This window comes from Hyperoodon ampullatus (genome assembly GCF_949752795.1).
Source record: "Hyperoodon ampullatus genome assembly, chromosome: 6".
Lineage (NCBI taxonomy): Eukaryota > Metazoa > Chordata > Mammalia > Artiodactyla > Ziphiidae > Hyperoodon > Hyperoodon ampullatus.
This window is the reverse complement of record NC_136919.1, coordinates 20742797-20813762: the sequence shown is the minus strand read 5'-3', so window position 1 is coordinate 20813762 and position 70966 is coordinate 20742797. Positions and strand designations below refer to the sequence as shown.

Below are 70966 nucleotides of genomic sequence, written 5' to 3'. Positions count from 1 at the left end.
ACGTCTTAAATCTTGTCCTCAAAGTCCACTTCGTCAATTTGGGATGATTCGCTGTCCATTCATGCACTCCACAGACGCAGGGCACATCAAATGGACCGTGGAGCTTTAATCCGCTGCCTCCGAGGCTGCACAGAGAGATTTCCCTGTCTCTGCTCTCACAACTCCCGGGTCTCAGCCTTGGACCTGGCCCCGCCTCTGCGCGTAGGTCGCCGGAGGGCGTCCGTTCTTCGCTCAGACAGGACGGGTTTAAAGGGGCCGCTGATTCGGGGGCTCTGGCTCACTCAGGCAGAGGGGAGGGAGGGGCGCGCAGTGTGGGGCGGGCCTGCGGCGGCAGAGGCCGGCGTGACGTTGCAGCAGCCCGTGGCGCTCCGTGCGCTCTCCCGGGAAAGCCGTCCCCGGGTCCCGGGACCCCGGCAGTGGCGGGGTGCACAAGCCCCCCGGAAGGCGGGGCGGACAGTGACCCGCGCTCGCACACAGGGCCCGCGGCGGCGGCGGCGGCCGCCCCAGCGTCCCACGCCCATCTCCGAGGTCCGCGCCTTACCCGCGGCTCGCGCCTGTCTCCGGCGCTTCCCCAAGCAGCCCTCTTAATGCCCTCTCCTCGCGCACCAGGAAACAAAAGGGAAAAAAGTCTCTTGCCTCTTCGGTAGCTCCAGACCCTTTCCCCGGACTCCCTCCGGGCTAGCCGTGGTGCACTAACCCCTTCAGGCTCTCTTCCTGCCGCCAGCCCCAGTCCTCTCCCTGCGCTCCGACTGAAAGCCGATACCCGAGCCTCCGCTCCCAGCCCCACCCGCCCCAGCGGCCGAGCAGACAAGCCTCTCGGGCTGGTGTGTGCCTGAGGGCACCGATCCTCTGTGCCAGAATCTCTCCGCTTTGCCCTCCGCACCCCTGTTGCTGTGCTCTCCTCCACTACTCCGAAGCTTTCCCCCTCCGCCACCTGCAGTCTCCGCCCGCGAAGGGGCTTGTAGTGTGTAGAAACCTTCCCTCCTTCACGGCTCCCTCCCACTGGTGCAGGTCCCGTCCCTATCCTATTGTCTCTGTTTATTCTTTTTTTCTTTTGACCTACCCAGGTATGTGGGGAGTTTCTTGCCTTTTGGGGGGTCTGAGGTCTTCTGTCAGCGTTCAGTAGGTGTTCTGTTGGAGTTGTTCCACGTGTAGATGAATTTCTGATGTATCTGTGGGGAGGAAGGTGATCTCCGCGTCTTACTCTTCCGCCATCTTCCTCCGGGTTCTAACCTTAAGTTTTTAAAGAATCTAAGAAAACCAAAAAATCCCTTCTGGAGAAAGGTATACTTTGAATAAAACTTTTGCATTGTAATGAATAGATTATTAAATAGTATTTATAAAGAATTATGTCTCTATAATTATTCATGTTTTATAAAAATGAATATTCAACATTTCAAATCAAATTTAAGCTAATAAGAAGAGGAAATTGAAATTTGATTAAAAAGTAAGTTTCAATGAACTGTGTTTGGTCATCAGGCAAGTTGATGTTCATCCATTCAGCAGATATTGATGGAGTGTCTAATATGTGCTGCTGTTCTAGGCACTAGAGCACTAGGCTCTAGGAGTGAACAAATAAATCTCTTCTTTATGGATCTTATGTTCCAGTGGAAGGAGACCACCATAAATACATAAATATAGCATGTTAGTTAGTGGAAGGACCATGAAGGAGCAGCGTAATGATGCAAGGTTTAGGGCAAGTATATAGGGTGGTCAGGGAACATTTGAGCAGAGATTTGAAAGAAGTATGGGAGCAAACCGTATGAATACACTGAAAAAGAGGCTTGGTGTATGCAGGTGGGTGGGCTTATACTTTATGTGTTCCAGAGACTAGGAGGTTAGTTGGTTTGTAGTGAAATGATCAAAGGGGAAATTGTTAGAAGATAAGGTTAGAAAGCTAGGTTAGCGAAAAATCACTTAGGGTCTTTTAGGCGATGGTCAAGAGAGAACTTTAGAGGATTAAGAATTTGTTTTGGGGGCTTCCCTGGTGGCGTAGTGGTTGAGAGTCCGCCTGCCGATGCAGGGGACACGGGTTCATGCCCCGGTCAGGGAAGATTCCACATGCCGCGGAGCGGCTGAGCCCGTGAGCCATGGCCGCTGAGCCTGCGCGTCCGGAGCCTGTGCTCCGCAACGGGAGAGGCCACAACAGTGAGAGGCCCGCATACCGCCAAAAAAAAAAAAGAATTTGTTTTTGGACATACTAAATTTGTGATGGCATGTGTGGACATGTGAAGTGGACAACTGGATATACTAGTCTGAATTTCAGCAGCAAGAGATTATCATGGCTGTAGATGAAAATCGGTAAATCATCATGGTATTTAAAGTCTTTAGACTTAAAGATGAAATCACTTTATAAGTAGGTGTAGGCAGAGAATACATGACGTTGAAGGACTGAGCCAGGAGACACTCCATCCTCTAGAGGATTCGGCAAAGGATATAAGAAGTGAGCAGGGAGATAAGAGGAATTGTCTCATGAGCCAAGTGGTAGGTGTTAGAAGGAAGAGGGAGTTATTATTAATCCTACTGGTAGATTAAGATGAGAACTGATCATTTAATATAGGACTTGGCAACATATAATAGATATCACTAATAACCTTAAGAAGAATAGTTTCTATGTAGTGGAGAGGACAAAAATAGGTAAGTGGGAGATAAAGAAATGAAACATTAAGTAGAGCCATATGTTTCGAGTAGTTTTGCTCTAAAGAGTAACAGAGCAATGGGGCAATGATTAGAATTGGATATGGGAAGAAAGAAAGAATTTTTCCCTTTAAGATGGGAGGTATTAGATCTTTGCATGCTAATGAAAGCATCTGGTAGAGAGCAAAAAGAGACACAGTAGAAGAGAAATCCCTGATTCGGCCAGAAGGGAGGTATCCAGTGCAGAGTAGAGGGTTCGGCCTTAGAACAGAGGACAAACATTTCTTCTGCCAAAGGAAGAAGGAAGGCAGAACATGTGGTTTCAGATAGATCCAGGTAGGATGGTAGACTTGGTGTTTGGAGTTCACGGATATTCTATTTTGATCCCTCCTGTATTCTCAGTGAATTAGGAAGCAGCTGAGAATTTAGAGGAAGACATGTTATAGACGTAAAGAAAGGGGAGTTATGAAATTGTTCTCTAGGACAGAAGAAAAGAGAATTGATTAAGCAATCAGTTTTCTAGTAAGTACTAAGAGTTCACATGGGGTAAAATGATTATGAATTTAAATGAGGCAAATTAGAAAGGTTGCTCGTTTTTTTCTCCAGCCATGTTTAGTTGTTTGGCCCAGATGCTGAATTGGCATAAGTTCTATTTCACTAGGGCTGGCATTTTGCACTGCCAATATGACTGAGAGTGAGGGCCAAGGGACTTCACAGTGTCTCTGCAAAAGAGTGATTCTAACGACAGACCATGGGCTCTAATCAGGGTAAGCAGAGAACTGAGGAATTACGCCTTGAGCGCTACACTTGATTTTAACTGCATGTTGGAACACAAAACTGAAAATCTTGACTGATAATGGTATGGTAAGGGCAAACACAGCTAGAACCTCCACATTTCACTCTGTTACACAGGAATTCTCCATGTTTCTTTCAGCTGAATTCCTGTCTCTAATTTCTTGATCCTTAATTCAGTGACATTATCTGAGGTGAGGTATGCATTTTTGATAAAGTCTTTCAGAAATGCATTTTACAAGACTACTTTTAATTTTAAAGTTGTTAGACTAGAAATAAGTTTAACAGAGCTTGCAATGTTTTCAAGTGCTTTTCTTTTCTCTAAGGAGACATTTGTTTGACTATTACAGTGAGCTCCATCCTTCAGGTGTTCTTCCTTTGGCATTGAAAATAGGAGTAAAATGTAAAAATTAAACAAACATATTATCTTCAAACAGATATGGATCACTGTTTTCTTTCTAATATGGGCCAAATCTTGCTATTGACACCATGTCCATTTTTTCCCAGTGTAACTAGTTTATTACTAGGTTTCCCTTCATTGTGTGTATGAGACATGTTTGCCCCCTCATGGATGAATCTGGAACTGTCACCATGAATTTTTTCTTGTTTTTATTAGGGAAAAATAGACTGAAAGTATAGATATTGTGGTCAATGGGAATTGTTTTTGAAGGAAATGTTGAGGCTGACCAAAAGAGGTTGAAATCACTAGATGTTTAACCTTCCTCAATTAGTTTCAGAACTTGGGATTATGTTAAGAACCACACTTTAAGTGAGTCTGGAAGAAGATGATAGACAAAAAGTTTAAATTTTGACATCCTTTTAAACTATGAGAACACAGAATTGTGAAGAAAGCTAGTCTCACTCTTATTTAAATATTAAAATGCTTAATGTTTGTAACTTAACTCAGAAGAATGAGATGGCTTTTCTTAAATTAGTTTAAGATTATATAAATATAAATGAAGGAAAACCTGCCATTGATTAATCTTCACTTGCTACATATAGAATTATACAAGTTATGAGAAAGTCCATTCTTAGGACTGTGTGAACAACAATGAATCTGACTTTCCCTTAAGTGTTTTCCCTAACATTCTAGAAAAATTAACTTCAATGTGCTGAATTAGACATTTATGACTTATTTGCTTGTCACTGTTTTCGTTTCTAGGAATAAGACCCAGTTTCTTTCCTCAAAAGAGTTGCAAGTTGATATAGAGACAAAAATTGCAATAAAGCGTAATAAATTCCACTGCAGAAGTTTGTACTTGATATAAATTTACATAAGTGCAAGCAATGTATTTTAAGTTCATTCTAGAGGAGTAGTTCAGAATAGCTTCATAGAGGAGAAGACCTGAGCTATCTTGGGAGATGTTTAAACAGATGAGGAGTGGAGCCGGAGTTGGGAAGGCAAAGGCAGTGTAGCCTTAGAATGCAAATGTTCACAGACATGATTTGTGGCTTATTCACCATTCTTACCGACCTAATAAGGACACCTGCTGGTAGCTTCATCATCATCATCATCATCATCATCACCATCAACATCATCATCACCATCATGTTAATAAAGAATGGATATTTTTGCCAGGTAGTCAAACAAGCTCTTTACATGTAGCACCTAGATGTTTTCTACGATCCGCCTTATGAGTTCAATCATTGTAATTATTCTCATTTTTCACATACAAAAATGAAGACTTAGAGAGATTAAGTAATTTGTTCAAATCTTGGTGTGTGCCCTTTCAACTCCATGCTCTGTACCTCTGTGCTTAACAGGCTAGGATGATTTGCCCATATTAAGGGCTCAAATATTGGTTGATAAGTATAATAATCTCATAAAAGGTAAAGTGAAGTAATCTGCTTTGATGTTTATGATGCAGTTTGGTGAATGCACTTAAGTGCCAATAGATGAATAATAAAAGTTAGAAACACACAAAAAATAGAGAAGAAAAATTCATATATGTATGTCTGTTGGGAACAAAAAATGCTGTTGAATGTCTAACTTCTTAGTAAATATCAGGATATCACATACACATCATTAGGCAGCATCAATGGAGTATCCTCTGTACCCTGCAAGAGGGCACTGTTATAGATGCACAGAAAGAAAATTCATATTTCCTGCACATTATAAATAAGGACATACTATGATCACTCTTTAAGAATGAAGTAATTTGAATTTTTAAATTCTCCTTATCAATTGCTGTATATGAATCATGTTAGGTGAAGAATTATTGGTTGATTGGACATTTTATGTTTTAATTCTTTACAGAAAACAGTAAACAAATTCTTTTAGGCTTAAAATATCACATTCAGCAAATGAGTTATTATACTGAAGAAAGTGATGAATTCAGTAAAGTGTCTGGAATCTAAAATATTGTTATATAAGAAGTAATTGAAGGAACTGGGAATAGATGACATGAAGCAAGACCAGGAGAGAAGTAGGTGGTCGCTCTAAACTATTTTAGGAGTTGTCCTATGAAAACGGGTTTAGACTGTCCCACACTGAAGATTTTAGACCAAGTAGACAGGTTTAGGTTGATAAAAGGATGAATATTTTGACAAGTAGAACCTTTCAACTATAAAATGGACCGACTACATTATAAACTCAAGAACTCCCTGTTACTGAAGTGCTTTAACAGAGGTTGAAGTTAAGCAGTTGGAAAAGTAAGAGCCTTTACAGTGAGAAAATTCTATGATTCTATGGTTTTCAACTCATAAATTTGTGTAGTTCATCCATTTTACTCATTGTATACACTTAAGTATATTGTTCCTTGAAATGGCCATTCAAAGTTGTTTCCTGTGCCACACACTATGAATGTTGGGGTTGGTCCTGTGTAAATCTTACCCCCATTGAATTAGTATTAACCCTAAACAAGCAGCTTTCTTCCCTAAGGAAACAAAAAAAGAGGTTCAGAAATGTCCAAACTAAGTTTTTATAAAACTGTGTTATCAAATCTAATTTATCAAAAAACTTCAAACAGGGGCTTCCCTGGTGGCGCAGTGGTTGAGAGTCCACCTGCCGATGCAGGGGACACGGGTTCGTGCCCCGGTCCGGGAAGATCCCACATGCCGCGGAGCAGCTGGGCCCGTGAGCCATGGCCGCTGAGCCTGCGCGTCCGGAGCCTGTGCTCCACAATGGGAGAGGCCACAACAGTGAGAGGCCCGCGTAGCACAAAAAAAAAAAAAAAAAAAAAAAAGGAAGATGCAGACCTGTATGCTTCAGGATTTTCTCACCAAAACCCCACACAATTTCTTTACTATTCCAGCCAAGTATGGCCTAGCCCTACCCTCATCCCTGTTTTTCTTGGTTTAGTAATAAAGAAAGAGATGGAAATAAAGAAGAGATATCAGGTAGAAAGTTATAAAATAGTGGGGAAAATAATATCAGTGAAGTCAAGTACCACCACCATTTACTAGTAGTGAACTTTCAGCACCAACATTAATATTTTTTCCTGTTACATCTGTAAATGATAATAACTAATATGTACATAACAATTTTCAATTTAATCAAGTCTCATTTTTATAACTAACTACTTCACAAAAAGTAACATGCTAAGGCAACATCAATAGATGAAAAAAGGTAGTCCCTGGCCCCAAGGAATGTTGCCCAGGAGAAGACAGAGATATGTAAACAATACAATCAGAATACAGTGTAGCGAGTGCAGCAATCAGGCATGCAGAAGTGCAAGGGTAGCAAAAAGGAGCGTGTGATCACAACACTAAAAAGAAGACTGCACAAAAGACATAATATGTAAACTGAGGTTTGAAAAATGAAGTGGGTTGCCCAGGGAGAAAGGAATTCTTGGAGGAGGGAAAAGCATAAGTGAAGACAGTGAATTGTTCATATAATCCAGTAGTGAAGTAGGCAATGGCAGGAGAAATGATTGGACACAGGCGTCATGAATACTTGCATGTCTGCATTTTAGCAAGTCCATTCTAGAAACTTTGAGGATCAACTCGGGGGTGGAGGGCCGTGGGGGGGACAGAACTAGTCATTCCTGCAAGAAACACTGGAACCAGTTTCTACCAACCCACCAATAGAACGACTTCAAAGGCAACATGGTATCACAGAAAGGGCTTGTTTTTTTGTTTGTTTGTTTTTAGTTCATTAGGCCTCACTTAAAATTCTGATTCCACAATGCACTTGCTTTGGGATCTTGAACAACACTCATAACCTCTGCAAGTCTCAGTGTAGTAAGTTTATGTGATTACCTTCATCTGTAATATCCCTGCGATGCAATTTTAATGGAAACTCAAGTTCAGGTCAAAGACAAGTTTCTCTGTGACTTCTCCTCTGAATTGATTCAAAAGCCATCTCTCCCGTCCTCATTTGGCTTCTCTTATGGAATCTCATAAAAACTTCTATGACCTCTTTCGTTTTTTTTCTGTTGTTGTTGTCTGTTTGTTTGTTTTTTTATTTAAGTACAGTTGATTTACAATGTTGTGTTACTTTCAGGTGTACAGCACAGTGATTCCTTTTTCACATTCTTTTCCCTTATAAGTTATTACAAAATATTGAGTAGAGTTCCCTGTGCCATAGAGGAGATCCTTGTTGTATCTATTCTATGCCTTATTTGAATGACCGTAGCACTTGTTGTCTGTATCATTTTTATGTCTCTGGTCGCTTTGTGACTGAAAATGAAAAATTTCTATTTGTTCATGTCCTGGCCCTTTCTTAAAAATGTGTTCATTTATGTATTTCATGTTTATTGACTACATCTTAGACACCGTGTTAACTGCTGGTTCTAGATGTTAGTAAAATATAGAACTTCCTGCTCAAAAAGTCACAGTATTTGTGGGAAAACAAAAAAATGAACAACCTATGTCTCAAAGAGCTTTGTCATTCCCAAAGAGAACACACCTAGTAGGTACAATAAATACATGTATCATACATAAATGTATAAATAGTTAATGGGATTAAAAACTAGAGATGACTGCTTTTCGATTCTGAGGAAATGATGATTATATTTCACCAGGAGCTCAATACCACTCTGAGAATGAGGGCTTAACCCCCGTCCTGACTCACTGCATCGCTTTTCTGTATAAAAATACACAAGCCTGTATATACGCTCTAGAAAAAGGCTTATCTGGCATGAATTTCAGATAGCAAGAAGAAAACTTCAAGAGGTTCAGACAAGCATCCAGAAGCTCAGATGATTGGCACTAATACAACTTGCTTGACAGGAAAATAGAGCTGTAAATCTCACAAAATTAGATGATCTTTGAAGAATTTCAAAACCTCCTGCTATTAATTGGAAATCCTAGAAGAACCGCTTCTTTTAAAGCATACTGATAATATGCTTTACAGCTTAATATTCAGAAGGCTATGTTTTGGCTAAGTGAGCTTCAGGAAAGAAAGAAACTTGTGGTTCAGTTCCATATACTCTGGAACCTCTGGTCAAGACACCTACTTCTGTGCTCAGCCATCTTATCATCTGTAAAATGGAGGCAACTCTAAGAAAACTTAGTTACAGAGATGTTGCACAGTTTCATGTGTCGTTGTCTTCATTTGTTTCAGAAAACCAATAACATCTAAGCTACTACTGCAAAGAGTGCAATGTTACCTGGGGTCATCTAGTGCAGCTCTGTCAAAGTAAAGAAAAGGAAAAGGGCCTAGAATAACTATAATTTTCCCAAGAGGGCACTATTATTTTATGGTAAATCTGAGTCAAGAACCCTGATCTCTTTGATGCCATTCCATTGTTCTTTCGTTGGGTTCTGAACAACCCAGAGAAAGAAAGGGAAATAAAACTCCTATGTGCTGTGTCACTGGTACAGGACGTGGCAAGATTGGAATTGGAGAACTACATATTAACAGGTATTTGGGAAATCCTTCAAACTAATTAAGATATATACCAGGTACATAAAAAACAGCATGTTTTCTCAAGATGATTCTATGGAATGAACAGAACTGGTAACTGAAGGTGTCTGTGTGCTGCAGTTCCAAACAGGATGGGTGAATGCTTGTTTTATGGCACCTTGAAGACTCCACCCCAACATACACATTAAAATAAAATTAACATTTCAACTGGGTCATATTTAATTCTGCATGCTCTTGTAAGTCAGCAAAATATTCCATATATCATTTAAGTTGTCACTCACTTTTTTTTTTTTTTTTTTTTTTTGCGGTACGCAGGCCTCTCACTGTTGTGGCCTCTCCCGTTGCGGAGCACAGGCTCCGTACGCGCAGGCTCAGCGGCCATGGCTCATGGGCCTAGCCACTCCGCGGCATGTGGGATCTTCCCGGACCGGGGCATGAACCCGTGTCGCCTGCATCGGCAGGTGGACTCTCAACCACTGCGCCACCAGGGAAGCCCCATATCTGATTTTTGTATTAGGACTCTTCTAATTTTTTATATACATTGGGAAGTAACTCATGTCTTTCTAAGGTGTATATCTTTGATTATGTTTTCTATTTTCATAAAGCTTCTTGTATTCTCTACTCAAAACAGGTGTAAATAATGGCTGCATATAACTAATCAATAATCAGCCATTTTGTCCAGGTTTTCAGATGTGTTGGTATAAATCTACCACAGTATTCTTCTGTAATTAAAAAAAAAACAATTCTCTCTGTTTTATAGCTAGTCCCATCTCTATCATATTTGGCAAATATTGCTTATTTTATTGGTCTTTGTAGAGAACAAGCTTTTGGTTTTATTTGTCAAGTTTACTGCTTTTCTTCTCTATTTTTGACTTTTCTCTTGATTAATTTTGTCCTTCTACTCTTTGGGATTTACCTTGTTCTTTTTCTATGTCTACTGTCCATTTCCTGTAGCTTCAAGGGCCATTTTCAACAACTCAATGAGCTCTGCCAGCTGTGTCATGGCCACTTCATCATATGCCATTAAAACTTAATCTCGGGACTTCCCTGGTGGCACAGTGGATAAGACTCCATGCTCCCAATGCAGGGGGCCCGGGTTCAATCCCTGGTTAGGGAACCGGATCCCACATGCATGCCACAACTAAAGAGCTGGTGAGCTGCAACTAAGGAGCCCACATGCTGCATCTAAGACCCAGTGCAACTAAATAAATAAATATTAAAAAAAAAAACTTAATCTCATACACTAGGTGAAGACTCAGCAGTATTATTTTGCTTTCAAAATTGTTCTATGCCCTTGGATCCTTCTTCTTCTCCTAAATTAGCACTATCATCAGGGAAAATTCTAGTGAGCCTAGAATTCTAGGCTTGCCTTTCCTGCAGTTTCATAATAAAAGAAAACACATTTCCACCCTTTTGATGTTGATCAAAAATTTATCAACACTTCTTTGCACTGTATTCAAATCCCAAAATATAAGCAAGCCTTCATGCACACAGGCTCACTGAAATGTCATAATTTTAAACTATGTATGACCTGGAACAATGACCTTTCCAGATACTCCACACTCTTCCTAGGTGTTCAGACTTTTTCATTCCTACAACATCTTTTACATATGGTCGATTTGTGTCATAAGTTCTTCCTCACTCCCACTTCTGAGTATATATCCAAAGGAAACATCATCATGATTTGAAGAGATATCTGTACTCCCATGTTCATTGTAGCATTATGCACAAGAGCCAAGGTATGGAAACAACCTAAGTGTCCATAGTAGATTAATGGATAAAGGAAATATGGTATATATATGCAATAGAATATTATTCAACCTTAAAAAAGAAGAAAATCCTATCATTTAAGTCAACATGGATAAAACTGGAGGCCACTATGCTAAGTGAAATAAGACAAAGACAAATAGTGCATGATGTCACTTATATGTGGACTCTAAAAAAATAATGAAATAAATCAACTCTCCCCTCCCTGGACATTTTCCTCAGCAGAATCTAGCAGCCTCTACTATGAGTCTTATCTTTTTTTTTTTTTTATTGTTTGTACCAGATCACAACCTCAGGGAACCTATGTATTTACCGATGTATATCTACATTATAGTTTACCATTGTTCTTTTCCTTTGTAATTCATTCCTTCCACTTCTGGCATCAGAACCTCATTTTTACTTTGGAGAAGTCCTTGTGATTCAGGTAGGCTGTGTGTCTCCTCCCTAGGCTGTGTGACTTGGGGCTGGCTAGACACAGTGTTTCACATATACTCTATATGTCTTAAGTACTTATTTCTCTGTTTTCCATCATTTTCCCTCCAAATTTTTGTGTGGTTATTTTTAATTGACATTTGTAATCCTTTCTTTTGTTTGACTAAGGTACTGTTCAACCGATCTTCTGAGTGCTTAATTTCAGCTTTTTTAATTCTAGAAGTTTCTTTTGGTTGCATTTCACAGATAATTTTTGCTTAAATTGTACATGTTGTCCCTTTTTTAATACATTAAGCATAATTTTAAATAATAGTTTCATTGAGATATAATTTACTTTCCATATTATTTAAAGTGTACAATTTAATGTGTTATGCATCTACCACCACAATCAATTTTAGAACTTTCATCCACCCCCCAAAAGAAAAAGAATCTATTATCGGTCACTCACTCCCCCATTTCTCCAAACCCTAGGCAGCCACTAATATACTTTGTCTCTACAGATTTGTTTAGACTGGACATTGCATACAAATGGAATCATACAATTACTTAGCATGTTTTCAAGGTTCATCCATGTTGTAGCATGCATCAGTACTTGATTTATTTTTATGGCTGAATAATATTCCATGGTGTGGATATTACTATGTTTCATTTATCCATTTACAGTAAATGGCCATTTGGATTATTTCCACTTTGGGACTCTTATGAATAATGCTGCTGTGGTTGGATTTACGTGCAAGTTTTGTATGCAGGTCTAGATTTGCTTTTTAAATAACAGACTATTTTGGAGCAGTTTCTGGTTTAAAGAAAAATTAAGCAGAAAGGACAGAGTTCTCATACCTCCTTACCTCTCTACCCAGTTTCCCCTATTATTAACATCTTACATTAGTGTAATACATTTGTTATAGTTAATGAAGCAATATTGATACATTATTACTAACTAATGTCCATGGTTTACTTTAGACTTCACTCTTTGTTTTGTACATTATATGATTTTTGACAAATGTGCAATAACCTGTATCCACCATTACAGAAACATACGCCGGAGTTTCTTTGCCTTGAAAATTCCGCGCTTCACCCATCCTTTTCTCCCTCACTACAACCTCTGGCAACCACTGATCTTTGAATGCCTCCACACTTTTGCCTTTTCCTAAATTTCATATAGCTTCAATCATATAATATGCATGTAGCCTTTGCAGACTGGCTTTTTTTCACTTAGCAATATACATTTAAGCTTCTTCCATGTCTTTTCATGGCTTCATAACCTTTTCTCTTCATTGCTCAAAGCTATTCCTTTGTACTGATATACTGTAGTTTGTTTATCCATTCACCTATTGAAAAACAGGTGATTTGACTGATTGATTGATTGATTGGTTGATTTCAAGTTTTGGCAATTATGAAAGAAACTGTTATAAACATCCATGTGCAGGTTTTCATGCGGACATAACTTTTCAGTTCCTATGGGTAAAGACCAAAGAGCATGATTACTAGATCACTGTATGTTAAAGTATGTTTCATTTTGTTAAGAAACTGCCAAGTATCCTGCTAGCAACAAATGAGAATTTCAGTTGTTCTGCATCTTCAACAACTTTGGTATTTCAGTGTTTGGATTTTAGCCATTTGAATAGGTGTGTAGTGGTATCTCCTTATTGTTCTAATTTAAAATTCCCTGATGACATGGAATGTGTAGCATCTTTTCATATGCTTATTTGCCATGTGTCTATTTTCTTTGTTTAATCATAGTTGTTTTGTTTTTGAACCAACGCCTACTAACTCTTGTCCTCCTGTGTCTATTTATATTGTCTTTTTTCTTTCTTTCTTTTATTTTTTTTGAGCTTTTGATCATTTAGTATGGTATGTCCAATTATTTTTTATATTAAAATTGGGCTTAACTTATTTTAGGAAACTATAAAGATACCTCCACATTCTGGATGTTGTTATTGTTCTCTTGAAAAGATTTCCTTTTGCCCATGGCAGACAGTTACTATAGGGACTGGAAACCTTAGTCCATTCTCAGTTTGAGGTAATTCAAAGCTGTTTTTCAGTTTGTGTGAAGGGTGCTCTATTTCTGTCTTGTCCTTCCTCTACAGGTGTTGGTTGCCCTTTGGGATTACCATGTGAAAGTTTGGATTCTCCCTATTCCCAACTACCCTTGTACTTGTTAGGCTTTAAATGTAATGGTTTCCCGAGCCCTGTGAGACTAAGGATACATGTAGCTTGTCATTCCATTAGTTGTTGCTTTTATCTTGAGCTCTTGCCGTTTGGCTTCTGTGGTTACAGTCTTTTGAACTCCTTGGCTTTTCAGCTCCTAGGCTGTATGAGTTGAATCAGCAAATGCCCCAAGGAGAAAAGCTGCACCAAATGTCAAGCTTGCATCTGTGTTTCCCTTCTCTCCACAACTTGGCCCACATGTCTTGGTGTCTCTCTAACATTCGGATGCTGGCGAACAGATGTTTTCTTACTTTATCCAGGTTTCTAAAATTTCTTTAGACTTCCCTGATCTTATGTTATTATTGAAGTATCATCTCAATTATCCCTAGGAAGAAAATTTACAATTTTATGTTTTATTTTTTTATTTTCTATATTACCTCAGTTTCTGTAGAGACCTTTTACCTGATAGTTCAGTCTAGTTCCTGTGTTACCAGTAAGATGGAGATAGGTGGAGGCTAAGAATATTGGGGGGAAAATCACTGATGAATGATATGTCTCATTCTTTTTGTTTTTCCTCTCCTTATTTACTCTTGCAGCCTACATTTGCCCTTCTTGATTTGACCCAGTTGCCCAAATAAGCAACCCATTCTGGCAAAGACCTGACTTTACTCTCATAAATGTCTGCATGTTAGGATAAGCTAGATGATGAACACCATGCCAAAGTTCTTCGTGTGACCAGTCAGAATGGCCATCATCAAAAAATCTACAAACAATAAATGCTGGAGAGGCTGTGGAGAAAAGGGAACCGTCTTGCACTGTTGGTGGGAATGTACATTGATACAGCCACTATGGAGTACAGTATGGAGGTTCCCTAAAAAACTAAAAATAGAACTACTGTATGACCCAGCAATCCCACTACTGGGCATATTCCCTAAAAAAAACGTAATTAGAGGAGACATGTACCACCATGTTCATTGCGACATTATTTACAATCGCCAGAACATGGAAACAACCTAAGTGTCCATCGACAGATGAATGATAAAGATGTGGCACATATATACAATGGAATATTACTCAGCCATAAAAAGAAATGAAATTGAGTTATTTGCAGTGAGGTGGATGGACCTAGAGACTGTCATACAGAGTGAAGTAAATCAGAAAGAGAAAAACAAATATCGTATGCTAACACAGATATATGGAATCTAAAAAAAAAAAAATTGTTCTGAAGAACCTAGGGGCAGGACCGGAATAAAGACGCAGATGTAGAGAATGGACTTGAGGACACGGGGAGGGGGAAGGGTAAGCTGGGATGAAGTAACAGAGTGGCTTGGACATATATACACTCCCAAATGTAAAATAGATACTAGTGGGAGGCAGCCACATAGCACAGGGAGATCAGCTCGGTGCTTTGTGACCACCTAGAGGGGTGGGGTAGGGAGGGTGGGAGGGAGACACAAGAGGGAGGAGATATGGGGATATATGTATATGTATAGCTGATTCACTTTGTTATAAAGCAGAAACTAACACAACATTGTAAAGCAATTATACTCCAATAAAGATGTTAAAAAAACAAAAAGTTAGAGAGTAAAAATATTCAAAAGAATTGGCCACACTCTTCCAACAGATTCTCCAACCTTTAGCAGAACAGAATTCACACTGAATCTGGTTTATGAGTAAAAGACAAGTCAACTTTAAAGTGCATCAGAGATGACAACATTTCTTTTCCATGTGCCTGCTTTGGAGCCATATTTATGCTGACCACTCAAAACCTTCCTCTTGAGTATTCTGTGATATATTAGAACCAGGAATAAAGGATGTTAGTGTTGGAAGGGTCAGCCAGTGGTCTGCGATTTAATTCGCATATCCTTTCTGCACCAGACTCTTAAGATCATTGAGTTAGCCTAAGAATTTTGAAGCTGTAGAATTCAAGACAGTACAGTACAATATGCCAATATTACTATTCTCCTGCTCTGACATTCTCCACTGATGGACAGATGAAGGAGAAGGAAGGGCAGTCAGCAGTAACTGAGAGTAAATGAAACTGGAATATTATAATTCAGTATCATTTGAGTGACTGAATTGGCTGGCAGAGTGTTCTCCGTTTAAGGGTGAGGGAAGATTAATTCTGCACATGACACCACTACTGTGTTTATACAAGTCTACTGGGACAGTTGTTTGCCTTGAATTGTTTTCTTCATTCATTTCAGTCAGACAGTTGTGTTGACTGGTTTTCCTTTTTGATGTATGAAATGACTGTTTGACTGAATTTACCATTTAATTTACACTAATGCACTGTAAAAATGATACATTAGTCAAATTGGATTAGCAGGTATGAAAATGTTTACCCCAGAACTAGACAGAAATATAATATTGCCTTCTACAGAAATGTAAGTCATATGCCCTGGATTTTGGAGAAATGTTCCAATTTTAACGATTTTGCCACGTTTCAAAAATGTAGGGTCACTGATCCCATAGTAAAAATAAGAAGATCTGTGAAGTCCAGATAAAAATAGTTTTGTATGACTCTGACAATCACATAACACAAAAGACAAAACTATGATGAGATAAATTTTACTGAGTTTCATACTTATCAATAGGTGTTTCTATGTTAAACTTTTGAGTCTTATTCTAAAAGTTCTTTAGGAACAAACACTTCAAATATATTCATAGAAAACCCTCTTTATTTATAATTCCATTCTTCCAATATTTATAGTTACTATGACAGGCCATTTCTCCACGACCCATCCCATGATTCTCTGCTCCTATTGAACATTTGGAAATTGGAGGCATGAGCAGGAAAGTGAAGCAGTTTTTGAGATTATTGAATAATGCTGATTTTATAAAGACTGCTTTATTCGAAAGTTGACAAACTTATTATGGTACCGATGGTTGGATACTACTCTTAGAGATGAAACAGGTCTTAAGGAATCTTCCGTATTCCATTCACCAATCTGTGTTCTTGTTCAAAGCAAAATTAATTCCTTTCAAAATTAACATATTAGCTTAATAATAATTTTTAATCTTAAAATAATCTATCTGTGAGAATGGGAATTTTGGGTAGGAAAAAGTGACAGAAGATGGGACAAAAAGAATTCATAGAAAGACAAAACAGAATTTTTTAAATGGTGGGTACGAACTTCTGTTTCCAACTATATCAGTTTACCTTAGGCCAGATAAATCATAAGCAACATTTGACTGTGAGCGTTAGAAAGCTACTGAGGTAGCCATGACCTAGAAAAGTAAAATAGAGAAAGAAACTCACTGAAGTGAGAACAATATTCTGCACATGCTTTTCTAGCCCAGTCATTTAGAAACTACTGATGAAGAGCAAGTCTGAGAAACCAAATGTGGCTCCTAAGAGGTAGAAAAGCCAGTAGATCTTAAGACAATGTCATAGGACTAAGGAAACCAGAGTTGGAATTGAGAAATAACAAGGCAGCTAGAATTTTAAGGACCAAAATCACAGAGAGAGTAAAGATTCAGAGAACAGAGCTGGATTCAGCAACAGTGTTCCCTTGCAGTATTTTCCATGTATAATAGGTAGATAAGGCAAGATGCTAAGAAGTCAAACAAAAGCTAACTGAAGTCAAAGCAAAGACTTAGTTGGCTCATAATGCTGTAGAGACAAAATTGGGGTTCAGAACCTATGAAAGATTTGTGGCCCAATGGAAAACTAATGATATGAATTAGGACATTGAAAGTCTCTATGTGTGTGTGTGTGTGCGTGTGTGTGTGTGTGTGTGTGTGTCTGTGTCTGTTTTGTGTGTGTGTGTGTGTGTCTGTGTGTTAGGAAGGTTGAGGCAACATCTACACTGAACCTTATAAAGAAGGAAAATGAATATGAAGTTGGTCCAGTGACTGAGGTGATCTTCCCCTCTGCTCCCTACTTAAGAATAGGAAATTCTCTCCTCAAGAAAATACAGTTAACCATTGAACAAGGTAGTGGGTAGAGATGCTGACACCGTGTACAGTCAAAAATCCACATATAACTTTATGGTCGGTCCTTCTTATCTGTGGTTCTGAATCTGAGGATTCAACCAACCACAGATCATGTAGTACTGTATTACTTATTGAAAAAAAATCCATGTATAAGTGGATCTGTGCAGTTCAAACCCAGGTTGTTCAAAGGGCAACTGTAACGTCATTCAGGTTCCCTACAACTTGTCATATCCCAAGTCTGGTATTCACTGAAGAACCACCAAGACTACCAAGAAAAGGAGAATTAGAATAAAAAACAAAACAGAATCAGAATCATAGATGACCTAAACATTAAAGTTCATACATATTTTGGTAAATATTATCAAGTTCAAGAAAATAGATGACAAGATGGAGAACTTAACTTGACAACTAGAAACTATAAACTGATTGAAGTTGAACTGATAGAATTAAAAATTATATGAAATTTAAAACTCGGTAGTGGATTGGACACAGGTAAAGAGAGGTAAGTGAACTGGAAGATAGAGTAGTAACAATATTAAGACTAAAGCATGGGAAACAAAAAGAATATAAAGTACACAAAAGCGCATTTGAGACATATGGGCCAGAGTAAACATTTTTATCATATGTGTAAACTGGAGTCCAAAGAAAAAAGGAGAGAGAGATTGGGATGAAAACAATATTTCAGAAATATTAACAGCTGAGAGTTCTCTAAAACTAAAAAGAGTATATGGAGCCATAATTCAATAAGCACTAAAGAAAGCAACAAGAACAAATACAAAGAAAACCACACCTAAGATCACCACAGTACAATTCATGAATAGTAAAGAAAAACATGACATCCATCTTAAAAGCAGCCCAAGGAAAAAGAGACAGATTACTTTTAAAGGAACAATAGGATTAAGATTATAGCTTTCTTCTCAATGAAACTGACTGGATACTAGAAAATAATGGAATAACATTTTTAAGTGCTAAAGAAAAGAACTGCCCATTGGGAATTCTAGAGGCAGAGAAAATGTTGTTTGGAAGGAAAGATGAAATAAGGAAATTTGCAGACAAACAAAATTTAGAAAATATGTTCTCATCAGAACTGACTGAATTAAATTATAAAGGGAGACCCACAGGCAGAAGGAAGATTATCACAGATGAAAATAAGCACTTTATAAAGAATTATGTATAACAGAAAGGATAAATAAGTGGATAAGCCTAAATAAAATCTAACTGCACAAAAGAGTAATAATAAAATATATCAAAAATTAGAATGCATTAAAACAAATGGAAGAGGAAAAGTAGTAAAAGAAATTTAAGATCTCAGCATTGCTTGAGAAGCAGTAAAAGAGCTAATAAGTCATGGTACATGTGGAACTGCTACTTATGTAAAAATAACAAGCTAATACAAGGGAAAATGGAATTTGAAGAAATCTAAAAGGAAGAAAGAAGAGCAAAAAGAACATAACAAGGTGGGACAAATAGTAAACGAGGAGTAAACGGTCTATAAGAAAATACATTAACTGTAAATACTCGAATTAAAGGACAAGGATTATTGAAACAAACAAAAAACCTAATTCTATGCCACCTACAAGAGACAAGAGTCAGATTGAAAATTAAAGGATTCAAAAATTATGTCCTGGGCTTCCCTGGTGGCGCAGTGGTTGGGAGTCCGCCTGCCGATGCAGGGGGCGCGGGTTCGTGCCCCGGTCTGGGAGGGTCCCACGTGCCGCGGGGCAACTGGGCCCGTGGGCCATGGCCGTTGAGCCTGCGCGTCCGGAGCCTGTGCTCCGCAGCGGGGGAGGCCACAGCGGTGAGAGGCCCACATACCGCAAAAAAAAAAAATTATGTCCTAACAACAATAAGTAAAATTGAAGACGATTTTTTTTTTTTTTTTTTTTTTTTTTTGCGGTACGCGGGCCTCTCACTGTTGTGGCCTCTCCCGTTGCGGAGCACAGGCTCCTGAAGCGCAGGCTCAGTGGCCATGGCTCACGGGCCCAGCTGCTCCACGGCATGTGGGATCTTCCCGGCCTGGGGCACGAACCCGTGTCCCCTGCATCGGCAGGCGGACTCCCAACCACTGCTCCACCAGGGAAGCCCTGAAGAAGATTTTTTAATGTTAACATAGATTTGAAAGCAAAAAGTATCACTGGCGATAAGGCAGGATAATAAAACCCACTGTTACTTTGCAAAGAATATATTATAAATCTACACTTCAATGCAATAGATGAAGGGAAATTCCAAAAAACTAAGTAGAAATAGAAAAATCTAAATTACCTAGATCAGTAACGTAGAACCACAAGAACAAATCAGCAGATTAGAGAAGATCTGAATACCATCATTAATAACTTTGGCCTACATTTACATAAAACACTGCACCAACAATGATGGAATATATATATTTCGCAGAAATTTTTAGGTGCACATGGCACATTTATAAAATTGACTATATTCCGGTTATAAAACAAGACTCCGAATAAGCAAGAAATTTAAAAATATATAACCAATATTTTACCAAATAGTTGGATATTAAAAACATACTTCTGATCATTATGTAGGTCAAAGATAAAGTCGCAATGGGAATTAGAATTTTATTAATTGAATGATAATGAAAATATGCCATAACAAAACCTGTGGGTTGCAAATAAAGCTGTGGTCACAGAGAAGTTTATGTATTCAAATTATATTCTCTAAATGTAAAAGGGAAAGGAATAAAGCAACTAGAAGATAACCTATCACCCTGAGGTAGGCAGCTCCTGAACTGTACCTGGTGGGGAAGGCAGGGCAGAACTTCAGGAGGCCAGCTGAGAGCACGGTGAACGCCATGTCAGGAGCAGTCTCCAAGAAAGAGCATATAATGCACAAAGGGATGACTAAAATATATTTAAGAGCTAGCACCCTGACTCCTCTTAAGGATGACTTAACGTTGCTGGGGAAAAAATAAGAAGTGCTCGATGTAGAAGGTGAATAGCTTTACAATTCCCAGGAGAATCTTGGTACCAGGACCACACAGTGAAGAACTTGGAGTCCCCGTGGCTAATCCAGCAGAGAGAAAAGGAGAAACAGAGATGCGAGAGAAAATAAAGGGAACTCTTGGTGCAATTTGGTGCTGCTGCAGGCCCAAGTCCAGGTATGTGCTCTCTAGCTCCCCATCTTAAATAAAAGCCACCATGTTCCTCAGTCTTTCAGGTACTTAGAATTTCTCTTTACAACCTGAAAATGGGGTCAGGTTTCCTGTCTGCATTGCTACAGTCCAAAATAGAGGCAGGATGGTTGAAATCTAAGGCTAAGAGTTCATTATGTTAGATATTATATAGCGAGGCAATTTAAAATCCTGAGAACAAAATATATGTACTTGAATAATGTCCATGTTGTAATTTATTAGGAGTAGACTAAGAAATGAAAATACTGTTCAGTTACCTGCCATGGTTTATATTGTGAACATGCACTATATTTGAGAGGAGGGATAGTCTTGTTCATTTTTTGTATTTGCACTTTAAGCATAGCATGGGAAAACAGATGCAAGGCAAATATCTATTGAATGAATGAATGAATGAATGAAATACTAAGGTGGGAGAGTCTGCTTGGCAAGAAGCTTTTTAAGGACCCAACAACATGAAGTCCTTTACAACTCTCCAACAACAGATCCTTCAGGCGGTTACCCTGCCCTGTCCCAGATATCAGGCCTGGAAAGGCTACAGAGGACTTGGGAAACCCTGCAGTTCAATATGGCTCTCAATGTCCTTGTTGGTTCCAAGGTGGAATCAGGCCTAAATCTCTAAATCTGAATCCCAGGACCCATTTCTGCCCCAATTTGCTTTTCAAAGGCTCTGAGATACTCAGTGATCACTATTTTTTTTTTGGCCGCACCGCGCCGCATGCGGGATCTTAGTTTCCCGACAAGGGATCCAACCCGTGCCTCCTGCGGTGGAAGCTCGGAGTCAACCACTGGACCGCCAGGGAAGTCCCTCAGTGGTCACTCTAAACATAACTCATAGAACACTCTTTTAACTCTCCAGTACAACATTCCTTGATATATTCCAGAATATACCCACTTGTCATTTTCCATGAAGAAACTGGGACTCAGAGTCATGAGTTGCTAAAGGTCACACAGGGGCGAAGATGGGGTACTGGACCTTATTCAGCTGGACTCCTGGTCCACTGCTCATGTAAATGATGATTTCATATCCCCTCCCTCTCCCCACATCTCCCTCTGCACACATCTAAACTACACTCTGGAAGACCAAGGAATCTAAACCAAAGCTCAAACAGAAACAAAACCCGGAGCAAGTGGGAAACGGTCTGACTTGACCCACTAATGGTACAGATAGGGGAAACCGAGGCTCAGAGAATAACAGCGTCTTGCCCAAAGTCATTCAGGGAATCAGTACTAGGTCAGAACTCCCAAGGTTGCCCCAAGTTTTGGAGACAACCTTTGCGCAGTTTTTCCTTTCTGGCTCTTCAGATCACAAATGCCCCTCGCCCTCTCTAAGCGTATGGCCAAAGCTTATTTTTGATGGGGGTCGGGGTTAGGAGTGGGTGGAGGGGTGTTTGCCCAAGACTGGATGTAACGCCACCCAACGCAAGGCCGGACCTGGGAACCCGCTCCCCTCTTCGGCCAGGCAAGCGGCTTCGGCTCAGAGAGAGCGACGGCTCCCACCTCCCCTCCCGCCAGCTACGCCTTTTCCTCCCGCCTCAAGCTCCATACCCTCCGGCCGGCCGGTCGGGCTGGAAGCCGAGGCCGACGGAGGACGCCGAGCCGGAGGGCATCCGCGGTCTCCAAGGTCCACAGCCTCACGCGCCTCCGCCCTTAGCAACAAGGCGCTCATCGCTAGGGCTGGAGTTCTGGCGAAAATCCTCCGGGCGCCCTCGCCGGCCGCCGAATCGCCGTTCCTCTCGCCTGACGTCTCCCGGGGTCGAGCCGAGAGCGCCCCGCCCTGCCTTCTTACTGCAACAGTGCGTGGACGAAGTTCCAGAGAATAGGATCGATGTGCCCAAGACCGCGCTGGCAGAGAATCTATATAATCCAAGGAAAGAGGGTATCACTGTAATAGCCACGGAGAAAGCACTTAATAAATGTCCTCTTTTAACTTATTCTTCATCCAGATAGAGATGTTGCTTTATTTCTTTGGCGTTTTCCCTGATACCACCCAGGCAGAGATCCCTCTTTGTATACTTCCCCGGGTCTCCCACTTCCCTATTCCTTTCATTCTTTCGTTCATCAAACCTTTATAGCCCATCACCATAGCGAAGAGACCCCGCAGTACTTCTTGAGGTCCAATGGGAAGACAGTTCCGGAAACTGACAGCAGCTACAAGACAAAGTTTTGTAGTCGCAGTCGAATTACTTCTAGACTAGAGTCTATTCGTCTCTGTATTCCTAGTACAGAGCACAGGGTTTGCTAACGGTTTGTTGAATGTTTGTTGAATGAATGAACAAATGAATAAATGAATGAATGGCAAGGACCTTAGCCAACATTTCTTTCACACCCTAATAGGTGCCTCCTGCAGTGTTGATCTCCCAGCAGAACTGCCTTCAATGACGACTTGTGCAGTTTCTGAAAGTTAGGTGTCTGTGGGAATGGAGGTTGGGATGGTGAGGGAAATGTACCTTCATAGAATGTCAGGGCTGGCCATGGCGTCTGTCATCCAACCCAGAGAGGGAATCCCCTCCACAGCCTCCCCATCAGGGTTCCTCTAGCCCCTGTTGATGCTGCCTCAGTGTTGATGCATTCATTACTTTATTAGTCAGTGACCTGTTGTTAGGAGACCTCCCGCCTGACAGGAGCTGTTGTCACTTGCAACATTGATCTAGTTCAGAGCTGAGGGCTCTCCCTAGAAACTCAATAACAACCTGACAATCAGGAGAGACTGACTGCTTTGCCCTGGGCTAGGCTCAGTGCAGCCACAGAGTTGACTTACCAGATCCCTGCCAGTAATATGCTCTGGGAATGCAGCCCCTCTGGAAGATGCTTTAGGCTTAAGGCACCTGAGACTCCCAAACTGGTATCTCTAGCCAGACTTCTCCTTAGATCTAAATATACACCTGCTTCCTGCCCACCTCCACCTAGCTATCTAAAAGACACTTTGTCCTTGACATGACTCACACTGGAAACATTATCTTCCCCCCAAACCTGTTCTTCCTCTTTCTCTCTGAGTACTGGGCACCACCATTCATCAATCACGCAAGCCAAGGATCTAGGAGTCATTTGTAACTTCACCCTCTCCTCTTTGTTCCAGAACAAACCCCAAGACCTCTCAATTCTGACTCCAAAATATCATAAAAATAAAAATCTCTCCACTTCTCTCTACCCACCGCCCTGGTTCAGGCCAACATCATCCCAGGGTGTAATGGATTTAAATGGCCACAAGTTTGTTGTAGCTTCTCCTATCAGAGCTGGCCTTGTAACTTCTTTTGACCAATATAATGTGGTGGAAGTGACATTGTGTTACTTTTGAATTTAAGCCTCAAAAGTTCTAGTAGTTTCTGCTCTCATCTTGGAACACTGCCGCCATGGGAAGAAGCCCAGGCAAGCCTGTTTAAGACACATGGCCCAACCAATAGGTAGCACCTAATGCCAGACATATGGCATTTTAGACCATCCAGCCCCAGCTGAGCAATCAGATGACTGCGACCCCAGGAGTAACCATCAGAAAAACAGCCCAGCTGAGCTCAGTTCAGCCCAATTTGCCAACCCACAGAAATGTGAGCAAATAAACAATTGCCATTTTAAGCTGCTAAGCTTTGGGATGGTTTCTTACACACAACAGATAGCTAATATCCAAATTCCTTCATTAGGTCTATAAGGTTTGGTATATACCTTTTGAGCCTCATCTTCCACCTCTACCACCCATACTATATGCTACAGTGGTCGAAACTGCTTGCAGCTCCTTGGCTCTTCAGCTGTCACCTGTGAATCCTTGCATAGTTGTTCCCTCTGCCTAGGGCTCCTTACTTCCTTCACCTATCTCTGCCTAACTATTTATCCTCAGCTTACAGACCATCTCCCTCTCTACCCTCAAGTCTTGCCTACCATTCCTGTCTTCCTCCAGACTGAGTTAGCCAACTTTCCTTTGTGCTTACAAAAACCACACACTTTCCCCAGCCTAGCACAATTTCTCACTTGCTTGTCTTTCTCACTTGACTGGGAATTCTGTGTGGGCAGTGACTGATTGATTACACCTGGATCTATTGCTGGTGTCTAACCCAGGGTCTAGCACAGCGCTGCAATAAAACATTCTACTATGATGTTAGTGCCCTGTATCTGCACTGTCCAGTAGCTGGCCCCAAGCCACCTGTGGCTACTGAGCACCGGAAATGTGGCTAGTGCAACTAAAGAATGGCTTTTTAAGTTGTATTCAATTTTAACTTTAAGTAGCCATATGTGGCTAGTGGCTATGGTATTGGACAGCACAGTTCTAACACATAGTAGATGCTCATTGAGTATTTTTGGCATGGTTGTATTTTTTTCTTCTCTTCCTTTTTTTTTTTTTTTCTTTTTAAACAACCACTTCTGGTCATTACGTTCACTTCTCACCCTCCAAATACTGATGCATATAAGGATGGAGGTGATCCTCTATGATGTTAAGATTTCTTTCCCATAGTTGTATTTTTTTCTTTCTTTTTTTAATCATTGAGTATTTCTGAATAAAAAATGAAAGAGGGGGACAGTCATGGACAGCCGATTAGGACACAAGATGGAATGCTGTGGGTGTAAGCAACATAAGCTCACGTACCCCTCCTTCCCCTACACCTTTCATCCCCTTGGCTTAACGCTACCAGTGCCTCTAACTCTGCCTTGTATAAATATAACCCTAGTCCTTGGCTTTTTACTGCCTGAGCTGGTTATTCTCTCCCGGACTAGCCCAGTTTGATATTGTCTCTCCTCTGAAGTGGGCTGGTCCTGAGAGCCTTCCGGAGACAAGATCTGGTCTCATCTGGTCCCTTCTGGATCTGCTCTGGCCAGAGCAGAGAGGACTCTCTCTCCTCAGGGGCCTGGACTTCACCACATGTGGTCTGAGGCTGTCTGCACTGGCAGCCTGCCGATTCCCTCTTAAAGGTGACAGCTGAGGCCAGTTGTGCTGTGAATACATCACAGGAGAAAAGAAGTCACAGTGTTGAGAGTCTTTTTGCCACTGCTGGAAACCATGCAGACCCCAGTCAGATGATTTCCAGCCCTGACACCAGAGACAGGCAGGCAGACAAGGGCTGGGTCTGCCGTTAAAGAACAGGCCTGCGGGAGAGTAAAGGCCGGGAATTGTCCTTTCCAATAGACCTTCCCAAATGTTCACTACTAAAAAGTTAAAAAAAAAAAAAAAGACCAAAACCAAATGTCATAAGCAAGTGAAAAGTCAGATTATAGAGCAGAATGTACAGATAATCCCAATTTTTAAAAAATAAATACGTTCTGGACATCCTTGGTGGTGCAGTGGATAGGAATCCGCCTGCCAATGCAGGGGGCACGGGGTTTGATCCCTGGTCCAGGAAGATCTCACATGCAGCAGAGCAACTAAGCCTGTGCGCCACAACTACTGAGCCTGAGCTCTAGAGCCTGTGAGCCACAACTACTGAGCCCACGTGCTGCAGCTACTGAAGACTGTGCGCCTAGAGCCCATGCTCTGCAACAAGAGAAGCCACCGCAAGGAGAAGCCCGCACACTGCAAAGAAGAGTAGCCCCTGCTCACCACAACTAGAGAAAGCCCACTCACAGCAACGAAGACCCAATGCAACCCAAAATTAAATAAATAAATAAATAAATAAATACGTTCCCACCTATGTCATACAGTAGGAGCTAATGAATATTTTATCATGGGTGTGTGAGGATCTGTAAATATACTGGTAGTACCGTTTCAGAATGTAAATTGTGTACGGTTCTTTGGTGAGGGGAGAGAGCAGAGTTCATGGTATAAAAAGAAATTGTGCCCTTGCTTGTCCCTCTGTATGGAAAGCTCCTTCCCCAGATATTCTCACAGTTTGCTTGCTATCTTTATCTAGGGCACGGTTCCAGTGCCACACCTTCAAGAGACCTCTTCCATCATCTGTTCTAGATCAGCACTTCCGTCAAGCCCTCCTTCCTATAACACGGGAGTCTTTTTCGTAGCTCTTATCACTTACCAACATTATATTACATATCCATGTGTTTTATTTGTCCTGGAGAGTAGACGTCGTTCTTCTTTACTATTGTATCCTCAGTGTCTTAAATGTGGCCGGGCACATAGGTAGATGCTCAATAAACCTGTTGAATGACTAAAATGTAACAAAGGTGTCCATTCTTCTCTGTCCCCTGCTCACTGTGTCCTGTCTAGGCAAGCCCTAAAGTTCAAATTCAGCTCTCCCCCTCCCACCAAGGCTCCAGAGGTCACCTTAGAGCAGCAGCTTACAAACATTTCAAAAATCCCCAGTGCTCACTGAAACAACCAAAAAACCCTTACTATGAGCAATGTTTTCTGCTTCCTTTCATTCTTTTCTTTCCTTTTGTTCTTTTTTCTTTCTTTGTTTTTCTTTCCTTCTTTCTTTCTTTCTTTCTTCCTTCCTTCCTCCCTTCCCCCCTTCTTTCTCTTTCTCTCTTTCTCCCTTTCTTTTTCTCTTTTAAAAAAATAAATTTATTTATATTTTATTTTTGGCTGCGTTGGTTCTTCATTGTGACGAATGGAGGCTACTCTTCGTTGCAGCGCGTGGGCTTCTTATTGCGGTGGCTTCTCTTGCTGCAGAGCATGGGTTCTAGGAGTGTGGGCTTCAGTAGTTGTGGTGTGCCGGCTCAGTAGTTGTGGCTCACGGGCTCTAGAGCGCAGGCTCAGTAGTTGTGACACACGGGGTTAGTTGCTCCACAGCACGTGGGATCTTCCCGGACCAGGGCTCAAACCCAAGTGCCCTGCATTGGCAGGCAGATTCTTAACCACTGTGCCACCAGGGAAATCCTCTTTTCTTTTCTTTCTTGTCTCCACCGTCTTAGGGCACTGTTTCTAGGAGCAGCCAGAGGGCACATTTGTAGCCTAGTCTCAGCACAACTGCCACAAATAAAGATTCCTGGGTCCATGACAGACTTGTGAATGAGAATCTTACTGGGAAGTCTGTATGCTTAACTACCCCTCTCCCCTGACCACTCCAGGTGATTCTGAAGTCTGCTAAAGCTTGAGAGCCACCACTTGGGAGTTTATGAGTATCCTGAGGCTTCCTGTGGGGACATATGTTGGGCAGGGCCTGATACATATTAAGGGAAGGGGCTGATCCTCCAGTTCCAGTCTAACTCTGCCCCTGAGTGCTGGAACAGATGATTCTAATTTTATGAAAGTAAATCCATTCCCACCTAAGCCGCTTTCACTGTCTAGTCCCTCTGCCTGGGAGCACTTCTGGGGATTTTGCCCCCGCTTTCCTGCCTCCAGTCCTCCTAGGGCTACCACAGCTCTAAGGTCACACCCAGTGAAGGGGCCCCACTTTCCCCAAGGACCTTAACCCCTTCTTCTCCCCCTGCTCTCCCCAGTCTCTTTTCCCTCCACACAAAATCACCTTCTGTTTTATGTGTTCTTACCATACAGTTTAATAGCCCTCCGCTGCTTCAGCCCTTAGAATAACAACAAAAAATTCTAGCCACAATGTCTATGGTGGCTCATTTCCATCTCCATCCCCAGATGAGGGCAACACTGTTACAAGGACTTCACCCTTTCACTGGGATGTGCTAGAAACTTCTTTTCATGCCAGGAACACCACACCCCCTTAGCCAAAGAATCTTACACAATTTTCATCCTGAAAACTTGCTACAAGTATATTTACAGATCCTTACATGTATAATAAAACTTTTATTAGCCCCTAGGATATGCCATACACCCAAGCTAAGCACTTTGCAGATAAGAGCCCATTTAATTCTTGAAGCAGCTCTCAGGGATAGATACTATTATCACCCCCATTTTAGAGATGAGGAAACTGAGGCACTAAATAATCTGACCAAGTTCCCATAACTGTAAGTGGTGTAGATCTGGGGCTGAAGCTGTAGGCGCTGAGAGAAGGGAAGGAATCTCTTCTCTTTGTACAGCTGTCGCTTAGAGGGGCCTCAGGGTTGAGGTTCCTGAGCCCCAACATGCAGCAGGATGTAGTGATGTGTTTCTTTAGCATTTCGTTCTTACAAGTGTCCAGTTTCTGAACTCAGAATACCCTCTGTCACCCGAGGCCTGGCCCCTTCTCCCTTTGGCTGAGTTCTCTGCTCAGCCCTCTGCCAAGACCTCCTAAAGTGGAGGTTGGGGGCTGGGGAGCTGCACTCTCCCTGTATACCCAGGCAGACTGGTCTGGATCCCCTGCAGAGGGTTCTTTCTGGCTTTAGATTCCTTTATCAAATCCTAAGAAAAAAAGTCCCAAGACAGCTAAGGTATTATTAGCAGTAGTTCCTTCTGGGAATGGGTTTTTCATCCATGTGCTTATTTGCACATTCTATTTTCTTCAGTAAAGATGCATTACTTTTTTCAATACTAGTTTAAAAAATTTTTTCAAATTAAGAAAACTTGGATGTAAATACTTTGGGGAAATCAGCTTAACACAGATGTTCCTCCTTGGGCCTTGATATGCAATTTAAAAAGTATGAATCATATTACCACAAGTCAAACTGCCTGAGTTCCAATCACACTACTACCAAATAGTAACTGTGACCCCCTGCAGCAAGATCCTAAATCCTCATAAAAATGGGGATCATAGTAGTACTTTCCTTGTACTATTAGCAGACTCTTAGCAATTGCAGCCACTGTCTGAGCTCCAGATACTGTTTTGTGTTTTAACTCATTTAATCCTCAGCACAAGTCTGTGAGGTAGTTACCCACGTAATGCCCGTTTTGCAGGTGAGACACTGGAGGGTATTCAGCCAGTAAGCAGCTAAATGGGATTTGAGCTCACACAGTCTGACACCAGGACCTAACTTTAAGCAACTTGTTTAAAGTTGCCTGTGAAAAGGAGCTGTTGTATTACATGATGGAATGCTCGTAAGGCGCTTAGCAAAATCATGGCACTTAATAAGTGCTCAGTTAATAGTGCTCAGTTTCCTACAATCACATAATATTTTGTGTTTTATGTTTATTATAAAACAAACACACACAAAACGCGATTTAATTCAGCAAAAAATCTAAAAGACTGCTGAAGCGGGCGGGGTCTGTCCCGGGATGGGGCGGGGTGTGGGCGGACGCCCACCCGGCTGCGAGAGCCCGGCGGGAGGAAGAGCCGCGGCCAGCGTACCAGGTGCTCTGCGGGGCCCGGGGGCGGGGTCAGGGAGGCCCCGCCCAGCCGCCACCTGCGACAGGTGGATTGCGCGGCGCCGGGCGCTCGGCCATGTCAGTGGAGAGTGCGGGGCAGGGGCCGTGGCCCGGGCCGGAGCCGGGGCCGGGGTCCGAGCCGGGGCCGCTCTGCCCCGAACACGGCCAGGTTCTGAGGTGGTTCTGCTGCTCTGAACGACGGCCCGTGTGTGCCGCCTGCGCGGGACTGGGCGGCCGCTGCCGGGGGCACCGCATCCGCCGGGCCGAGGAGCGCGCGGAAGAGCTGCGGGTGAGCGGACGTGGGAGCTGGTGGGCGGCGGGCTCCTCCGGAAGAAGGGGGCGCCGGCGGGGAGGCGCTGGGCGAGACCCAGCGGGGACCCAGCAGTGGGTCCGGGAGTCCAGGCTCCGCAGTGGCACTGGCTGTAGAACGAGGCGGTTAAGGGTGTGGCTTCTGGAGTCAGGCTGACCTGAGTTCGAGTCCCACCTCCATCAGGTCCTCCGTGTGAGTCTCGTAATCTCTGAGCCTCAGTGTCCTCATTTGTAGTTTGGGGGCCTTCATTAGAGTTTTTGTGCGATGGGGCTGGCCTTGGGCAATAAAGGGCTCCACTGCTCCAGTTGCCCGGGACAAGGTGTGCCCCAGCTTCCGCCCCGTTAGTAACTTGATAAAACTCGGCCCCTCCTCGCTCCTTAGCCCCTCGGCTCAAAGCCCCTCCCCTCATCCACCCTTCAGCCTTCCTGGTAAGGTGGTTTCTTTTCCCTTTCAGGATTGGCCTGGACTGTACTTCAAGCCGATTTCACTTGGGTAAACGGAGGGGGCGGGGAAGATATCGGGAGGTTCCTACTGGAACCCTTCACCTAGGGTTTCTTTCTCCCAACCTCCACTTCCAGATTGGCTCCAAGCTAGCCACCTTCCTGTCACCAACCTCCCCTGAGATTGGAGAGTCAAGTCGCCATGGGGCTTCCTGCCTCCTTCCACCCCAGCTGTGTCCCTGGGGGTTTCCTTGCAATTTGATTCTCCCAACCTCTCCTTGGAGTTCTGCCCAGCTGTGAGGCCAGAGGGCTCAGACTGGATAGTAATAAACATACCTGACAGGGTGCTGGGACGAGGGATTCAGTTATTCAATGGCACCTGAAGGCTCCTGGTTGGTCCTACTTGCCACCACTTTCCCCATAGTGCTGATGAAAATAAGCTTGGATAATGTGGTATAATGAACTTGCACAATGGATAGAGACCTTGCAAGTTCCAAAGCACCTAAATATCCGTTGTCTCATTCCAACCAGACCTTTGAAGCAGTGGCCCTACATTTTACAGATGGGGGAACGGAGGCCCAGAGAGGAGAGTAACTTTTTCAAGTTTCTTAATGTTCAGGGCCTGGACTAGGGGAGTCATTGACTAGGCCAGAGAAAACCACCTCTGCTTCAGTGGTTGGAGGGAAGAAGTGATGCTAATGGGAGTGAGAATTTAATAAAACCTTTAAAAAAAAGTTTCCATCAAGGCTGAATCTGAGTGGTAGAAGGAGTGAAGCCTGGGCCAGGGTGGCTGGCCTGCTGCTTGTTTTGGAATGCACTCTGCCCCAGAGCAGGGCGCCTTCCCTGAACCCTGCTGAGGCCCTTAGCATATTCATCTTCTTTTCCTGGAGGGAGATGTGTCTTGCCCTCTCTCCCTCCAATTTTGAGTAGACTGTGGCTTTTTTGCAGGCTTCCCCTGTCCCTCCAGCCAGCAAAGAAATTTTGCCCCAGGGCAAGATTGTTACTGAACTGGGCAAAATCAGCCCCAGTTCAGCAACCTGTCTCTTACCTTCTGGATACCTGCCCTGTAGCTTTTCAGAAGCTAGTCTCAGTTCCCTCAATCCTATGGTGTGTGGTGACCACAGCTTCCTTCCAGTCGACTCCGTTCTTTAACTGTGTATTTGGACCGGTGAAGTGTAAGACTGATTCCTAATTGTGGTTGGAAGGATTTACAAGAGCTGCCTAGAAGAGACAGCTGAGTGGCCCTTTGGCAGATGGAACTGGGGCAAAGCTCTCAGGGGAAATGGTGGGGGAACTGCCGCTTGGAAGGGCTCCAGTTGTTACCTGGAGAAATGGAGTGGCAAAGCAGGGGCCTGGCCATGTCTCCTTGGGCAAGTAACTTCTCTGTGAGCCTCAGCTTCTTCATTTCTAAAACTCTCCCCTGCTCTCATGGCCGATGCTCACAGCTTCGGGAGCTGTGAGCTGCTGAAACTCTTGTGACCAAGGAAGTGGGTGTTATTCACTCAACAAATATTTATTCAGCGCCTTCCATGTATAGGAACTCTCTTCCAGGTTGTAGGACATAGAGAAAAAGTCAAAGTCATGGTGCTTATGTGCCTGAGGTGGGGGGGTGGGGGCAGATACCAAAAACCGTAAACAGACCCATGATATACAGTCAGAGAGTGAAAACGCAGGGGAGAAAAATAAGCTAAGTAAGGGAATGGGGTGTGGGGATGGTCAGAGAAGGCTTCTGAAGAGGTAACATGGAGTCAGGGAGCAAGACATATATGGGAGAAGACTGCTGGAGACAGAAGAAACAACAGGTGCAAAGGCACTGAGGTCAGGACAAGTTTGGTGTGTTTATGGAATGGTAAGAAGGCCAGTGTGGGGAGTGGTAGGAGGTGACATTGGAGAGATATGCAGATATGCAGAGTCCCATCAGGTGGGGCCTTGTTGGCTAAGTTCTCACTGTGGGTGTATTGGAAAGCCATTGGAGGGTTTTGAGCTGGGATGAGACTTGATCTGATTTCCTTACCAAAGGTGGCAGTGGCTAATGGGTGGGGGGGTGGGGGGGGCGTGGTCAAGAATAAAAGCCCAGTTAGGAGACTCTAACAGCAGTTCCTGTGAGAGATAAAGGTGATCTGGGTGGAACAGCAGAAGTAGAGGAGACCAGAAGTGTCCAGAGGAGAGACAGAATAATAAAGGGCCACCAGATTTAAGGATAAAGAGGGAAGTAGGGCCACAGAAGGGGATGATGGACAGTGAAAAGTGGTAAGACTAATGTATTGGTGACTCCATCTAAGCTGAAGAATCGTTGGAATGGAGATTCCAGGGTACGTGATCTAGAAGGATGGGAAGTGGTGGGCAGGGTGCAGGATCCTTGAAATGAAGATTTTGGAAGCTGTATAGTTTTCAATAATGATGAGGTCTGAGGTAATGACCGTGGGAGTGGGTGGCTGAGGTGGGGTAAAAGGAAAAAAGTCATTGGAATGGAGTGAATGGACCAGTGTGGATCAAGCTAGTGAGAAGTAGCCGCATAGCACAGGGAGATCAGCTCGGTGCTTTGTGACCACCTAGAGGGGTGGGATAGGAAGGGTGGGAGGTAGGGAGACGCAAGAGGGAAGAGATATGGGAACATATGTATATGTATAACTGATTCACTTTGTTATAAAGCAGAAACTAACACACCATTGTAAAGCAATTATACTCCGATAAAGATATTAAAAAAAAAAAAGACACCATGGGTGTTATTTGTGTTGCAGAACAAGATTGTGGACCAGTGTGAGAGGCTGCAGTTACAGAGTGCTACCATCACCAAGTATGTGGCTGACGTCCTGCCAGGGAAGAACCAGAGAGCAGTGGTAGGTAATTCTTCTGCTTTCCCTCCTCCTCTGGGCCCCCTCCTAGGATAAGACCTCAGCCTTAGGGGCTTGGACCAGTCTATGGTCCCTTCCCAACCTCACAGACTCATTGTGCTGTTAGCAAAGTTGGATGCCCAGGAAGGATGGTTTCCCCTTTCTTTGAGCCTTGGTTTTGCCATCTGGGCAGAGTGGATTATTCCCAGCACATTTGGTGCAAAGACTCCGATAGAAGATGACTTTCTTCAGGTAAAGGATCAGGAAGGGTAGCATTCCCTTATCATCTTAATTATTTTGTGCTCAGCCCCAGTATTCTTTTGTTTTGTTTTGTTTTTTGCGGTACGCGGGCCTCTCACTGTTGTGGCCTCTCCCGTTGCGGAGCACAGGCTCCGGACGCGCAGGCTCAGCGGCCATGGCTCACGGGCCCAGCCGCTCCGCGGCATGTGGGATCTTCCCAGACCGGGGCACAAACCTGCGTCCCCTGCATCGGCAGGCGGACTCTCAACCACTGCGCCACCAGGGAAGCCCTCAGCCCCAGTATTATAAAATAACCTATGGATTTTACATTGCATATTCTTTTTTTTTTTTTTTTTTTTTTTTTGCGGTACGCGGGCCTCTCACTGCTGTGGCCTCTCCTGTTGCGGAGCACAGGCTCTGGACGCGCAGGCTCAGCGGCCATGGCTTACGGGCCCAGCCGCTCTGTAGCATGTGGGATCTTCCCAGACCAGGCACAAACCCGTGTCCCCTGCATCGGCAGGCGGACTCTCAACCACTGCGCCACCAGGAAAGCCCCTACATTGCATATTCTTTATGACAATCTTATGCAGTAGATGGTAGTAACATCCCTGTTTACAGATGGGGAAATGGGTCCTGTGGAGGTTAAGTGACTCACAGCCTCCTGCCAGAGTCAGTTCTATGAGCTGGGTCTTCTGACGCTCAGCAGGTGATCCCTCTGCAACACCTCACTGCGGATCATTTATTCAGTTGACTCATTGCCACTGCTACATCTTTACTCTCAAGTATGACCTTCAAGGGCAGGGGCTATGAATTTCTTCCTGCACATCCCCTCCCTCATTCCCCCAAAGTACATGGAGCAGGCTTGGCACTATTTTAGTATTGGGTTGGCAAAAAAGTTCATTCAGGCTTTGCCATACCATCTTACGGAAAAACCCAAACGAACTTTTGGCCAACCTAATTAAAAAAATAAATAAATGATTTTGATTGCAAGGAACAGAGCCCAGTTGAACTGGCATAAGCAAAACAGAGGATTTCTTGGCCTGATACAAGAGTCTTTCAGAACCTAAAGGGGACTAGAACCAGGAACGAGCAAGCTGCTAGAAGTCTAGGCAGCTATTCTGTGTACATCTCTGCTTTTCTCTGCACGATGATTTCTCCCTCTCTCACTCTCTTTTTCCTCAGCCTTTTATTTTCTTGTCTTAAATGCACTGGCTAAGACCTCAGTACAATGTCAAATAGAAGCTTTTGTCGGGGAATACTTACAACATTTTGCCATTTATTTAATTATTTAAGAAATCTCTGTGAGCACCTACCACACACCAAGCACTGTTGGTCTATGTGCTAGAGATTCCACAGTGAACAAAACATACGAAAATTTCTGTTTTCATGGAGCCTACATTCTAGTCAGGGGAGAAGGGTAATAACAAATAAAATATATGCTATATCAAAAGGTGATAAGTGCTATGGAGAAATGTAACAGGAAGGGGGATTGGTCATGTTGAGGATGGGGGTTGTAATTGCATATGCTGTGATCAGGAATCACCTAGTTAAGAAGATTGATATTTGCACAGAATTTACAGGAGGTGAGGGAATGGACCATATATCTGGGGGAAGAGTGTTCCAAAACGGGGGAAAGGCAAGTGCAAAAGCCCTGAGGTGGGGGTGTACCTGTCAAGTTGGAGTAGCAGCCAGGAGGCCTATGAGGTTGAAGCAGAGTGAACAAGTGAGAAGGCAAAGGAGATGAAATTAGAGGCGAGCAGTGCAGGGGGCTGGGTAGAATCCTCACTGGTCAAAAGGCTGGGTAAAAGGCTGGGACTTTGCCTTTTATTTGGGGAAGGTGGGAAGTCATTAGAAATAAGACAATGTGACTTAAGATTTAAAAGGAAGGCTCTGGCTGCTGTGTTGAGAAGTGACCATAGGCAGCAAAGGTGAAAGCAGGGAGAACAATTAAGAAGCTGTTGTAGTAATCCGGGTGAGAGACATGAGTGGTGTGGACCTGACTGATTTTGGTAGGAATGGTGAGAAGTAGTATATATGTGTGTGTGTGTGTGTGTTTCTTTTTTGAAGGAAGGAACCTCAGGATTTGTGGATAGATTGGATGTAGGCCATGAGAAAAAAGGAGGAGGGGTCAGGAAAACTCTTACTTTTTTTGATTTGAGCAACTGGACGGATGGAGCAGCCATTTAACAAGGTGGGGAAGGACTGCGTGTAGAGTGATGGTTGGTGGAGGAGGAGATTAGGAGTTCAGTTGTATATGTGTTAGGTTGGAGATGCCTATTAGACATCCAAGTGAAGATGTTGAATAGGTAACTGGATATATGAGTTGGGAGAGGGCTGGGCTGGAGACATAAATTTGAGATTCATCAGTGTACAAGTGAGTGTATAAAGTGAAAGCCATGGGAAAGGATGAGATCTCTAAGTAAATAAGTACAGATAGAAAAAAGCAGGGGGACTTCCCTGGTGGTCCAGTGGTTAAGAATCTGCCTTCCAATGCAAGGGACAGGGGTTCGACCCCTGGTCAGGGAACTAAGATCCCACATGCCACAGGGCAACTAAGCCTGCATGCCACAACTAGAGAGCCTGCGTGCCACAACTGCTGAGCCCGCGTGCCACAACTAAGACCTGACACAGCCAAATAAATAAATAAAAAGTGGAAACAACTTAAAAAAAAAAAAAGCAGGGGTCCAAGGACTGAGCTCTAGGGCACTACAACCTTCAACCATTGAGAAGATAGGAACAGGCAAAGTAGACCAAGAAGTAGCAATCAATGAGCTAGGAGTAAAACTAAGAGAGTGTGTTGTGTCCCACAATAGGTTTCAAGGAGGTGGGGGAGATCATTGGTGTCAAATGTTGCAGAGAGATCAAGTCAGGTGAGAAATGAGAATGGACTATTTAGTTACATGCTCATCACTGGAGATCCTGACAAGAGGAGTTTTGTAGAGCATTGCCTTGAAAGTTTGATTAGCATGGGTTTCAGAGAGGGTAGGAGAAGAGCAATTTGGGATAGTTGGCCTAGATGACTCTTGAGGAACTTTGCTGTAGAAGGGAGCTGAGAAATGGGATGATAGTGAAGGGAGATATGGGATCAAGAGGGTTATATGTTTGCTTTGTTTTTAAGATGGGGGAAATTACTCTTTGTGTGTATGCTGATAGGAATTGTCCAGTAGACAGGGGAAAATTAATGATGCAGGAGAAGAGGGATAATCTGGTATAGCAAAGGGGATGGGATCTAGTAGATAAGTAGAAGTGTTGGCCGTAGGTAAGAGCACGGGCAGTTTACCCACAGAAATAGGGAAGACAGAATGTATGAACACAGGTGCAGGTAGATGGGTGGATGATGGGCAGAGCTCATTGAAGTTCTCTTTTGATTGCTTCTATTTTCGTTATTATTTTCTCTTTATAATTTTTTTCTTCAATTTTTTACGGATTTACTCTGTTGTTTGTTAACTTCCTGCGTTGAACACAGTCTATTGATTTGAGTCATTTTTCATTTTCAAAGTGATCATTTAAGCTATATATTTCCTTCTAGATACTGACAGAGGGACATTCCATAATTTTGATATAGTATTTTCAGTTTCATTCAGTTATAAGTATTTTAAAACCTCCATTATGACTTTCTTGTTTTGCTATGTTATTAGATTTTTTATTATTTTATTAATTATTTATGCTTTAAAATTTCCAAATGTATGTTTTTTTGTTTTTTTGTTTTTACTGATTTCTAACTTAACTGCATTGTGATGTGTATGATAGCAGTTTTTGAAATTTGTTGAGACTTGCTTCATGCCCTAAAGGATGGTCAATTTAGGTGAACGTTTCACATTCACTTGAAAAAATGTGTAGGATTCTATATATGTATATTAATTAAGCTTATTGATAGGTTCAAATCTTCTCTATATTTACTAATTTTATTGCCAGATTTATTGATTACTGGCAAAGGGCATTTATATTTTCATACTATGCTGTGAACTTGTCTATTTTTCTTTATAATTCTGTCAATTCTTTTTATATTTTGGTGATATTTATTAAATGTGTATATTTAGATTGTTATGTATTCCTGGTAAAACATCCCTTTTATCACTTTGTAGTGACCTTTTATGCTCAGGAATTCTTTTTGTCTTAAAAACTATTTTGTCCTTTGTTCGTTACTAGGCTAACAAGTGTTTTCCAGATATATTGCTTTCTTTCCTTTTACTTTCAACTTCTTATGTTCTTATGTTTTAGGTGTGTGTCTTAAAACTGGATTTTGTTTCCTTTTTTAAAAAAATCCAGTCTGGGGCTTCCCTGGTGGCGCAGTGGTTGAGAGTCCGCCTGCCGATGCAGGGGACACGGGTTTGTGCCCCGGTCCGGGAGGATCCCACATGCCGCGGAGCGGCTAGGCCTGTGAGCCATGGCCGCTGAGCCTGCGCGTCTGGAGCCTGTGCTCCGCAATGGGAGAGGCCACAACAGTGAGAGGCCCACATACAGCAAAAAAAAAAAAAAAAAAAAAGTCCAGTCTGATAATTCCTGCCTTTTACCTAGGGAGTTTAATCAATTTATCACTATTGTGATTGCTGATATACTTGGATTTATGGCTATCATTTTATTTTACGTTTTCTATGTAGTCCACTTTTTCTATGCTTTTTTTCTTCCTTTCCTTCCTTCTGTTGAGTTAATCAACCCCTCCTCCCTCCTTTTTCCCTGTGCTAGCTTGAAAGTTATACCTTCTATTTACAGTCTATTTTTGGTCCCCTTAAGATTTTAACACAAATAAGTAATGTCTAAAATGAATCAACCCGAATGATACAAGTACCATAAGAATGCTTTCAGTCAATAACCCCTCAGGTCTTACATGTTGTCCAATATTTTAGTTAAAGTACATCTTTTAATAATTCCCTCATTCATAGGAAGTTATCCATTTTCATTTATTTATTAATTTATTTAGGCTGCGCCAGGTCTTTAGTTGCGGCATGTGGGATCCATTGTTGCAGCACGTGGAATCTTTGGTTGCAGCATGCGGGCTCATAGTTGCCACATGCGGGCTTCCCAGTTGTGGCATGTGGACTCCTTAGTTGCGGCATGCATGTGGGATCTAGTTCCCGGACCAGGGATTGAACCCAGGCCCCCTGCACTGGGAACGTGGAGTCTTCCCCACTGGACCACCAGGGAAGTCCCAGAAGTTTTCCATTTTGATCAGAGAGGTCTTTATTGTGCTCTAATTTTTGTATGATGGTTTAGATGAGTATAAGATTCTAAAGTAAATCACAAGCCCTATTCAGGGCAACTAGTTGAGTCCTCAGCTCTTGATTACACTGGTTTTCAGTTTCCTCTCTACTTTTGGACTCCAGGGGATTTCCTTTCCCGAGCTGCCAGAGTAGCTTCACTTTTGTTAAAAAAATTATTTATTTATTTACTTATTTATTGGCTGCGTTGGGTCTTCGTTGCTGCGTGCGGGCTTTCTCTAGTTGTGGCAAGCGGGGCTACTCTTCACTGCGGTGCATGGGCTTCTCACTGCGGTGACTTCTCTTGTTGTGGAGCATGGGCTCTAGGTGCGCAGGCTTCAGTAGTTGTGGCTCGCGGGCTCAGTAGTTTTGGCTCACAGGCTCTAGAGTTCAGGCTCAGTAGTTGTGGCACACAGGCTTAGTTGTTCCCCAGCATGTGGGATCTTCCCAGACCAGGGCTTGAACCCGTGTCCCCTGCATTCGCAGGGGGATTCTTAACCACTGCACCACCAGGGAAGCCGTAGCTTCACTTTTAAAAGGATGTTTTGAGCTATTTTTCCAGCACTTCTGTGTTTTGTTCTGGGAGGGATTTTAGTTTATTCAGGCATATCTGTGGTGAGCAAAGTTTTCTTTTTTCTCTGCTATTTTTTTCTGAGAATGACTCAAGAAACATGTTGAAATTGACTGCAGCCTTCTTGTCTGGGAGTATCTGGTGCATATTGGGTCTGTCCTTGATCCTGATCACAAAGTACAAATGTGGCTGCAGAGACCCACCCATGGGAAAGGCATTGAAGTGGCATAGAGAGAAGAGCAATACCTAATGTAATCAAATATTTATGTGCTGGGCCTTGTCCTATTTACTTTATATGTATTAACTCATTTAATCCTCACAATAGCCTTATGAGGTTGGTACTATTATTATCCTCATTTGACATATTAGAAAACTGAGGCACAGGGAAGATAGTAATACACTCAACGTTCCACAGATAGTAAGTGGAACAGCTAAGATTTAAACCCAGGCACTGTTTCTACAGCCTAATTTCCTAACCACTGCCTTATGTTGCCTCAAAAGAACACTGGAGTTGGAGTCTGAATCTCTGGGTTCACTTGGCCATTCACTCGGCCACTCTCTCTTCTCCACTGGGCAAACTGTGGGTCTCAGTTTCTTCTGAAGCAGGTCTTCAGGGGCAGGGAGTGAGGAGAGCTGCTGGCTACCTGTGACTTTCTGGCATGAAGGAAACAGTTTTGCTCTCACTTGTCTGGCAAGAGTGCGGGAGCTTCATGCAACAATGCCTTTGAGGAGGATTGGTCACCAGATGGCATTGGTATAGGGGAATAGTGTTGGACTGAGAGTCAACAGAACTGGGTTCTAGCCCCTGCTCTGCCATTGACTTGGTATGTGAGCACTCCCAAGAGATTTTTTACTAGTTGGAAGAAACTTTCCCATTCAGTCATTCAGTAAATATTTGAGCACCTACTCTGTGCTAGATGCTGTGCTACCTGCTAGGGGACACATGTTAACTTCATTGACTTAGAATTGATTTCAGCCCTCCTGCGTGGAAGGTGAGAATTCTATCATGGAAGCAGTTAGAATGAACAGATTTGGGAAGTAATGAGCTTTTTGTCCTCAGCCATGGCCAAAATATTAACTGGATCACTGTTGGTGTGCATCCTGTTGATGGGGAAGACTTCTTAGTCCTTTCTGCTCTGCAATTCTATGATTCTCTGACCTTGGTCTCTTGACCTTGGGATTCCCAACTGTGAAAAGCAGGTGATTCCAGCTGATCTGTAAGTCCTGCCCAGCTCTTTCATTCTGTCATCTTAGCTCCATGAGATATGGCCTGGATGTCTGGATCTCAAAGTTCTTTACCCTAAACCACATTTGGGAAATCTTAGGGCTCGGATGGTTTAAGCACTGTTTAAGCATTGCCCTTACTGTACCCATGGCAGACATTGCTAATCAATCTCAGCACTCCTTCCGGCTGAGCCCAAGCCCTCCTAATCTTGACTGGGGCTCTGCCAGGACTCCTTGTTTTACCTTTTGTCAGAGCACAGCCAGTGCAGCACGGGAACTGGTCATCCAGCGGCTGGGTCTGGTGAGGAGTCTGTGTGAGACCGAGGAGCAGAGGCTGCTGGAACAGGTGCACGGTGAAGAGGAGCGGGCCCATCAGAGTATACTGACGCAGCGAGTACACTGGGCCGAGGCACTGCAGAAGCTCGACACCATCCGCACCAGCCTGGTGGACATGCTCACCCATCTGGATGACCTCCAGCTGATTGTAAGTCAGGCAAGGGTGAAGACACAGCCAGTTGGCCAGACTCCCCCAGGGTCTGAAAACATTGAGAATGTTTATTGGTAGGAAGTAGGTGGAAAATGATAATTTGGAGAATGTTTATTGGTAGGAGGTAGGTGGAAAATGATTAATTTGGAAAAGGGATGAGACAGGGCAATAGAACTATATGGATTTTTTTTTTGCACTTGGTAATTATTCTTTCAATAGTGAGCAAATATTTACTGAGTGCTTACTGTATGCCAAGCATTGTGCTATGGGGTGGAGGTATAGGATACAGCTGTCAGCAACTCACAGCCTTATGGAAGAGACAAATGTATAGAACTGATAATTAGGATATGGAGGGATACGTGCTGTGGTAGAGGGCACTACTGGGATCTGGGGCCCCTGCAGTCCAGCCTTGAGGGAGTGGTAGTCAGGGAAGGCTTCCTGAATTAAGCAACTTAGAAGCTGATGCCTGAAAGACAAGAGTCACAGCTTTATTAAAGGAAGTGGGGAGGAGGAGAGAGACCAGAAGCTCGAAGAGAGAACACTGCACTGACAAGGGGTCCACTGCAAATACAGAGCTCATCCTCACTCCTAACACCCAGAAATTACCATGGCCAGTATGCTGGTACATATCCTTTCAAAGTATTTTATATAGATACGCAGGTACCTGCAGTTCTAAGGTGACAGTGCGCCATCTGAGTAGATGCGCCAAGCATAGCAATGAGAATGTGGAACAACCAAGCTGTCCCGCTGCAGTTCAAGGGGGGCGGTTTCCGTAACTGTCCCAGATTGTGCATTCATTTCATTACACAGCTTCCATGTGCCGAGCACATTCTGCCCCAAACATTGGGACAGTCACAGCAGAAGATTCAGAAAGAGTCCTAGCCATTGAGCCGGTGACAGGCTTGGTGGGGGATGAAATGTTGAGTAAATATGTGATTGTCCTGAAGTGTAGCTGAGGGAAACCCAGGATGCCGTGGGCCACAGGGGACAGAGGGGTTCACTGATGGGGGAGGTATGTGAAGAAGGATCCATAGAGTTTTGTGCGGGGTCTTAAAGAAGGAGTAGACGTTTGTATTCTAGCATTTCTGTCCACGTGGAGCCCTCCATGCAAGTTGATTATATTTAAGTCTTGATGACTGCCTGCTGGGTTTCTGGTGCCAAGCCTGACTCTGCTTTCTTTTCTCACAGCAGAAGGAACAGGAGATTTTTGAGAGGTGAGTATGGCCCCCGGTATTTGCTTGGGCAGTCACGGAAACCACGGCCTTAGGCCTCTTCTTAGTCCATTGCCGTCAGGCCCCGCTGCTCCTGGGAGGACGCTCATGGCGGGCAGCTGAGTACCTTCCCTGAAGCCAGGCTCAATGGACAAGGGTCTTCCTGCCCCTAGCTTGGAGAGCCGCTTTAGACCCATGTGGAAGGGCAGTGAAATAAATAATGAGTCAGAGGCTTGCCGTGGGCTTTCTTAAATATTATCCTATTAAAAAACGTACAATGACCCTGTGGAAGGAGTTTCCCACCCCCATCTACAGATGAGCATGCTGAGGCTCAAAGAGGGGAAGGGACTTGCCTAAGCCCCAGAGCTGGGGCTTGGACCCACACCTGACACCTGACCCAGTACTGTCTTCTCTACCTCACTTCCCCTTTCTCTGATGAAAGAATCTTTGAAATTTAAGTCTGCATTACCACTCAAAACTTCATTTTAATTATACAATAATAAAAGAATTTCACCAGGCCCTAACTGAGTTCTGAAAGGTTCTGAGATCCAAGAGCCTGAGGAAGTGGCCAAGAGGGTGTAATTTTCCAGGCAAAGAAATTAAATTCTTACACTGTGTGTGTGAGATTTCAGAGCTGTACTTGGGGAGCACAGTCCATTCTTCTTTATTTTTATATTTAAGTTCAATAGCAATACATGTGCATGGGAGAAAGGAAAAAATTTTCACCAGTCTAAAACATTTAAAACTAAAAATGTCTCCATCACCTCTTCCCAATCCTGTTCCCAGTGGTGATCAGTTTTAACAGTTAGATGTGTGTCTTGTAGGCTTTCCTGTGTTTAGTCATAGGAGAGTGTGGGGGATTTTTTTTTCCTCTTAAAATTTTTTTTTGAAAACGTAGATGGGATCATTTCATACTTGTTTTATAACTTATCAGGCTGTCTATCTTGGAATCTTTCCATATCAGTACATTTATATTTACCTCACTTTTTGGAAAGTCTTTGAACTATTCCACAGTACAGATGCTCCTAAATTTAATTTACTGTCTCCTTACAGTCTTTCCATGCTTCTGCTAGTCTTCTCTTTCTCCTTTATCTTCAGCATCTTCCTTTAATAGCCTGTCCTCAATATCAAGCTGATCTGATTTTTGAAAAAATGTTTTATCTTTATTTTTTGTTTTGAAATATTTTAAACTTACAGAAAAGTTGCTAAAATAGTATAATGAACTTAGAAATATTTTATTTATTTATTTATCTATTTATTTTTGGCTGCTTTGGGTCTTCGTTGCTGCGTGCGGGCTCTCTCTAGTTACGGTGAGTGGGGGCTACTTTTCGTTGCGGTGCACGGGCTTCTCATTGTGGTGGCTTCTCTTGTTGCGGAGCACGGGTTCTAGGCGCACGGGCTTCAGTAGTTGTGGCATGAGGGCTTCAGTAGTTGTGGCTCATGGGCTCTAGAGCGCAGGCTCAGTAGTTGTGGCGCATGGGCTTAGTTGCTCCGCGGCATGTGGGATCTTCCCGGACCAGGGCTCGAACCTGTATCCCCTGCATTGGCAGGCGGATTCTTAACCACTGCGCCACCAGGGAAGCCCTGAACTTAGAAATATTAATTGATAATATTTGGCCACATTTGCTCTCTCTGTTTCTTATCTGTCTCTTTTTTCCTGTCTTCCTGTCTGTCTGCCTATCTATCTATCTACCTAATGTATATATAAAACAACTTATTCTTTTCTGACCTATTTGAGAGTAAGTTGCAGAAAGCATGACTTTTAATCCCTAAATACTTCAATGTGGATTTCCGAAGAACAGACATTCTCTTACATAACCACAGCATACTTATTTATTTATTTAATTTTGGCTGCTCTGCGCAGCTTGTGGGATTTTAGTTCCCCAACCAGGAATTGAACCCGGGCCCTCAGCAGTGAGAGTGCGGAGTCCTAACCACTGGACCGCCAGGGAATTCCCCCACGGTGTACTTATTAAATTCAGGAAAACTCATGTTTATGTAATACTATTATCTAATATACAGTCTGTATTCAAATGTTGCCAGTTGTACTAAGAATGTTCTTAACAGTGTTTGGATTTTTTCCCCCTGATCCATCTGGTCTTTTTAAATCTGTAATTGTGCCTTAACCTTTTATTTTCTAAACACTTTTAAAGAGTCTGAGGACAGTTTTATAGAATATCTCACAATTTGAGTTTATTTAATGTTATCTCATGATTAGATTCAGGTTATGCATTTTGAGCAGGAATATTTCATAAGTGATGTGTCCTCAGTCCATCATACCAGGGGACACATAATGTCATTTTGTCCCATTATCAGGGATATTAGGGTTTTTTTTAATGTATGTATTTTATTTATTTAATTTTGGTTGCATTGGGTCTTCGTTGCTGCAAGCGGGCTTTCTCTAGTTGCGACTAGCCGGGGCTACTCTTTTTTTTGTTTGTTTGTTTGTTTTGTGGTACGCGGGCCTCTCACTGCTGTGGCCTCTCCCATTGCGGAGCACAGGCTCCGGACGCTCAGGCTCAGCAGCCATGGCTCACGGGCCCAGCCGCTCCGCAGCATGCGGGATCCTCCCGGACCGGGGCACGAACCCGCGTCCCGTGCATCGGCAGGCGGACTCTCAACCACTGCACCACCAGGGAAGCCCCGGGGCTACTCTTTATTGTGATGTACGACCCTCTCATGGGGGTGGCTTCTCTTGTTGCGGAGCACGGGCTCTAGGTGCGCGGGCTTCAGTAGTTGTGGCACGTGGGCTCAGTAGTTGTGGCTCGCGGGCTCTAGAGCACAGGCTCAGTAGTTGTGGCGCATGGGCTTAGTTGCTCTGCGGCATGTGGGATCTTCCTGGACCAGGGCTTGAACCTGTGTCCCCTGCATTGGCAGGCGGATTCTTAACCACTACACCACCAGGGAAGCCCCAGGGATATTAATTTTTAAAATTGAAATATAATTGACATACAATATTAAATTTGTTTTTTTAATTGAAGTATAGTTGATATACAATATTATATAAGTTACAGGTGTACAATATAGTGATTCAATTTTTAAAGGTTATAATTCAGTTATAGTTATTATAAAATATTAACTATATTTCCTGTGTTGTACAATATATCCTTGTAGCTTTTTTTTATACATAATGGTTTATAGTTCTTAATCCTGTACCCCTATCTTGCCCATCCCTCCTTTCCTCTCCCCACTGATAAACACTAGTTCTCTATATCCCTGTATCTTTTTTGTTATAGTCACCAGTTTTTGTTTTTTAGATTCCACATATACGTGATATCATACAATATTTGTCTGTTTGACTTACTTCACTGATCATAATACCCTCCAGGTCCATCCATGTTGTTGCAAATGGCAAAATTTCTTTTTTTTATGGCTGAGTGGTATTCCATTGTATATATGTACCACATCTTCTTTATCCATTCATCTGTTGATGGACACTTAGGTAGCTTCCATATCTTGGCAATTGTAAATAATGCTACTATGAACGTTGGGGCTCATCTATCTTTTTGAATTAGTGTTTTGGTTTTTTGGGGGTATATACCCAGGAATGGAATTGCTGGGTCATATAGTAGTTCTATTTTTAGTTTTTTGAGAAACCTCCGTATTGTTTTCCACAGTGGCTGCACCAAGTTATATTCCCACCAACAGTGTATAAGAATTCCCTTTTCTCCACATCCTTGCCAACATTATTTGCATTCTTTTTGATGATAGCCATTCTGACAGGTGTGAGGTGATAGCTCATTGTGGTTTTGATTTTCATTTCCCTATGATTAGTGATATTGAGCATCTTTTCATGTGCCTGTTGGCCATCTGTTATGTCCTCTTTGGAAAAATGTGTATAGGTCTTCTGCCCATTTTTTTTGTGTTTTTGTTTTTGAGTTGTATGAGTTGTTTATATATTTTGGCTATTAATCCCTTATGGGTCATATAAATCTGCAAGTATTTTCTTCCATTCAGTAAGTTGTCTTTTCATTTTGTTGATGGTTTCCTTTGCTGTGCAAAAGCCTTTAAGTTTAATTAGGTCCTTTTTTTTTTTTTTTTCAGTACGCGGGCCTCTCACTGTTGTGGCCTCTCCCATTGTGGAGCACAGGCTCCGGACGCGCAGGCTCAGTGGCCACGGCTCACGGGCCTAGCCGCTCTGTGGCATGTGGGATCTTCCCGGACCGGGGCATGAACCCGTGTCCCCTGCATTGGCAGGCGGACTCTCAACCACTGCGCCACCAGGGAAGCCCCATTTGTTTTTGTTTTTATTTCCTTTTCTTTAGGAGATGGATCCAAAAAAATATTGCTACAATTTATGTCAAAGAGTGTTCTGCCTATGTTTTCCTCTAGGAGTTTTATGGTTTCCAGTCTTATATTTAGGTCTTTAATACATTTTGAATTTATTTTTGTATATGGTGATAGAGAATGTTCTAATTTCATTCTTTTACATGTAGCTGCCCAGTTTTCCCAGCACCACTTATTGAAGAGACTGTTTTTTCTCCATTGTATCTTCTTGCCTCCTTCATCTTGTAGGTTTATTTCTGAGCTCTCTGTTCTGTTCCATTGATCTATGTGTCTGTTTTTGTGCCAGTACCATACTGTTTCAATTACTGTAGCTTTGTAGTATAGTCTGAAGTCAGGAAGCATGATTCCTCCAGCTCTGTTCTTCTTTCTCAAGATTGTTTTGGCTATTTGGGGTCTTTTGTGTTTCCATAAGAATTTTAAAATTATTCTAGTTCTGTGAAAAATGCCAGTGGTATTTTGACAGGGAATGCATTGAATCTGTAGATTGCCTTGGGTAACATGGTCATTTTAACAATATTCTTCCAATCCAAAAACACGGTGTATCTTTCCATCTGTTTGTGTCATCTTCAATTTCTTTCATCAGTGTCTTATAGTTTTCTGAGTACAGGTCTTTTACCTCCTTAGGTAGGTTTATTCCTAGGTGTTTTATTCTTTTTGTTTTTTGGGGTTTTTTGGGTATTTTATTCTTTTTGATGTGATGGTAAATGGGATTGTTTCCTTAATTTCTCTTTCTGACAGTTCGTTGTTAGTGTCTGGAAATGCAACAGATTTCTCTATATTAATTTTGTATCCTGCAACTTTACCAGATTCACTGATGAGCTCTAGTAGTTTTCGGGTGGCATCTTGAGGATTTTCTATGTATAGTATCATGTCATCTGCAAACAGTGACAGTTTTACTTCTTCCTTTCCAATTTGGATTCCTTTTATTCATTTATTTTGTTGCCTGATTGCTGTGTCTAGGACTTAGTTTGCTTGTTTATTCACTTATTTAGTATCAATATAGACTCATTGATTCTTATTCAGTGCATTATAATCTGTTATATAATAACTATTATTAATTTTGATCTTCAAAGTCTCCCAGATTTGGCCAGTAGGAGCCCCTTCAAGCCAGATCCTGTGTCCTTTTGAAAACTCCTCATCATTCTTTGAGTACTTTCTTGCTTTCTGGCACAAGAAGATATCCTAGGCTCAACGTGTTCTTTTCCTGCCTCAGCCTGGAATCAGCTAATTTCTCCAGGGTGTCTTGGGTTTTTTTTAGTGGGGAATTGTATTTAAAAACCAAGATTGAGCCATTAGGTGTGTTCATTGCTACTAATGCGTCATTGCTTCCAGGCCTTCCCAGTGGACAGTATACAGAGCTAGGGAGTGTGTGTGCATGTAACTTTTTTATTCCTGAGTTTGTATCACAACTTCTAATTCCAGTCAAACACCACTGGATTTTTCCTTTCCAATATATTTATTCATCTGTTCAGTCCTATGATACATGCAATGTTGTTTGAGAGTTGCTAAACCCATAGTATGATTGACAAACCTACTAGTAGAGTTCAAGATTTGTTTGTAGTCCTTTGTGCCTTTGTGCCTTTAGACTGGGGGTGCATACTCTCAAAGTAGAGTCGGCCCTCCATTTCCATTGTTTCCCCATTCACAGATTCAACCAAACATGGATTTGAATGTTTTCGAATCTGCATATGGGGAACCTCGGATACAGAGAGCTTGACTATAAGGGACTTGAACACCCCATGGATTTTAGTGTTTGTGGGGGAACCAGTCCCCTCAGGATATGGAGGGATGACCGTACTGTTTTCAAAACCTATTTGTTGGCCCCCAAGGTTATTTCCACATCTGTGGCTGAGCTCAACCCTGGCCTGCCACGGCAGCAGGTTCCCCTGCACCGACTGGGTATTCTGGTCCTGGCCAGGGCCCTGCTGTGTCCCAGTCCCATTTCACTCCCGCTCCTTTGGGGTCACGAGTTTTCTCTTCTGCACCATGAGGTACTTGGACCAGCTGGTTCTCTAGACTCTAGTATCTACAATTGGCCTCAGATTTGCTCTGATGATGATTTAGCACGCCTGACACCAGCTCCTATTTCCTCCTCACCTGTTGGCTGGGGCTTCTCCAGAGCCAGCCTCAGTGCTTTGAGGAGATGGCAACAGAGCCTCTCTTGTCCTGACCACAAGGAACCTTTGTAACCAGAGCCTGCTTTCAGCTTTTCTAGGGCTCTGTTAACCTCGCTCCTCCCAAGCCAGAGCAGTCAGTGTCAGTCTTAAAAAAAAAAGAGCTCACATCTATGAGGAGACATGCCCCCGTCCTCTGTTTATGGACAGAGCCATAAGATTTGGGGAAGAGAATGTGTGCTGTCACTTCTCTGCTGCCTGAGCTCAAAGGCCATCTTTGGGATTAGAGACAGTGGGAACAAGAGAAGCCACTGCAATGAGAACCCCACTTCATATATTTTCTACTAAAAATCAAGGTGTCAAGACAGGAAAATATTACTGGTTTTGTTATGACAAGAAAACAAGTAAGAATTGTGAATTCACAAGGGATGAAAACACAAGACATTGTTCTCATTATACATAGAGTATTACAATAAGCTGATTAGCTGTGGACTATTAAAACATTTAAGACTTCACATACACACATGTACATTGAAACACGAGACACAAGACAATTTTAATCTTTGATATGTCGTAACTACCAAGAGAAAGAACATCAAAACAATTTGAGTCTAATTGTTTTCCTGGCATGCAATCATTATATAGGCCAGGCCTAAAGCATACTGTATATTGTTAAAGACATCTTTAGGCAAATATAAACATTCTCATTTGGGAGCTTTTCCTCCCTACCCAAACTGGCTTTCTCAGAAGCCAGTTCAGAGGTCTGTGAAGCCCTGTGGCGAACCCTCACTTTGCCCCACACCCCTTCAGATTTTACTTCAAGTCAGGGGAAGGATTATGTTGAATGGTGCCTGGATCCCAGCCTGGGTTGGTTCTGTTTTTGCATGGAGGCAACAGTTGAATCCAGGTCTTCTTTTTAGCTTGGGTGCTTTCTCTGAATCTCCGTTCTTTCCTGTCAAATGGAATAACAACTGCCTCCCCGGTTATAGCAAAGATCATATGAGATTCTCTATAGAAAACAGCAAGCCCAGAGCCTGGCTGCTTAATAAATGACAGTACTCCCCTCCTAAGCATCTTATGTTCCCATATCCCTTCCAACAAAACCCAGTCCCCCCTGTGAGCTGAAGAGAGGTAGTTATTGGGAGCAAAGTGCTATGACTACTTTGTGGTTGGGGTGATCACTGATAGTTCCTTCTTGCGTGACCCTTCAGGACTGTTCGCATTTTAAGAGGAGAGGAATGGCTGTACCTTCTGACCACACCAGTAGATTTTGCTGCAATAGGTTTTGTAGGAAGGCAAGATTTTCTCCACGCAGGTCGGTGGAGCAGAAAGACTGCGGCACAAGAGGCTCAGGTCCTCCTCCCAGCTCTGCTGCTAACTCACCAGAGACACTGGCAAGTTGCTTCCCCCATAGAACACACCGACTACAAGTTCTAATACTGGCACCAAGTATTTACCTCCCTGTAAACTGTGTGCCTTGCTGGAATTAAGGCTTCAGGGCATAGAGGGAATGCCCACCTTCTCTTTTGGCTGCAACCCCCTTTTGGGGCTCCTATGTGGGGCCTGGCTGCCATTCTTAGTGTCACCCTCGTGGGAAGAGGATTTGACTTCTGTCCCCCTCCTGTATTGATCCAGATACATTTCCAGAACCTTACTAAATCTCTTTTTTTTTTTTTCCCTGCATAAGGACGGAGGAAGCAGAGGGCATTTTGGATCCCAAGGAGTCGGAAAAGTTAAACTTTAATGAGAAGTGCACTCGCAGCCCACTACTGACCCAGCTCTGGGCGACAGCCGTTCTCGGGTCCCTCTCAGGTTAGGAGCTGCTGGAGCCTGGAACCAGTTGGAGCAACTGGGCTTCTGTCTGTCTGTCTGTCTGGGGTTTGCTGCTGGGTCACAGTGGGGACCGGTGCATCTGGGATCTCATGTTAAGCAACCAGTGATACTGGACGCAGGCTTGTCTATGGAGTCAAGGTTCTGGACAGGCCTGGGGCAGCTGGGCCAGGTCCTCCCTGTTTCCAGACCAGCCTGCTCTGTGGTTGGGTCTGGGATAAATCTTGTTCCTGGAAATTACTTCCTCCTTAAGTCCTGCCCTAGTGCAAGAGCTCAGCATTATTTCTTGGAAACCTAGTTTCTCTTTAAGAAGATATAATTGATGGGCAACTGGAGAGCATCTGGAGCGAGAACTGAGCTGCCCGGATTCGTCTCACTTACTAACTTAACATTGATCAGGCCAGCTAACATGGTCTCCTGCCTCCAGGAATTCCCCGAGTGGGAGGGTTCTCAAAGCAGGCTTCCCCCAAGCTAGATGGAAGCTTCCACACTGCCCGTTGTGGTATTTTCACAATTCACAGTAAGGTTAGGTTAATGGATTGAATTTTTCTCAGTTTTAATCCTCCCTCCCTGCACGTCATCCCTAAAACGTCAGTACAAGCTGTAGCTCATCTTCTCTGGATTCTGGTATCCGATAGTGTCTGATCTGCCAGCAGTCCCATTTAGGTAGTTGTAGGAAACTGCATATCTGATGCTTCCAAGCCTCCAGGAACCATGTCGCTAGGACAAGTCTGATCTGGAAACTGCAGATATGCCCAACTAGAATGTGGTATGATCAGTGTTAGATGCTAAATGTAGGAACAACATGCTGGGTCTTCATTTTGCCCCTGCCACCAACTTGGTGTGTGACCTCGGGCAACTCGCTTCTCCTCTCTGGGTCTTATATCTATCAAAGTTAACAGATGAGGGTCTTGGACTAATAATAACTACTGTGATCATGGCCACAATTTATTGAGCACTTATTAATGCTCGGCACTTTACATGGATCATCTTATTTGATCCTCACATCCACCCTGTGATAAGTCCTATTCTGATCCCCATTTTACAGATGAGGAATCTGAGGCTCAGAGAGTAAATGGCTTATCTGCCAGTGAGTGGTGAGGAAGCCCTTTGCTACGTGGCAGGGCCAGGTTAGGGCTGAGGGTGGGCCTTGGGCAAGTCTGAGAATTCTTTCTGGCAGGCACGGAGGACGTGCGTATCAACGAGAGGACTGTCAGCCCCTTCCTGCAATTGTCAGATGATCAAAGGACCCTGACCTTCAACGCCAAGAAGTCCAAGACCTGTGCAGATGGCCCGGAGCGCTTTGACCACTGGCCCAATGCCCTGGCCACCACTTCCTTCCAGGCTGGGCTGCATGCCTGGATGGTGAACGTCGAAAACAGTTGTGCCTATAAGGTGGGTGTGGCCTTAGGCCAGCTGCCCCGCAAGGGTTCTGGCAGTGACTCTCGTCTGGGCTACAATGCCTTCTCCTGGGTCTTCTCCCGCTACGACCAGGAGTTCCGTTTCTCACACGATGGGCAGCACGAGCCCCTGGCACTGCTGCGCTGCCCAGCTCAGCTGGGGGTGCTGCTAGACTTGCAGGCACAGGAGCTGCTGTTCTACGAGCCAGCCTCGGGCATGGTGCTCCACACCCACCACGTGTCCTTCCCTGGGCCCCTCTTCCCAGTCTTTGCTGTGGCTGACCAGACCATTTCCATCGTCCGCTGACCTTTGGCCATGGGGAGACCAGGTCTACCTCCCCACCACCCTTTCAGGCCATGTTTCTACCCAGTGTCTTTTTCCCAGATGTTGCCTGTGCCCAATGGGCAGCTTTTAGGAGGGGTTCTGGGTACAACCATTAAAAGCTGGGTATCTGTGGGGAACCTGCTACTCCCTGGGCCTTGGTTTCCCAAATGCACTGTGCATCTGCCCCACTGAGGGTGTCTTGTTCACCACTTTATCTCTGGCATCCAGCATGGTACCTGGTGCATAGTGAGCGTGCGATAAATATTTGGCCAGCAAGTGGACGTGTGGATGGATGGATGGATGGATGGACAGGTGTCTGGATGCATGTGGTATAGACTCTTCTGGAGCAGCACTGCCCCCAGTAGATGCCATTCTCTGGCAGAAAAGCCTGTGGCTAAAGCTCTATCATCCCCTCAGTTCAGTGTTTCTCAGTCCTTTTCATGACATGGCATACAGAGGAAATATTTTTCTGGCACAAGGACAACCTGGAAGGGATTTAGAACTCCTGCCAGGCTGCTGTTGGCCAGAGGACTCCGGCCTGTAGGGCTGTGTCCTCACCCAGGTTTTGCATAGCCACTGGGAAGACTGAGGGGACCCTGTCTCCAGGTAGCCTGGCTGCAGCACACCCATCAGCAGTGCTGCCTTGGACTAGGCAGGGCTCCAGCCAGCACCCACCCGTGGCAACAGGGACGAGCTTTTTCCCCAACTGCAGCTGATGCGTGCTCCCAACTAACGCCTTCTCTAACATAATGTGGGGACCAGGGTGAGGCCTTCAAGCCAGAAAGGGCTGAGGGAGTAAGAGGGCCAGCCTTAGGGAACATGTACATTATTAAAGGTTTTCAAAGATTGAAAATTTCTTCCATGTTCTTTGTTGGTAATTGGGTAAATCTACCAGGTGCCAGCTCAGATCTTAGTGGTATGTTTGCTGGGAAAGGGATATCTTCCTCACCCCCATGCACATTCCCAGGTATAGGCGGGAGGCAGCTCAGCATACACAGCTGAAAGAGCCTGGAGACAGGGTTCTGTGCCCTGCATTGCGGGGACCAAGGGCAAGTCCCTTCCTGTCCCCTGAGGAGGTCGCTTTAGAACAGTGGTCCTCTCATTTTGTTTCATCTGGGAACACAGTTCAAAGGCAATCTTACCTGCAACTTACCTATAAGGCTCTTGGGCTCAAAGATGGGGGCCAGAGCCCTCCCCACTCTTCAGTTTGCTCAATAATTTCCTTGAAACACCGGGTGGATCAAATCAACTTTTTCAGTTGACGTGACTTCTGAGGCCCTTGCAGCTCTGAAACCACAGCTCATGACCCATCTCCTCACTGCCTGACAGTTGGGAATTAATGTTGGGTCACCCGGCCTCAGTACCAAGCCCAAGGAAGACAGACCCACAAGAGGTTTGGCCAAGACTGAGAAGAGCTTCCCTGCCTTTGCCTGGGCACAGTCTCTGCTCAAACCTGGGTCAAAGCCAATTTCTTCCACTTGGCACCCAAAGGCCCCCAGGCCATGCTCCCCCAACCACCAGTCTAACTCCCCACAGCAGTCTTCAGTCCACAGTTTGTGGGTCCACTGCCAGGAATGCCCCTCTTATCCCTCTGCCCATCTACGGGCCACCCCCAGCTCAGGGTCCACTCCAGAGCCCTCCCCGCCTGTTGGCACCAGAACATACACTGTGTATGCCTGTTTGTGTGCTTTTTACCTGTGGTACCCCCTGTGCCTGGCACTGGGCAAGGCACAGGTGTCCAGTAGATACGACCTAGAGAGGTGTGTGAAGGGGGAAAGGCAGGAAGAGACATGGAATTTTAAAAGCCCAACCTACTTCAGTCTCCAGTGATTCCCCCCATATTCCCTGCACTCCTGCCACCTCATGCTCCAGTCCCCGTTCCCTGTGCTTTCCCACCCCCAAGCTATTCCTATGACTGGGGTGCCCTTCAAGACCGCCATCCTTAGGACACCTTCTCTATTCTCCCTGGATCCCCACTGCATTATGTCTTGTGTGACATGGATCCCATTCTACTTCTAACCTCGCAGTCAAGCCAATGGGCTTCGGAGTCAGACACGCCTAAATGAGAACTCCAGTACCCGCAGGTACTAAGCTCTGATCTCAGGCTTCTCAGGGGAGAGTCGCAGAGGCTTCAGGGCCTGAATGAAGGGCCCCAGGACCTCTGCTTCAACCCTAGCAGTTTCTCATTTTTCCTGTTTTGCATGTTGGGGCTCCACATAAGCTCTCCCATGACAAAAGGCCCTGCTGCTAAAAAGAAAGTTTGAAAGTGTTGGTTTTGAAGCTAGTTGGGCCCTCATGAATCTTGTTGGTGGTGAGGGGGACTCGTGGTAGAAAATGGACACAGGTGAGAGGAATGAAGCATCTCAGAGACCAGGAGCTGGTTAGTGGCGCAGGGTTGAATGCCCCGCATTCACTGCTTTATAGTCCGAATGCATCATGGAGGCTGCAGGGGGAGGGGTGAAGGCCAGATCTCAGGGGAGGAAGGGGCTCCCTGTCTCCAGTATCTGTTGGGCCCGGCCGCTTCCCTCGCCAGACTCAAAGCCCTGGGGGTGAGCCCTCCAGGCAGTCAAGGGCAGGCAGGAGATGGGACAGTGAGGGGAGGACGTGTTCTTGGGGTACAGAATCCTTGACCGCAGGGTCCAAAGGCTCAGGGCCAGCCACCAGGAAGCTGTGCATACCTACGGCCCGTGCTCCCTTGTAATCACAGTGGTAACTGTCCCCAATGTGGGCTGCCACTGCCGGTTCCACCTGAGCAAGGCGCAAGGCCTCATGGAAAATGCGGGGATCGGGCTTGGGCCAGCCGGCAGCCTCGGAGGTCAGCACAAACTCGAAGTGTTCCTGCAGACCAAGACCCGCCAGGATGTCCTCCAGTCGTCGGTCAAAGTTGGAGACCACTGCCAGCCTCAGACCTCGTTTTCGGCACGCCCTCAGGGTGGCCTCAGCCCCCTCCAACACCTGCCAGGTGCGGGAACTGCTGAAGTCCTCATACAACTGCTCAGCGATGGGGGCCACAGCCTGGGCATCCCGAACGCCGGCCTGGTGGAAGGTCTGCAGGACCACATCCAGCCACCACTGGCGGGAGGTGAGGCCGCGGCTCAGGCCATAGCTGGGGAAGCTGTGGCTCTGAGCCCTGTACGCCCGCCCGAAGGCCTGTCCCAGGGCCGCGGCCTCCACCTCCAGCCCATGGGCCCGGGCCTTGGCGGCATATTCCTCCCCCACGGGGTGGCGGAGCCTGAGCAGCGTGTCCTTCACGTCCCACGTCAGCAGTTTTAACTGGAGCCGACGCGCCATGGGTCTGCAGGAGGGGAGCCAGGCCACCCCACTTCCACCTCTGCCTCAGGTCCGGGGGCCTCTAGGGCAGGTGGAGCTGGACGGCACCGCACCCAACAACCTGATGGTCTTCTCTTTCCAGGCTTCGTGGGTCAGATCTGCTGGCACTTAGGTAACGTCTTCACAGCAGAAGATCCTGGAGTGTGAGGGCAAGTGAGGTGGAAGTTCAGGCCTTGGAGTCCGAGACAGACTGGGTTCAAATTCTGACACTGCCAACTCACTGTGTGACCCTAAGAGTGTCACTCTCTGAAGCCCAGTCTCTTCATGTGTAAGAAGAGCACAGTGACTCAACCTCATAAGACTGTTGGACTAAATTGAGATTATCTGTTCACTCCACCTATTATGTACTAGATGTTGGGAAAGGGGCAGATTTCTAGGCCTCATGGCATGCACAGGCATTCAAGAACAGGGGGTACAGCTATCGGACAAAGAACTACATGAATACTTAAGCATAACGAAGACAGCATGTACCATGAGGAAGGATATCATTCCAGAAACCCGATTTAGTCTTTGTTGTCAGGGAACTTCCTAAGCAAGTGACATTTCAGTGGAGATCTGAGAAAGCCTATTCAGGAAATGGAGGTGATTAAATATTCCTGGCACTGGAAACAGCAAGTGCAAAGGCCCTGAGGCAGGGCAAGGAGTCTGGTGCTTTGGGTAGATAGGGGCCAGCTCAGCCAGGGCCTCGTAGGTCAGCTAAGGAAACAATTATTATGACTGCTATTACTATTGTTCGGAATGTGAAAGACGGCAGAGTCTTTGCAGACCATCTGACCCACCCCTTGACTGTTCAGCTGGGAAAGACTGAGCGAGAGAGGGGCAGATATTTGCCTAAGGTCACAGCCAGCCAACGGCACAGCCAGGACTAGAACCCAAACCTCCACATTCTCTGGCCAGTACTCCCTTCCACTGCTTAGACGTACTTGGATTTTAAAAAAAAATCTGATTTTAGTGAACCTGTACAGCCGAGGACAAAAGGCAGGACAGAGCAGCCTGTTCCTACCTGTCTTAAAGCCTCTCTCAGCCCCAGATGATGACGCCTGCCTGGGTGGAGAGCCAGTGAAGGATTACTGACCCAGTGCACAGAAAACAAATCCCTCAGCCTAAAGTCTAGAGGCTGGACGCAGCTTCTTGCCCCAGACGGAACTGATTAGACATGCAACCTGTTCAGCTAAAACCTGAGGGGCCAGAGTTCAAAGTGCTGCCAAGTTGTTGCTGAGGGACGGACTTGGCTGGTGAATCTGGGGACAAGCCCTAGAGGAAGTTTGTCAAGGAAATGAATTTGTCAGTCTGGAACTTAGGGAGACCCGTCCAAAGACCCTCTCATTTTGCAGATAGGTAGACGGAGGCCCAGAGAGGGGCGGGAACTCGTCCAGAGTCACGCAGGGAGCCACTGGCATAGCTAAGACTAGAACAAAGGGCCCACAGCGTTTTCCATTTCTGGAAGCCGAAGTTGGGGCCTCTGGCTGCAGGCCTGAATTGCTCACCCTCCCTCCCCACCTCCAGGGTTCGGTGGCGCCAAAGTCCAGGTAGCCTTCTGCTAGAGCGACATCTCTACCCCTGCGGTATGCAGCGGAACCTCCCGCGCCAGTCCCCGGGGCACACGACCCACCTGCCTAGCGGGGAAGCCGGTCAAGAAGGAAGCCGCAGCCGCACGCCCGCTCAGGAAAGGGCGCAGAAGCTCAGCGGCGCCCCTCGTCTCCCGTGTCCCAGCCCTCCGCCTGCGCCCTCCGCCTGCCTCCTCCGCCTGCCTCCTCCGCCTGCCTCCTCCGCCTGCCTCCTCCGCCTGCCTCCTCCGCCTGCCTCCTCCGCATCGCCCCGCCCCTTCCGCATCGCCCCGCCCCTTCCGCATCGCCCCGCCCCCTCCACTTCTCCTTTCTGTCCTCTCCGCTCGCTCCCGCTGCAGCTTCACCTTCCTCAACCCGGAACTCCTCCTCCCAAGGATCCGGACACCGCCCCCCACGCCCCCCACTCCCCGGAGGTAACCAGCCTGATTTAGGAGGCGGGAATTTGGGTCCCGGTCTCGCTTGCTGAGTGCTGGGTTAACTTGGGCAAGGCGCTGCCCCTCTCTGGTCTGAGTGCCCCTCGGTACTAGGAGGGAATTGCTTTCAGGTGGAAACTTGTCCTTTTTTTTTTTTTTAAAGAAGATGTTGAGGGTAGGAGTTTATTAATTAATTAATTTATTTTTTCTGTGTTGGGTCTTCGTTTCTGTGCGAGGGCTTTCTCTAGTTGTGGCAAGCGGGGGCCAGCCACTCTTCATCGCGGTGCGCGGGCCTCTCACTATCGCGGCCTCTCTTGCTGCGGAGCGCAAGCTCCAGTCGCGCAGGCTCAGTAGTTGTGGCTCACGGGCCTAGTTGCTCCGCGGCATGTGGGATCCTCCCAGACCAGGGCTCGAACCCGTGTCCCCTGCATTAGCAGGCAGATTCTCAACTACTGCGCCACCAGGGAAGCCCTGAAACCTGTCTTAACCCAAGACAAGTTGCTGAGGGTAGAGTCCTCTGCAGTAACCTGCTGATTTTTTTTTTCTTTTGATGAAAAAAAAAGTTGTCGTGTTCATCTCAAAAATGTTTGAAAATACAAAGTGTACAAAGTGAAAAGCAAAAGCCCAACCTCATTCATTCACTAACTGCTTATTGAACATCTACTCTGTGCCTGACCCTGTTCTTCACGGAGTATATAGCGAGAAATAAGACGGGGTTCCTGCCTTCATGCAACATGGCATGGCAGACAAAAAGCAAGATTTCAAAAGTGGTAAGAGCTATGGAGGTAGAAAACAGTAGTTTCATGAGCAGTGACGGAGGTGGGGGGGGCCTCTTTGGATGAACCAGTTAGGGGAGGAGCAAAAGATCTGAATGGCAGCCAGGTGAAGCTTAAGGACAAGTACAGCTGAGCAAGGGCAATGGCCTCACCATTTCCCAACCACCTCCCAGGGATTGCTGCAGTTTTGGTTGTTATGCTATCAGACATTTTTCTAGGAGCACACAAATATGCATGCAATTTTCTTTCTTCCTTCCCTCCACCACCGCCCCGTTTTTTTTTAATAAAAACAAAACATCCTCCTATACACCAAGGCTGGTCTGTTAATTTCATTCAGAACTGCCTCACCCTCACTGGGCTCAGGCCTGTGAGGAAACACAAAGGTGAGAGTCTCAGACCTTGGCTGGCAAGGGAGAGTCTGACTCCAGGCCTTTCTCTTTTTCTGAGTAACTTTTTCAGCTGAGAAAAGGGAGGCTTGCATGTCACAGGAAAGCCAATGAGGGGTCCTGCTATTTTGAAACAAGCTTCTTTTTGATTTCGTCAGTTCAAAAATGGATCCACTTCCTGGGTATAGTTTCCTTCCTAAGGCAGATGACAAATTCCTAGAGGGTTTCATCCTTTGATCTACGCTGTGTGGACTCTGGCCTGGTGATTGCTCCTGGAGGGACCTGGCATGTCACAATACTGGCTGCTGGCTTAGGTTATTTCTCTTTGAGAAACCAAGCTTCTTACATGAGGGCTTTTTCCTTGAGATTCTCATCCAAAAGCACTAAGTAAACCCAGGCTGGGCCCACCAGACACACATCTCTCTCTCTCTAAAATTTCATTTAGGGAATTCCCCGGTGGTCCAGTGGTTAGGACTCCATGCTTGCCAAGGGTGCGGCTTCAATCCCTGGTCAGGGAAGATCCTGCAAGCTGCGTGGCATGGCCAAAAAAAAAAAGAAAAAAAATCAAATTTCATTTACTTTTTTTTTAACTTTTATTAAAATATGCATAGAGAAAAGTGCAAAGAAGTGTATATGTCCTTGAATTTTTACAAAGTGAACATACCTATGCAGTCAGCACCAAGACCAAGAAAAAGACTATCTCCAGAACCCTGGTGTCCCTGTCCTCTCCAAGTCACTTATTCCCATGAAGGGGAACCACTACGCTGACTTCTAAATTCATGGTTATACTTGTCTTTGAACTGTATCTAAATGGAATACAGCATGCACTCTTTTGTCTTGCTTCCTTTGCTCAAAATTTTAGTTGTAAGATTCATCCATGTTGCTTTGAGTAGTTACAGGTCATTCATTCTCCTTCCTGTGATATTCCATTATATGAATACCCCACATTTTATTGTTGATGGACATTTGGGTTATCTCCAGTTTTTGGTTATTACAAATATTAGAAAATGTTGCTATGGACATTCTTGAACACATCTTTTGGTCACATGTGTACACATTTCTGTTGGGTAAATCCCTAGATGTGGAATCACTAGGCTATACATATGTGTATGTCCAGTTTCAGTAGATGGGGCAAGTTTTCTGAAGTGGTTGTACCAGTCGTGTGAGATTCCACTTGCTCCACAGTCTCAAAAATTGGCATTGTTGGGCTTCCCTGGTGGCACAGTAGTTAAGAATCCGCCTGCCAATGTAGGGGACACGGATTCGAGCCCTGGTCCGGGAAGATCCCATGTGCCGCGGAGCAACTAAGTCCGTGCACCACAACTACTGAGCCTGCGCTCTAGAGCCCGCGAGCCACAACTACTGAACCCGCGTGCCACAACTACTGAAGCCCACGCACCCAGAGCCCGTGCTCCACAACAAGAGAAGCCACCGCAATGAGAAGCCCGTGCACCACAATGAAGAGTAGCCCCCGCTCACCACAACTTCTGCGCACAGCAACGAAGACCCAATGCAGCCAAAAATAAATTAATTAATTTTTAAAAAGTTGGCATTGTCTATTTTTTTTTAAATTTTAGGCATTCTGATAGATGTATGGTGGTATCTCATTACGGTTTTAATTTTAATTTCTCCGTTGACTAGTGAAGATAATACCTTTTCACGTGTATTGGCCAAGTTTTCACTTAATTTACATGAATAACACATGAATATATCCTTGTTAGATATAATACATGAATCTAAAAATGCCCTTCTAGCTAAGGTAATACATAAAAGGAGAAAGTCCCTCTAAAAGCAATCCCTCACCTCTACCCCTTGCCATCCCTCCCCGACTTTTGAGCACTGGGTTTGGAGTTAGGAGACCTGAATCCAGCCTTGGTCTGCCACTGACTTGTGTGAATTTGGACAAGTCCCCTTTCTGAGTCTGTCTCTCATCTACAGAATTAGAGTGGTTACTTAGATGGTCTCTAAGGACCTCTTTACTTTGATAGCCTGAGCACTGTTTCCGTGATTACAAGAAACTCCATGTGTTGGGAATGGCCATTTGCCCGCATATCCATTCTCTCCATCTTCCTTAGTAATTGAACCCCTGAGTTTTAGCTGAGCACAGGGCTGCCCCACCAGGCTCTGTTTCCCAGCCTCCCTTACACAACTAGGTGTGACCCTGTGACTAAGTTCAGACAAGGGCAGAATGGTGTGTACAACTTTCAGGTTGGACCCTTGTAAAGAAGCGTCATGCCCTCCATTTGCCCTTCTCCTCTTTCTGCTGACTGAAAAGAGGACCTGATGGTGGGAACTGGACCCACCATCTATGATCACGAGATAGAAGCCGAGATGTGTTGAGGATGACAGAAGGAGGCAGGAACCGTGACCCACCACCCCATATAGCTGACATAGCCTGGACTACTTAGAGAGAAACGTATTTCCATCTTAAGTTACCGTTATTTTGGCTTTTGTTATAATTACTACACTTGAATCCTGACTAACACAGAGTGACGGGGGAATGACTTTAAGTTGGGTGTCAGGGCAGGTTTCTTTGAGGATGTGACACTTAAACCAAGATCTTAACAATGAAAAGGAAACAGCCATACAGATTTTGGGGGAAAGCATTCCAGGCAAAGGGGACGACCACAGGTGCAAAAGCTCTGAGATCCCACCGGCCTTCCATGTAAGGAGGGAGACCTTGTCAATCATGGTGCCGCATCTCCCATTCCATTGTTTATAGGGACTGAACGGAGAGGCTGGTTATGTGACCTGAGTGGGGCCAATCAGAGACCTCCAGAGATTTGCTATGTGAATAATGGGATAGAAAGGATCTGTCTTTCTCTGGGATTAAGGACCATCTAAGGATCATGTTGCTGTCAAGTGGCAAAAGCCCATTTTAGAATAAAGCCAATCTGAGGCAAACACATATGAGAGCTAGGAAGGGACAGAGGTCTCCATGAGAGCCTTTGACCCTAGATCCAGCTACACTTGATCTTGTTACAGCCCCATTATGGAAACCAATTACTTCCTTTTTTGTTACTGAATTAAGTTTCTGTCGCTGGCAACCAAGAGTACCCAGAACAATGCAGAATATGGGATGTTGTAAGCCACAGGCCCTGATATGTGGAATTGGCTGGCAGAGTCCACATGGGGCATATAATAGGTCAGGACTCCCCCTTCCCTAGTTGGGAAATTGGTAGTAAAATGTTTGGTTAAAATGCCTGTTGTTTGGGGGGACCCTCATCCATAGGCCCACTGAGGTAGTTTTAGGGACCTTTTTTTTTTTAATACATTTTATATTTATTTATTTATTTTTGGCTGCTCTGGGTCTTTGTTGCTGCACATGGGCTTTCTCTAGTTGCAGCAAGTGGGGGCTACTCTTTGTTGTGGTGTGCGGGCTACTCATTGCAGTGGCTTCTCTTGTTGCCGAGCATGGGCTCTAGGGCACGCGGGCTTCAGTGGTTGTGGCATGTGGGCTCAGTAGTTGTGGCTCAAGGGCTCTAGAGCGCAGGCTCAGTAGTTGAGGCGCACGGGCTTAGTTGCTCCGCGGCATGTGGGATCTTCCTGGACCAGGGCTCGAACCTGTGTCCCCTGCATTGGCAGGTGGATTCTCAACCACTGCACCACCAGGGAAGCCCAGTTTTAGGGATCTTAGTGAAACAAAAAGTGAGGATGATGGAATGTGTTGGCTATTTGTGGTGGCCTTCAGGATGTCCCACAGAGACAAGCTACCATCCATGCTGGCACATCTGAGCAGGAAATAAAAAAATCACATCTTGTTGAGAGAGGCCCTTAATGCTCACCAGATGCCTGGAAATCTAAGAAAATGCCTTGTTGATTGTTAAAAACTGAGTTCTCTGCCCAAAGATAAAATTACGACTAGCAAGAAGAAGGCACACAGCAGGAGACGGGGACTGTGGAGGAGCCAGCCCCCCAGGACTACCCAGATCCCTCCAGCTGCCTGCCTGGTCATTACTGCCTTTGTAGACAAAGCATAGCGGGGTGGGGGTGGAGCAGACAGTAGGCTGGTACCTCAGGTGCTGAGTCCTGATTCCAGAGGGTGCCACTCACATAGACCATGATGCCTGAAGGCAACCCCATTACTGGAACTACTAATAGCATAATGTTAGGGCCATAATTTTGTTAGTTTATTAGGAGGTGGTATGGCACAGGGGGTAAGGGTAGAGGCCTTGGAGTTGGGCTATGTGAGTTCAAATCCCAGCTCTGCTGTTTTTGGTGACTGGGGTTCTAGACCCAGTTCTGCCACAAACTTGTTGAGTGGCCTTGGGAGAGTCACATAAACTCTGTTGATAGAGCTTCCTCATTGCAAACCCAAGCTAAATTTAGGATTCCCCTTCCAAGCCTTCCTACCTCAGTAAATGGCCTATCAGCCACCCAGGAGCTCAAGCCAAGTTCGTCCTTGACATCGAATCTACCTTCTAAATCCATTCCCTTCTCCATCCCCACTGTCACCACTCAAGTCTAGGCCACATTTCTTACTTGCACTTTGCCACAGTGCTGTCAAAATGCTTTTATAAAATGCAAATCAAGAGCCAGTCATTCCCCTGACTAAAAGCCTTCAAATGGCTTCCCTTTCTCTGGGAATAATAAGAAGGCTCTCCATCTTCCTTCAGCATGGCTTCTGAACCCCTGCACGGTCTGGCCCTGGTGTCTCTCTGCTCAGTTCAGGCCTCTCTTCCCCATCCTCCCCTGTGTTCCAGCCACCCCAGCCTTCCAGCTCATTTTAGCCCCAGGGTTCCCTCTGCCTGGAATGCCCTTCCCTAAACATGTCTCAGCTTGGTTGCTCACTCTCCAGGTCTAGGTTTAAATATCAGACCCTCAGGGAAGTATTTTCTGATCTTCAAACCAGGTCAGGCCAGGTGTGGCCTTCACAGTACCTGTCACGTCATTGGTAACAGGTCCGCCTCTTGGTTCTCCTCAGGGAGACTCATCATCACTCCACTCAAAGTCTACCTCTGGGGGCTCTAGACACAGTTATGTGCTCCCTAAGGGCTGTTTGTACCTAAAGGGCAGTGTCTATCTCCCATCTCCATGTGCCTAGAACAGAGCCAGGCCCCCATATGTACTTGGCAGTGATGAATGTAGGATGGCCTTGAAGGATGTTCCCTTCCACACTAACCAGAAATGAGCTCAGGGGCCAGGGGCCAGGAAGCCAAGAAACTAAAGTGGCGGAAGGGTCTGGTGTGGCCCAAGCCCTGAGACCCATCAGTGGCTGATCTCCCATGAATGTTTCAGGCCTTTAGGTGACTCTTCAAGTCCCAAAGGCTGAGGACAGAATGAGATCAGGTCTTCAGTTAAGTTGGCCACAGCTCTGGGGAAAACTAGCAGCAGTCAGAGGGGAGCTGCTTCTGACTCATATAATTCCAAATTTTATAACATCCAAACTAACCTTGCTTTGACTCTAGAGTTGGGATTCTGTCACTTTGCAGACAGGCAGGTGGACTTGCAAACTGGCGCCTCCTTAGCTGGGCCTGAACCTTCACTGGGGGGAAACATTACGTCGCGTCACCCTCAGAATGAATGGAAACCAGCTGCCCAAGCCAGAAACCCATGAAGGCATCTCTGTTGCCTCCCATTCCCATGATGTGAAAGCATCAGCAAAATCTTCTTATTCTATCTCCAGAATGTATTCTGAATATATCCTGCTTCCTTCTGTCTCCACTGCCACCACCCTGGTCCAGGCCACTGTCATTGCTCCAGGGGGTCACCAACAGTCTCCCGACCAGGCTTTTTCTGGCTCACCCCTCCATTTTTTTCACAGGAGCAGAATGAGGGAAATTGGAACACATACAAGTCCTGGTTAAGATCCTTCAGATGGCTTTCTATCAGATGCAAAATAGAACCCAACTTTCCTACAAGGTGCAGGATCTACCTTTCCAACCTCCAGTCCTGCAGCCCACCTTCCTCTTCCTCATCTGGCTCCCAGCGGCCCTGCCAAACCCCTCCCACCACAGGAGCCTGTATACTCCATCATTCTCGCAGCTTCTGGTGTCTGCTTCCCTCTGCCCTCTGTAAGGGTCTTTCCCTGTCCCTCAGCCTCATGGAGGGCTTCTCAAGTGAGGCCCATCATCTGTTATTCTCTGTCTCAGACTCTTTCTTTCCCTAGAAGCACTATTACAATGTATAACTGCCTTATTCATCTGTTTTCTTGTTGTTTTCTGTCACCCCTGTTCTCCTTGTATAGATTCCACTCAGAGACAAGCTGAGGTCTGTCCTGCTATACTCCCAGGACCCAGCATTGTGTGTGGGCACAAAGCAGACCTTCTCAAAAAATACCTCTTCTGGGCTTCCCTGGTGGCACAGTGGTTGAGAGTCCGCCTGCCGATGCAGGGGACACGGGTTCGTGCCCCGGTCCGGGAAGATCCCACATGCCGTGGAGCGGCTGGGCCCGTGAGCCATGGCCGCTGAGCCTGTGCGTCCGGAGCCTGTGCTCCACAACGGGAGAGGCCACAGCAGTGAGAGGCCCGCGTACCGCAAAAAAAAAAAAAAAAATACCTCTTCAATAAAAATCCTTTTTGGTGGTGCCATCTCTAACAGTCAGGAACTCTCTCTTTGCTTCTGAATTTCGATCCTTAGGCAGCGTTCCTGCTTGTTAATGAATAATTCTTTTCTGCTCGTTAATGAGTAATTCTTCTCTGGGTTTACGGCTCAGAGAACAACAGGAGATCTCAGGCAGCCTGGCAACCACTGGCCTGTGTGGGAATCGTCTTCCAGTGGAATCGCAGCAAATCTCAACTCTAAACCCAGGGTGTCAATCTAAGCCTCAATCCCAGTGTGCCCAGCTCTGCTGCCAGAGGCCTCGAGCTTTCCAGAGCTTCTGAGGGTCCAAGATTCAACTGCCCTCCTTTTCCTTTAATGCTCCAAGCCTTTCTCCCAGGCCCCACTGAGCCAATGCCCATGATTCCTGGTGGCTTTCAAGCTGAAGCCACCCCTGAGGAAGGAGCTGGGGTGGCAGAGGTGAGCCTCAGGGTTGACCCAGGGGGTGGGTAGGGAAGCCTAGGAGAGCCCATGAGGATGTGGCTGTGAGTGGGAAGATTTGGCACACTGGCAGAAACCACCCAGGGCTTCTGGGCGCCTGCCAGCACGTAAGCATGAAGAGGGCAAGAGCACACAGTTCTAAAAGCATCGTTTACTTTGGTTTTCACTTCGCCAAGGCTCAGGAATTAAAAAGTTCTAGTTCTTGGGTCTTGCACACTTTCTCCATCACTCCTTCAGCCACTGCAATAGCTGAGGCGTGTAGTAGGTGATGATGACGTCGGCACCTGTGTTGGGAGACAAGCGGGAAGCAGGGGAAGGGCAGGGCATCAGCTCGGGGAATACCTTCTGGGACATGAGGGCCGGGGGTGGGAAGAAGGCTACCATGAAGAGGCACAGCCCACGGGTGTCACAACCTAGGACTGAGTTCAGTTCCGGTGAGTCCTAGCTCTGTACATAGTGTGACCTTGGGGAAGGCATTTTCTCCTTCTGGGACTCAGTTTTCCAATGTATAAAACTGCACAGTGGGGGAAACAGGTAAGCTGTGAGTTCCCTCCCCACGCTGTATGCTTTAGCAACAAAACCAGCTCCTATTTATGAAGTGACAAGCATACGCCAATTACATGTAGCATCTCATTTAATCCTCTTGACAACCACGCACCAGCTATCTTATCCCTAGTTCATAGACAAGGACACTGAAGTTAGAGAAGTGGCTTGGCCAAGGTCTCAAAACCAAAAAATAACAGAGGGCTGTGCGTGCTTCACTGTTCCACATTCTGTCCTGCAGTTTCATGTCTCTTCCCCAGTCTGTCTGTTTAGATCTCTGGCATTTCCAGGCAGGAGACTCCAGGCTGTCTCATGACTATTTCCCGATCTGGGCAAAGTGCCTGTCAGTCCCTGCGGCACATGTCAAAAACTCCCACCTCTGCTTACTCACCTGCCCTGCGGAAGGCAGTCATGACCTCCAGTACAGCAGCTTTGAGATCAAACGCTCCGGCCTGGGCTCCATGCCACAGCATGGCAAACTCTCCAGAAACGTGGTACACGGCGAGAGGGAGCTCAGGGTGCTGCGGAGAAGCAGCGGGGGGCAGGCAGGTTGAAGTGGGGGTGGGCATGCCTCTGGGAATATCCCTTCCTCCCTGCTCAATGTGTGACCGTCTTGAGCCCCAAGCCCTGAGTCACTGCTGCTGCCGGCCTGGCCCATCCTCAGGCTGTTAAAGCAGAGCTGTTCAAAGGCTCCTGCAAGCCCTGGCGCAGAGGCCCACAGTGGTTCCTGGGCGGGGACAGGGACGGGGCAGGGGGAGGGGGGTGCTGGGGATTCCTGTTCCCGGGCAGATTGCTCAACTCCAGAGATTCTGCAGTCCCTCGATCAAAGGGCCCAGAATCTGTGGACACACTCTCATCTCCCCGAGCCCCCTCTGGCCTCTGCCCTGTGCTCACCTTGTTCTTTACCTCCCGCACGATGTCCAGGTAGGGCATTCCTGGCTTCACCATGAGCATGTCAGCTCCTTCCCGTACATCCCGGTTCTAAGGGATGAGTTATGGTGTGGGCAGTGCCTGGGAGGTGAGGTGACAGGGGGACAGGCCGGGCGGGGCTGGCGCTCTGGTCACTCACCACCGCGCGGAGGGCCAGGCCTCGTGCTCCGGGCGGCAGCTGGTAGCAGCGGCGATCTCCAAAAGCTGGGCTCGACTGAGCTGCGTCCCTGGGAAGCAGAGACACCAGGGTGGGCTCCAGCTTTGGGTTAACGGGTCAGGGATTCAACAGCAGACCCCTGCCCATCCCCACTCACCGGAAAGGTCCATAGAAACAGGAAGCAAATTTGGCACTATAGCTCATCACTGATACCTATGGGCAGATAATAGGGGTCTTGGCTCAGCCAGCCCTCCAGATGTCCCAGGGTGAAGTGAAAGGGAGAGAAAGGACCCAGGCCGGAAGTAGAGGCCTGTGTCCTAGTCCCACTGGAGCTCTGGGCCTTGCTTTCTCTGTGTGAGGTGCAGACACAGGGGCAGGTCTGGTCCAGGCTCTCTTACCTCCCCACGTGCTGCCTGCACCCCTGCCCCTACCCTGTTGCCAAATCCATGTGCCATCAGAGCCTCCTTGATGGCTTCCACACGTCCGTCCATCATGTCCGACGGGGCCACCACCTGACATCCTAAAGGGCAGAGGGTGGCCTTCAGAACTCTGGGACCCTCCTATCCACCCTGCCACCTCCCCGACCCAGGGGTGCCCATCCCTGCTGGTGGCTCACTCACCTGCCTTGGCATAGGCCAGCGCCACCTCTGCCAGCCGCTGGCGGCTCTCCTCAGCTTGGAACGACCCATTCTCACTCAGAAGCCCTGCAGGACAGACAGCTGGGTTTGGGGGAGCATCCCGGGCCTTGGCCCGTCTCCACCGCAGTGGGAGTGCTGGTGGCAGCAGGGCTGGTGGAAGGAGGGAAGCTCACCGCAGTGACCGTGGGAGGTGTAGGGGCACAGGCACACGTCGCAGGCCACCAGGAGGCCGGGGAAGTTCTTGCGCAGCAGACGGATGGCCTCGATAGTCGGGGAGTCCTCGGAGTCTGCCGCAGAGCCCCGCTCATCCTAGGGACAGGGGAAGGACAAAGCGGAAGGACAAAGTCACAGGAAGCCTTTGGGGGGCACAGTGGCCAGCCACCAGGGCACAGCCCCGGCCCTCTCCTTTATCACCACGACCGCCCCTGAATGAGGAGGCATGGGGAGGACCGTTCCCATTTTGCAGAGGGAAACCTGACTTGCCCATTCAGAGCTGCAGCCCTACTTAGCTTCCTGATCCTACATGGCTGCTGTTTCAAGGGCAGTGGCTGTGTCCGTTCACCGGTGGCCCCAGGGCCAGCACAAGGCTGGAGCGAGGGTGTGATCAGTGTGGAACCTCAGCTTATCCTCACCCAGCCTCCCCCTCCCCTTCCCTCTGACCCCTCCTCTGATTTGTCACCTTGGGAACTCTGCTGGGGACGCCGAAGACTAGGACACAGCGCAGGCCCTCCTCCACCAGGGGCTTCAGCATCTCTTCCAGCCGGTTCACACCATACCTGCATGGAGGGGCTGAAGTGAGGCAGGTCCCAGGCTAGGGTCCCCCCACCCCTCTGGCCTGTGCCTCTGTTAAGAGTCAAGGTGCACATGGCACCAGGAGGGCTCAAGCCTCACAGTACATGGAGGGGCAGGAATGCACCCACCAAACAGATGGGAAAACCGAGGCCCCACGTAGCAGAGCTATGGGATTCAGCTGTGGAAGGCCCCTTCGAGGTTCTGTTATTGAACTCCCGTCTGAAGTTCAGCGTTCCTCTGCTATGGCGCCTCTGGTGACAGGTAGCTCATTACTGCCCGAGGCTGCCTCTTTTGTTGTGGAACAACTCTGCCCCCCGAGACAGTCCTTCTGAGCTGAAGTCAGCCTCTCTGGATCTTCTACCTTCTGGGTCGGCTTCTGCTTCCTGTCACCTCCACCTGTGAAATTGCTCCCTCCATCATAACCCTGCCCTCCCCACTCCGTCTCCTACCTGGCCACTCCTGGGAGGCTGGCGATAGGCTGTTTGTCATCAGGAACATCCCTGTAAGAGCGGGGGATGGGCTATGGATTGGTAGCTGTGGGAAGGGCCAGTGGTGAGGGGGTGACTGGGAGGGATGGTTGGGAAACTCGGAAGGAATATGGAGGTGGAGATGGTGGGAGGAAGATGGGATCCAGTGTCTGGTTCCCCTGCCTGGCCAAGCCCAGGGCCTGAAATAATAACAGGAACAAGAATAACAGTGACAACAAGCAACTGTACTCAAAGAACAGTACTCCTAGGACGGAGTCAAGTGGTTAAGAACTTGGACACTGAGATCAGAAGGTCCTTGCTCGCTATCCCAGCCACTTACTGACTGGGCGACCTTGGCCAAATGGTACTCTTTGAGCCTCAGGGCCTTCATCTGTATCCTGGGTCGATTCATTCATTCATTCAACAAATATTTATTGAGCACTTATTATGTGTCAGGTACTGTTCTAGGCTCTGGCAACACAACAGTGAAAAAAACAGACAAAAATCCCTGCCCTCGTGGAGATGACATTCTAAGGGATAATATCCCTATTTTTCTCGTATGAATACTGTCAGGGTGGAATGAGATAATATACATAGGTGCTTAGCATACTAGTACCTGGGACACAGTAAGCCCTCAATATGTATCAGCTGTACTATCATGACTGATCATGACTGCCACCTCTGACATGTACATAGTACTTTACAGCCAACTAAACATCGTCTTGGCTTCTATCTTGTTGCAAAAACTCAGGATGAGTTTTTGCAACAGGCAAGGGTAACCTTGCCTGGTTACCCAACAGGTAACAGGCAGCCCTCAGGCAAGGGTTATTTTTATTTTCCAAATGGGAAGACTGTATTCTCTTCAAGGTTTGTTTTTTTCTTAATGGCTGTCCTTAACCCAGTAGGCCACTTCCAATACCTTGAGCTCCAAGCTGACAGCCCACTTTATCCCCGCAACACAGACACCTGCTCTGTTCACGTGCCTGCACACACACTCAACCCACCCCCTGCCGATCAGAGACCTGGCTCATTTGCGGACTCACGTGACAAAGATGGGGTAGATGAGGCTGGAGGCACTGAGGCTGGTGGCGGTTGCCTGCCAGGTCCGAAGTAGTGGGTGGAAGTAGCCGCTGTGCAGGACCGACTGGGGCTGCATGGTGGGCAGGGGGGGACACACGGCAGCCGGGTGGCTGGAACTGAGGGCTCTTGGGGGGTCTGCCTCGTGCTCAGCTCTGTGAGGGCGACGAGAGGCGCGTGAGACGTGGTCCCTGGCACCGGGAGGTGGTCACATACCCGCAGGCTTTTCCAGATTCCTGCTTCCCCTGCTCTCTACCCCAGTGCTACTCCTAGTGGGGTTCACCAATCCCTGCCGGTGTGCACCAAGATAAGTAGACACTTTCATGAAACTTCAGAAACTTTCAGAAACTTCCAGAGCAAGTTGAATCTAATAATATAAAATCTGGGTTTGTATTTTATTTGGTCTCTTTTTTTAAAACAACATGTCTCTAATAATTCCTTTTCATTGCATTTTATCAAAGAATCAGTCTGGGATGGACTGGACATTACTATGAGAAGCCCTGATCGAGCCACCACTTAAACTTTGCCTATTCCATGAACAATGTCCATGGCCATGGCAGAAATTTTAGAAAAGTACAGATAAGCAAAAAGAGAAAAATTTCCTGTAATTCTACCTCTAGGGGAAAACACTGTTAACCCCTTGGTACACGGACACACACTAAAAGGATTAAATCGCACCAACAGACAGACACGCCTGT

General features: G+C 45.5%; 3 protein-coding genes across 4 annotated transcripts; 1 reads left to right on the top strand and 2 right to left on the bottom strand.

The window, feature by feature from the left end:
• Positions 1–29815: 29815 nt before the first annotated feature.
• BSPRY (B-box and SPRY domain containing) lies at positions 29816–52192 on the top strand (the record flags this gene model as incomplete). Its single annotated transcript, XM_079707006.1, has 6 exons — positions 29816–30028; positions 33231–33329; positions 40810–41040; positions 42232–42257; positions 50343–50467; positions 51666–52192. 6 exons carry the CDS (start codon positions 29816–29818, stop codon positions 52190–52192), a joined length of 1221 nt encoding a protein of 406 aa, XP_079563132.1.
• Positions 52193–54586: 2394 nt separating this feature from the next.
• Positions 54587–55501, bottom strand: HDHD3 (haloacid dehalogenase like hydrolase domain containing 3; the record flags this gene model as incomplete). Its single annotated transcript, XM_079706937.1, has 1 exon — positions 54587–55501. The coding sequence occupies one exon, from the start codon at positions 55499–55501 to the stop codon at positions 54746–54748; it is 756 nt and encodes a 251-aa protein (XP_079563063.1). The 3' UTR covers positions 54587–54745.
• A 10294-nt stretch (positions 55502–65795) lies between these two features.
• Positions 65796–69153, bottom strand: ALAD (aminolevulinate dehydratase). Of its 2 annotated transcripts, XM_079706512.1 has the most exons (10): positions 68853–69153; positions 68612–68708; positions 68106–68241; positions 67915–67998; positions 67726–67814; positions 67452–67507; positions 67277–67364; positions 67102–67188; positions 66599–66728; positions 65796–65948 (listed from the first exon to the last, which is right to left on the bottom strand). In XM_079706512.1, the coding sequence occupies exons 2-10, from the start codon at positions 68681–68683 to the stop codon at positions 65890–65892; spliced, it is 801 nt and encodes a 266-aa protein (XP_079562638.1). In that variant the 5' UTR covers positions 68684–68708; positions 68853–69153; the 3' UTR covers positions 65796–65889. The 2 variants fall into 2 exon arrangements, with proteins under 2 accessions (XP_079562638.1, XP_079562639.1); XM_079706513.1 differs by lacking the exons at positions 67102–67188; positions 68853–69153 and having other exon boundaries at positions 68612–68764.
• Between the last annotated feature and the right edge of the window lie 1813 nt (positions 69154–70966).

What these genes read in the sequence shown, in the direction of transcription:
- ALAD (XM_079706512.1), bottom strand. Translation starts at nt 68,683, where the DNA reads ATGCTGAAGCCCCTGGTGGAGGAGGGCCTGCGCTGTGTCCTAGTCTTC. An exon ending in CACATGGATTTGGCAACAGG is followed by an intron (nt 67,508 to 67,725) that starts GTAGGGGCAGGG and finishes ATCTGCCCATAG; the next exon opens with GTATCAGTGATGAGCTATAG. An exon ending in GCCTGGCCCTCCGCGCGGTG is followed by an intron (nt 67,189 to 67,276) that starts GTGAGTGACCAG and finishes CTCATCCCTTAG; the next exon opens with AACCGGGATGTACGGGAAGG.